Source organism: Aquarana catesbeiana, linkage group LG05 (assembly GCF_042186555.1).
Source record: "Aquarana catesbeiana isolate 2022-GZ linkage group LG05, ASM4218655v1, whole genome shotgun sequence".
NCBI classification, from domain to species: Eukaryota; Metazoa; Chordata; class Amphibia; order Anura; family Ranidae; genus Aquarana; species Aquarana catesbeiana.
The window spans coordinates 383878124-383950212 of NC_133328.1; positions in this window are offsets into that span (position 1 = coordinate 383878124).

Genomic DNA, 72089 nt, shown 5'->3' on the forward strand with positions numbered 1-72089 from the left:
CCCTGGCAAACTGACAACACTAGAAATCTCAAGAGACATTGCTGTGCTCTTGAACGACTGTGGCGTAAAACCAAATGCCTGCAAGACTTCACCCTATATAAATCTGCCCTTCTAAAATACAATTTATGCCTCCATGCTGCCAAACAAGCCTACTTTGTCTCTCTTATTAATTCCTTGTCATCCAGTCCCCATCGGCTCTTCTCAATCTTTAACTCTCTGCTTCATCCCCCACCCCCTCTACCCACAAACTCATTCACTGTCCAAGAGATTGCCAATCACTTCAAAGACAAGATCGATGCAATTCGTGAGGACATCTCCACTGTGCGTACGTCTTCCCCACCCAACATACCTTGCCTAGCAGCACATTCAACACTCTCCTCTTTTGAATTGGCTACTACTGAAGAGGTTACAGAACTTTTCTCGGATGCCCACCTAACCAATTGTCCCTTGGATCCTGTTCCCTCACAACTACTATGGTCACCCTCTTCTTCTATCCTATGCTCCCTCACCCACATCTTCAATCTCTCCCTCTCTAGTGCCATCTTCCCCTCCCCTGTAAAACATGCGCAGATTACTCCCATTCTTAAAAAGCCCTCACTGGACCCTACCAACTTGAACACCTTAAGACCCATCTCATTGCTCCCATTCACCTCTAAACTTCTAGAACGCTTAGTCTACAACCGTCTTAGCTCCTACCTCAGTGAAAATAACCTTCTTGACCCCTTAAAGTCTGGCTTTCGCTTGCAGCACTCCACGGAAACTGCCTTACTAAAACTCACTAACGATTTACTAACTGCTAAAACCAACAGCCAGTACTCCATACTCTTACTACTTGACCTCTCTGCGGCCTTTGATACTGTTGACCACCCGCTCCTTCTCAATAAACTACATTCCCTTGGCCTCCGAGATTCTGCTCTGTCCTGGTTCTCTGCCTATTTATCACAGCGCTCCTTCAGTGTCACCTACAATTCTGTCTCCTCCTCTCCATTGCCCTTTTCTGTGGGGGTCCCCCAAGGCTCGGTTCTTGGACCCCTTCTCTTCTCTATCTACACCTCCTCCATTGGTCACTTAATAACCGCCCACGGCTTCCAATACCACTTATACGCTGATGACACCCAAATCTATCTGTCTACTCCTCACCTCACTCCTTCAGTCTCCTCTTGCATTACTAACTTACTAACTGAAATATCAGCATGGATGTCGCACCACTTCCTTAAACTAAATCTCTCTAAAACTGAGCTATTAATATTCCCCCCCGCCCGTGCCCCCCTCCATGACTTTACCATCAAAATCAATAATGCAACCATCAGTCCCTCCCCTCACGCCAGGGTACTAGGTGTAATCCTAAACTCTGACTTGTCATTTCAGCCTCAAATCCAATCGTTGTCAAAAGTTTGTAGAATTCACCTCTGTAACATCTCTAAAATTCGCCCCTTTTTAACAAATGAAACCACCAAGCTCCTCATTCACTCCCTTGTTATCTCTCGCCTTGACTATTGCAACTCCCTTCTCATTGGCCTACCTCTCCATAGGCTATCCCCTCTTCAGTCTATCGTGAATGTTGCTGCCAGACCTATCCACCTTACCAACCGCTCAGTGTCTGCCGACCCTCTACTCCAATCCCTACACTGGCTCCCAATCACCCAGCGAATTAAATTCAAAATACTAACCACAACATACAAAGCCATTCAAAGCCCCGAGCTACATCACTAATCTTGTCTCCAAATATCACCCAAATCGACCTCTACGCTCTTCTCAAGACCTCCTGCTTTGAAGCTCTTTCATCTCCTCCTCCCATGCTAGTCTCCAGGATTTCTCCAGATCCTCTCCCATCCTCTGGAACGCGCTACCTCCATCTATCCGGCTATCCCCTACTCTTGCTACCTTCAGGCGATCCCTGAAAACTTATCTCTTCAGGAAAGCCTATCACGTCTCCAACTAATCTCCTACCACTTCCACCAGCTCTTTCCCCACAGTTACAACCTTTTGTACCACCTGCCCTACCCTATTAGATTGTAAGCTCTTCTGAGCAGGGCCCTCTTAATCCTCTTGTATTTTATTGTATTATAACTGTAATGTCTCCCTTTTATATTGTAAAGTGCTGCGTAAACTGTTGGCGCTATATAAATCCTGTATAATAATAATAATAATAATAATGTTTTCAACGACACTTTCAGGCAGGCAGGCAACCTGCTCCTGCCTCTGGTGTTTCCTCCTCATCATTCTTCAAGTGCTGCAACCACGGTCCTGCGACCCGCTGCGACTTCTTGCTGCAGATCTACCAGGAACTTTACATCACCTAACGTTCCAGTACCACTGTTCCAGCGGAGTGCCTCTTTAATCCCAGCTGATCTTTGGTGCACGACTACCTATCCAGACCTGACAGTTCTCCTGCTCTTCCAAGATCGCATCCTTTGCTGCAAGTCTCCGGGTCTACATCTGCAGGCACTCGTGTTCCTCCTGGCCCTCGGTTCCTTCTGTTCCACTTCCAGCGGGACCTGGGCTGGAGATACAAGAGAGGCCGACCTCGTCATTTCAGTCTTCACCCAGTTACATGACAAGCAGGCATGGACAGGGATGTTACCTTTCTTTTATGGCGCACGGGGTAACCCTGCTGGCAGCTGGGAGGGATGCAGGACAGGGTGCAGTAATGTTGGAGCTTGTTCCGCCACCACGCCTTCAAGATGCTGGTAGTGGTGATTCTGCCACACCTCTCTCCTCCACCCCCTCCTCTTCTTCATCCTCTATGGCCTCTTCCTGTGCAGATTTGTCCTCGGAACCAGCGGTGCTCCATAGGCGTTCTAGGGGCTCAGGCAAAAAGATGTCATGCGGTGCTTGAGTTGGTCTGCTTGAGCCACACTGAGGCAGAGATTCTGGCAGCTCTGCAGGGGCAGGTTCAGAGGTGGTGGACGCCACGCCAGCTTCAGCTAGGAATGGTGGTTTGCGACAATGGCACAACCTCCTCTCCGCCCTCTGACAGGGACACTTGACCCATGTTCCCTGTTTGGCTCACGTCCTTAATTTGGTGGTGCAGCGGTTCCTGTGCAGGTACCCGGGCTTACAGGATCTCCTGAGGCAGGCCAGAAAAGTCTATGGTAATTTCCGCCGGTCATATAATGCCAGTGCTCGGCTGGCTAACCTTCAAAAGGAATGCAACCTGCCCAGGAACCGTCTCATCTGTGACATGCCCACCAGGTGGAACTCAACATTGGCAATGCTGCAGCGGGCCATCAATGAGTACCTGTGCGAGTATGGCATCATTGATGTTTCCATTTGAGGCCACGAGGATGGTGAGCAGTGACAGTGCATGCATCAGTGATACTGTCCCTCTTGTCTTCCTGTTGGAGCACACGCTGTGTGGAATAATGGACAGGGCACTTGAGGCAGAACAGAGGGAGGAAGAGGAGGACTTCCTTACCTCTCAAGGCCCCCTTTATCCAGACAGTGTTCCTGCGTGCCCGCCGATCACACAGGAAGAGGACGAGGAGGAGGAGGATTGTGTCAGCATGGAGGTGGAGCCTGGCACTCAGCATCAGCAGAAGTTTTTAGTTCCCAGAAACCCATGGACTTGTATGTGGCTGGGAAGAGGTGGCTGCGGATCATGTCGTCCTTAGTGACCCAGAGGACCCCGGACCGAATGCCTCAGCAAGCCTACGCTGCATGGCCTCCCTGGTTCTGCAAAGCCTGCGAAAAGACCCTCGGATTCGTGGTATCATGGAGAGGGATCAGTACTGGCTGGCAACCCTTCTTGATCCACATTACAAGGGTAAGGTTGCGGAACTTATCCAGCCTTCGAAGAGGGAGCAGAGGATTAAACATCTTCGGGAGGCTTTGCAGAAAGGTTTGTGAAATGCATTTCCAGAGCCTGGGAGGGTGCAATTTCCTGGACATTGTGTTGCTGAGGTTTCGGTCAGTCACAGAAGGAACGGTGGAGAAGGTGGCCATCTGACCGATTCAGACTATTTTTTAGTCCGCAGCCCCAAGGTCTGATCGGTTCAAGCAACCATCGCCAGCGTCTGATTCACATGGTACAGGAATACCTTGGGGCAAGATTAGACTTGGAGACCTTTCCAACCGAAAATCCACTGGGTTACTGGGTCTTGAGGATGGATCACTGGCCAGAGCTTGCACAGTATGCAATTGAGCTACTGGCCTGTCCTGCATCCAGCATTCTATCTGAACGCACATTCAGTGCTGCTGGAGGCTTTGTAACCGATCACAGAGTGCGCCTGTCCACAGACTCGGTTGATCGGCTCCCCTTCATAAAAATGAATCAGTCTTGGATCACCAGCTACCAAGCACCTGATGCTGATATAACCGATTAATTTTTTTATGAATGTGAGATCCTTTTAAGACTGCCTATGCTGATGCTGAGTGACTATCCTGTTATGCGGAGTGACTATCCTATTACTCCTCAATGTTCATGTTGATAGTAGGGATGAGCTTCGATTTCGAGCTGAGCCCACATTCGAACATTGCATGTTCGACCGTTCGTTGAATTGCGAACGTTATGGGCCGTTCGTGCCAAATTCCAGTGGCTACCGCAGTGCATTGCTGGCTGATGATTGGCCAAGCATGCACTATGACCCGCATGCTTGGCCAATCACAGTGCTGTCTGTACAGAGAGCCGTAATTGGCCAAAGCCAGGGTGGCTTTGGCCAATTATGGCTCAGGGGGTTTAGTACACGCCCCACACTATATAAGGCCGCCTGCACGTCTGCCCTGTGTAGTTTGTTCCGGCGTTGAGAGAGAGATAGAGAGAGAGACAGTGTCATTTGATTTAAGTTAGATAGAGTAGGCAGGCGAGTCAGTTAGCTGCACTTACAGTGTATTGTGTATATATATGCATCCTAGGTGTTGTATATATATATATATATATATATATATATATATATATATATATATATACACTGTATTCAGTTTAGCTAGATCCGTTCCTGTTATTCTCTTCCTACTGACTGGCAGGCAGGTGTTTTTACAGTATTTACAGCTATCTGAAGAAAATTGCTGGTGTTCTTCTGATCCTATTAGTACCACAGGCAGGCAGCTACAGTATTTACAGTTATTGTAGTGCGTCCTCTGCACAGTGTGCACCTAAAGCTACCTGAAGAAAATTGGTGGTGTTCTTCTGATCCTATTAGAACTGCAGGTAGCTGCAGTATTTACAGTTAGTGTAGTGCGTCCTCTGCACAGTGTGCACCTAAAGCTACCTGAAGAAAATTGGTAGTGTTCTTTTGATCCTATTAGAACTGCAGGTAGCTGCAGTATTTACAGTTAGTGTAGTGCGTCCTCTGCACAGTGTGCACCTAAAGCTACCTGAAGAAAATTGGTAGTGTTCTTTTGATCCTATTAGAACTGCAGGTAGCTGCAGTATTTACAGTTAGTGTAGTGCGTCCTCTGCACAGTGTGCACCTAAAGCTACCTGAAGAAAATTGGAAGTGTTCTTCTGATCCTATTAGTACCACAGGCAGCTGCAGTATTTACAGTTAATGTAGTGCGTCCTCTGCACAGTGTGCACCTAAAGCTACCTGAAGAAAATTGGTGGTGTTCTTCTGATCCTATTAGTACCACAGGCAGCTACAGTATTTACAGTTAGTGTAGTGCGTCCTCTGCACAGTGTTCACCTAAAGCTACCTGAAGACAATTGCTGTTGTTCTGATCCTATTAATACCACAGGCAGGCAGCTACAGTATTTACAGTTAGTGTAATGTGTCCTCTGCACAGTGTGCACCTAAAGCTACCTGAAGAAAATTGGTTGTGTTCTTTTGATCCTATTAGTACCACAGGCAGGCAGCTGCAGTATTTACAGTTAGTGTACTGCGTCCTCTGCACAGTGTGCACCTAAAGCTACCTGAAGACTGAATTGCTGCCGTTCTCATACTAATAATACTACAGGCAGGCAGTTGATTCTGCTAGCTGCAGTATCAGTATACATATACATCCCAGCTTTGTGCAGCTACATCTCACTGCAGGCCATTAGTATGTCTGGAAGGCCAACAAGGAGAGGCAGATAGTCACAAGCCAATAAAAGAGGGCAAGCAGGCTCTGTGTCTAGAGGCAACAGTGCTGGTCGTGGAGACGGTGCATCCTCATCAGCACGTGGCCGTGTGACACGCTTGTCCTTTTTTTCGGCAGCTGGCCGTGTTGAGCTGCAACATGCGGAAGACTTGGTAGAGTGGATGCCCAAGCTGTCCTCATCCTCCTCATCCTCTCTCACCCAGGCTCAGGGTACTTTGTCTGCCAAAGCAGCTGCCAACGCGGCCTCTTCCCTCTGCTCAATGGCATCAGTCACTCCTTCCCTATCCCCATCATGTCCTCCTGAGGGGTCCTCTGAACTGTTTGACCACAGTGTTGGGTACATGCTCCAGGAGGATGCCCAGCCTTTTGAAGGCTCTGATTATGGTACACAGCTAGAGGAAGGCAATAACGTGAGAGGGGGTGCCCAAGAAGGACAGCAATCTGACAGTCATGTTCCCACAGCTGCAGCATACTGCCAGCTTTGCTCCAGTGATGAGGAGGGAGGGGATGATGAGGTCACTGACTCCACATGGGTGCCTGATAGGAGAGAGGAGGAGGAGGAGGCACATCTCCAACGAGGCAGGATGCCCTCCAGGGGCCAGCTTAAGGGCAGCACACTGACTGCATCACACCACAAAGCTCCGCATGTGCAGGGCGCTGCTGTCTCTGCGCGTTATTCCAAAAGTTCTTTGGTGTGGGCCTTTTTTGAGACGAGTGCATCAGATCCCACCGCTGCTATTTGCAACACATGTCTCAAGCATATCACGCGTGGTCAAAACATCACCCGCTTGGGCATCACATGCTTGACCAGACATATGTCGACCTGCCATGCAGTTCATTGGCAAGCGTACCTAAAAGACCAACACCAAAAAACAAAGCAGACCTCTCCTTGCTCCTCATCAGCTGGGATCTCCAACACCACTATACCTTCAGTCCTCTCTGAAACCTGCACTGAGAGGAATGAAGGTGTAGAATTAGGTGTGTCACAGCCAAGTACCTGCAGGCCATCTGCTATTAGTACACCGACGTCAGATTGTACCAGGCAAATTTTCCTGCCCCAGCTGTTGCACCGCCGAAAGAAGTTCACTCCCAGCCATCCACATGCCCAGCGGTTGAATGCTAGCTTGGCTAAATTTCTAGCACTTCAACTGCTGCTTTTTCAGTTGGTTGACTCCGCCCCCTTCCGTAAGTTTGTGGAATGTGCGGTTCCTAAGTGGCAGGTTCCAAACGCCACTTTTTCTCACGGAAGGCGATTCCGGCTCTCTACCGGCATGTGGAAGGCAATGTCTTAGCCTCGCTGGACAGGGCGGTCAGTGGTAAGGTGCATATTACCGGTGACTCATGGTCCAGCAGGCATGGACAGGGATGTTAGGACAGGGTGCAGTAGTGTTGGAGGTTGTTCCATCACCACGCCTCCAAAATTCTACTAGTGGTGATTCTGCCACACCTCTCTCCTCCACCCCCTCCTCTTCTACTTCCTCCATGGCCTCTTCCTGTGATTTGTTCTCGGAACCAATGGTGCTCCGTAGGCGTTCAAGGGGCTACGCAAGCACGCAGGCAAAAAGATGCCATGTGGTGCTTGAGCTGGTATGCTTGGGGGACAGGAGCCACACTGGGGCAGAGATTCTGTCAGCTCTGCAGGGGCAGGTTCAGAGGTGGTTGACGCCACGCCAGCTTAAGCCAGGTATGGTGGTTTGCGACAGTGGCACCAACCTCCTCTCCACCCTCCGACAGGGACAACTGACCCATGTGCCCTGTTTGGTTCACGTCCTTAACTTGATGGTGCAGCAGTTCTTGGGCAGGTACCCGGGCTTACAGGATGTCCTGAGGCAGGCCAGGAAAGTCTGTGTGCATTTCCATAGGTCATATAATGCCAGTGCTCAGCTGGCTGACCCTTAAAAGGAATTTAACCTGCCCAAGAACTGCCTAATCTGTGACATGCCCACCAGGTGGAACTCAACATTGGCCATGCTGCAGCAGCTGCACATGCAGCAGAGGACCATCAATGAGTACCTATGCGACTATGGCACCAGGACAGGGTCAGGGGACCTTGTTTTTTTTCCCCACGCCAATGGGCTATGATCAGGGATGCTTGCACTGTCCTGTCACCATATGAGGAGGCCACGAGGATGGTGAGCAGTGACACAGGAAGAGGACGAGGAGGAGGAGGATTGTGTCAGCATAGAGGTGGAGCCTGGCACTCAGCATCAGCAGCAGTCTTCAAGGGATCATTTACAGTCCGAAGTCTGAAGAAACCCATGGACTTGCACGTGGCTGGGAGGAGGTGGCTGCGGATCATGTTGTCCTTAGTGACCCAGAGGACTCTGGACCGAATGCCTCAGCAAACCTACGCTGCATGGCCTCCTTGGTCCTGCAAAGCCTGCGGAAGGATCCTCGTATTCGTGGTATCAAGGGGAGGGATGATTACTGGCTGGCAACCCTCCTTGATCCATGTTACAAGGGTAAGGTTGCGGACCTTATCTTGCCATCGCAGAGGGAGCAGAGGATGAAACATCTTCGGTAGGCCTTGCAGAAAGGTTTGTGCAACGTGTTTCCAGAGCCCGGGAGGTTACAATTTCCTGGTCCTCCTGGACAAATTGTTGCTGAGGCTTCGGTCAGTCACAGAAGGAGCGGTGGAGAAGGTGGCCATCTGACAGATGCATTCAGACAATTTTTTAGTCCGCAGCCCCAAGGTCTGATCGGTTCCAGCAACCATCGCCAGCATCTGATTCACATGGTGCAGGATTACCTAGGGGCAAGATCAGATTTGGACACCTTTCCCACCGAAAATCCTCTGGGTTACTGGGTCTTGAGGATGGATCACTGGCCAGAGCTTGCACAGTATGTAATTGAGCTACTGGCCTGTCCTGCATCCAGCATTCTTTCGGAACGGACATTCAGTGCTGCTGGAAGCTTTGTAACCTATCACAGGGTGTGCCTGTCCACCGAATTGGTCGATCGGCTGACCTTTATAAAAATGAATCAGTCTTGGATCACCAGCTACTTAGCACCTGATGCTGATGTAACCGATTGATTTTTTTTTAATGTGAGATCCCTTCAAGACTGCCTATGCTGATGCTGAGTGACTATCCTGTTATGCTGAGTGACAATCCTCTTCCTCCGCAATTTTCATGCTGATAGCTTGTAAGAACATTTTTGGTTCTGGGCACCGCCACCAGTGGCCAAGGCCCAATTTTTCTGCCCCTGTTTAACAGGGGCGTGTAATTACAATTTTTGATGCAATACTTTGCAGCAGGGCTCATTCCTGCGCTCCAACTATAGTATCTGTGAGGGGTTGCAGTGTTCTGGCACCAGCACCAGTGCCCAAGGCCCAATTTTTCAGCCCCTGTTTAACAGGAGCGTATAATTACAATTTTTGATGCAATACTTTGCAGCAGGGCTCATTCCTGCTCTCCAACTATAGCAACTGTGAGGGGTTGTAGTGTTGTGGCAATTTTTCTGCCCCTGTTTAACAGGGGCGTGTAATTACAATTTTTGATGCAATACTTTGCAGCAGGGCTCATTCCTGCTCTCCAACTAAAGCATCTGTGAGGGGTTGCAGTGTTGTGGCACCCGCACCAGTGCCCAAAGCCCAAATTTTCAGCCCCTGTTTAACAGGGGCGTATAATTACAATTTTTGATGCAATATTTCACAGCAGGGCCCATTCCTGCGCCCACCAAGAGTAACTGTGAGGGCTTACAGTGTTGTGGCAACACCACCACCACCAAAGGCTGAATTTTTCTGCCCCTGTTCAACAATTAACAAATTGTAATTACAATTTTTGATATAATATTTCACAGCAGGGCCCGTTCCAGCACCCACCAAGAGTAACTGTGAGGACTTACAGTGTTGTGGCACCAGCACCACCACCACCACCAAAGGCCCAATTGTTCTGCCCCTGTTCAATAATGGCATGTAATTACAATTCTTGATCTAATACCATATTTCGCAGCAGGGCCCATTCCTGCGCCAACCAAGAGTAACTGTGAGGGCTTACAGTGTTGTGGCAACACCAAAACCTAAGGCCCCAATTTCTGTAGAGTATATAGGGCAGGCCCCTACATTCAAACATCCAACTTACAAACAACTCCTACTTGCAAACGGAAGGAGACAACAGGAAGTGAGGTGAAATCTACCCCTAGGAAGGGAAATTCTCTCCTGTAAAAGTTAATATGGGAAAAACGTGTCTCCTCTCCACTGATGCTTTATCACCAATCCTTGTTTCACTAAAAACCCCAAATTTTCAAAAAACATTTGTCATTGGGACAGAAAGTGAGGTGAAATCTTCTGAAGAGGTGCACAGACAGCAAAACAAATGTTACAGGGGTGATAACCCTTCCCTACGTTTTCCAAAAAGCTTAAAAATAGATTTTTTTGGCTGGAGCTACACTTTAAAAATATACCAGTTCAAAATTGCAAACAGATTCTACTTAACAACAAACCTACAGTCCCTGTCTTGTTTGCACTGCCTGTATACTGCTGTTCAGAGTATATAGGGCCTGGGGGCCCCACGCCTTTCCTTTTTTTAATTTGGGTGCGGGGTTCCCCTTAATATCCATACAAGACCCAAAGGGCAGTGTTAGCGGGATCAGCCCAGATACCTGCTAGCACCTGCGTTTTGCCCCTCCGCCCGGCCCAGCCCAGCCCACCCAAGTGCAGTATCGATCGATCACTGTCACTTACAAAACACTAAACGCATAACTGCAGCTTTTGCAGAGTCAGGCCTGATCCCTGCGATCGCTAACAGTTTTTTGGTAGCGTTTTGGTGAACTGGCAAGCACCAGCCCCAGGCAGCGTCAGGTTAGCGCCAGTACCGCTAACACCCACGCACGCACCGTACACCTCCCTTTGTGGTATAGTATCTGAACGGATCAATATCTGATCCGATCAGATCTATACTAGTGTCCCCAGCAGTTTAGGGTTCCCAAAAACGCAGTGTTAGCGGGATCAGCCCAGATACCTGCTAGCACCTGCGTTTTGCCCCTCCGCCCAGCCCAGCCCACCCAAGTGCAGTATCAATCGTTCACTGTCACTTACAAAACACTAAACGCATAACTGCAGCGTTCACAGAGTCAGGCCTGATCCCTGCGATCGCTAACAGTTTTTTTTTTGGTAGCGTTTTGGTGAACTGGCAAGCACCAGCGGCCTAGTACACCCCGGTCGTAGTCAAACCAGCACTGCAGTAACACTTGGTGACGTGGCGAGTCCCATAAGTGCAGTTCAAGCTGGTGAGGTGGCAAGCACAAGTAGTGTCCCGCTGCCACCAAGAAGAAGACAAACACAGGCCCGTCGTGCCCATAATGCCCTTCCTGCTGCATTCGCCAATCCTAATTGGGAACCCACCACTACTTCCCCCATTCACATCCCCAACCAAATGCAGTCGGCTGCATGAGAGGCATTTTCTTTATGTCCTCCCGAGTACCCCTACTCAACGAACCCCCCCAAAAAAGATGTCGTGTCTGTAGCAAGCACGGATATAGGAGTGACACCCGCTATTATTGTCCCTCCTGTCCTGACAATCCTGGTCTTTTCATTGTTGAATGTTTTGAACGCTACCATACACTAGTTGAGTATTAGCGTAGGGTACAGCATTGCACAGACTAGGCACACTTTCACAGGGTCTCCCAAGATGCCATTGCATTTTGAGAGACCCGAACCTGGAACCGGTTACAGTTACAAAAGTTACAATTACAAAAAAACATGTAAAAAAAAAAAAAACCCACAAAAAAATATAAAATAAAAACAAAAATAGTTGTCGTTTTATTGTTCTCTCTCTCTATTCTCTCTCTATTGTTCTGCCCTTTTTTACTGTATTCTATTCTGCAATGTTTTATTGTTTTTATATTTTATCATGTTTGCTTTTCAGGTATGCAATTTTTTATTCTTTACCGTTTACTGTGTTTTATTGTTAACCATTTTTTTGTCTTCAGGTAAGCCATTCAGCTGCAGCGCGGATTTATTTATCTTGACAGCAACAGCGTTTGCTCCCACGATATATAAAGCCGTGACTCCAGCGGAGGTGATATATGCAGAAGCATGGGGGCAGCAGGGGCGGAGGAGCGATTTGCTCCTACCTTTTGCGGGAGGATGCCCCCATGCTTCGGCACATATAAACGGTGCATGTATGCCCATCATTAGAAGTGGGTGGATGAAGGGAGGTATTCTAATGGTGGGCATACCCACCGATCAATCTCTTTTTTTCGTTCAGCCCACAGGCTGCATGAAAAAAAAAAAGAATACAATATATGCCCAACAAGGACCAGCAACATACTGGTATGTTGCTGGACTTTGAGTGGTTATAACAGAATGATGCCTGCAGGTTTAGGTATCATCTTGGTATCATTCTTTTCAGCCAGCGGTCGGCTTTTATGTAAAAGCAATCCTAGCAGCTAATTAGCCTCTAGACTGCTTTTTCAAGCAGTGGGAGGGAATGCCCCCCCACCGTCTTCCATGTTTTTCTCTGGCTCTCCTGTCCCAACAGGGAACCTGAGAATGCAGCCGGTGATTCAGCCAGCTGACCATAGAGCTGATCAGAGACTAGAGTGGCTCCAATTTCTCTATGGCCTAGGAAACCGGAAGCTACGAGTATTTCATGATTTAGATTTCGCCGGATGGAAACAGCGCCATTGGGAAATTGGGAAAGCATTTTATCACACCGATCTTGGTGTGGTCAGATGCTTTGAGGGCAGAGGAGAGATCTAGGGTCTAATAGACCCCAATTTTTTCAAAAAAGAGTACCTGTCACTACCTATTGCTATCATAGGGGATATTTACATTTCCTGAGATAACAATAAAAATGATTAAAAAAAAAATGAAAGGAACAGTTTAAAAATAAGATAAAAAAGCAAAAAAATAATAAAGAAAAAAGAAAAAAAAAAAAGCACCCCTGTCCCCCCTGCTCTCGCGCAAAGGCGAACGCAAGCGTCGGTCTGGCGTCAAATGTAAACAGCAATTGCACTATTCATGTGAGGTGCCACCAAGAAGAAGACAAACACAGGCCCGTCGTGCCCATAATGCCCTTCCTGCTGCATTCGCCAATCCTAATTGGGAACCCACCACTTCTGCAGCGCCCGTACTTCCCCCATTTACATCCCCAACCAAATGCAGTCGGCTGCATGAGAGGCATTTTCTTTATGTCCTCCCGAGTACCCCTACTCAACGAACCCCCCCAAAAAAGATGTCGTGTCTGCAGCAAGCGTGGATATAGGAGTGACACCCGCTATTATTGTCCCTCCTGTCCTGACAATCCTGGTCTTTTCATTGTTGAATGTTTTGAACGCTACCATACACTAGTTGAGTATTAGCGTAGGGTACAGCATTGCACAGACTAGGCACACTTTCACAGGGTCTCCCAAGATGCCATCGCATTTTGAGAGACCCGAACCTGGAACCGGTTACAGTTACAAAAGTTACAATTACAAAAAAAATGTAAAAAAAAAAAAAACCACAAAAAAATATAAAATAAAAACAAAAATAGTTGTCGTTTTATTGTTCTCTCTCTCTATTCTCTCTCTATTGTTCTGCCCTTTTTTACTGTATTCTATTCTGCAATGTTTTATTGTTATTATATTTTATCATGTTTGCTTTTCAGGTATGCAATTTTTTATTCTTTACCGTTTACTGTGTTTTATTGTTAACCATTTTTTTGTCTTCAGGTACGCCATTCAGCTGCAGCGCGGATTTATTTATCTTGACAGCAACAGCGTTTGCTCCCACGATATATAAAGCCGTGACTCCAGCGGAGGTGATATATGCAGAAGCATGGGGGCAGCAGGGGCGGAGGAGCGATTTGCTCCTACCTTTTGCGGGAGGATGCCCCCATGCTTCGGCACATATAAACGGTGCATGTATGCCCATCATTAGAAGTGGGTGGATGAAGGGAGGTATTCTAATGGTGGGCATACCCACCGATCAATCTCTTTTTTTCATTCAGCCCACAGGCTGCATGAAAAAAAAAAGAATACAATATATGCCCAACAAGGACCAGCAACGTACTGGTATGTTGCTGGACTTTGAGTGGTTATAACAGAATGATGCCTGCAGGTTTAGGTATCATCTTGGTATCATTCTTTTCAGCCAGCGGTCGGCTTTTATGTAAAAGCAATCCTAGCAGCTAATTAGCCTCTAGACTGCTTTTTCAAGCAGTGGGAGGGAATGCCCCCCCACCGTCTTCCATGTTTTTCTCTGGCTCTCCTGTCCCAACAGGGAACCTGAGAATGCAGCCGGTGATTCAGCCAGCTGACCATAGAGCTGATCAGAGACTAGAGTGGCTCCAATTTCTCTATGGCCTAGGAAACCGGAAGCTACGAGTATTTCATGATTTAGATTTCGCCGGATGTAAACAGCGCCATTGGGAAATTGGGAAAGCATTTTATCACACCGATCTTGGTGTGGTCAGATGCTTTGAGGGCAGAGGAGAGATCTAGGGTCTAATAGACCCCAATTTTTTCAAAAAAGAGTACCTGTCACTACCTATTGCTATCATAGGGGATATTTACATTTCCTGAGATAACAATAAAAATGATTAAAAAAAAAATGAAAGGAACAGTTTAAAAATAAGATAAAAAAGCAAAAAAATAATAAAGAAAAAAGAAAAAAAAAAAAGCACCCCTGTCCCCCCCTGCTCTCGCGCAAAGGCGAACGCAAGCGTCGGTCTGGCGTCAAATGTAAACAGCAATTGCACTATTCATGTGAGGTGCCACCAAGAAGAAGACAAACACAGGCCCGTCGTGCCCATAATGCCCTTCCTGCTGCATTCGCCAATCCTAATTGGGAACCCACCACTTCTGCAGCGCCCGTACTTCCCCCATTTACATCCCCAACCAAATGCAGTCGGCTGCATGAGAGGCATTTTCTTTATGTCCTCCCGAGTACCCCTACTCAACGAACCCCCCCAAAAAAGATGTCGTGTCTGTAGCAAGCGCGGATATAGGAGTGACACCCGCTATTATTGTCCCTCCTGTCCTGACAATCCTGGTCTTTTCATTGTTGAATGTTTTGAACGCTACCATACACTAGTTGAGTATTAGCGTAGGGTACAGCATTGCACAGACTAGGCACACTTTCACAGGGTCTCCCAAGATGCCATCGCATTTTGAGAGACCCGAACCTGGAACCGGTTACAGTTACAAAAGTTACAATTACAAAAAAACATGTAAAAAAAAAAAAAAAACCACAAAAAAATATAAAATAAAAACAAAAATAGTTGTTGTTTTATTGTTCTCTCTCTCTATTCTCTCTCTATTGTTCTGCCCTTTTTTACTGTATTCTATTCTGCAATGTTTTATTGTTATTATATTTTATCATGTTTGCTTTTCAGGTATGCAATTTTTTATTCTTTACCGTTTACTGTGTTTTATTGTTAACCATTTTTTTGTCTTCAGGTACGCCATTCAGCTGCAGCGCGGATTTATTTATCTTGACAGCAACAGCGTTTGCTCCCACGATATATAAAGCCGTGACTCCAGCGGAGGTGATATATGCAGAAGCATGGGGGCAGCAGGGGCGGAGGAGCGATTTGCTCCTACCTTTTGCGGGAGGATGCCCCCATGCTTCGGCACATATAAACGGTGCATGTATGCCCATCATTAGAAGTGGGTGGATGAAGGGAGGTATTCTAATGGTGGGCATACCCACCGATCAATCTCTTTTTTTCATGCAGCCCACAGGCTGCATGAAAAAAAAAAGAATACAATATATGCCCAACAAGGACCAGCAACGTACTGGTATGTTGCTGGACTTTGAGTGGTTATAACAGAATGATGCCTGCAGGTTTAGGTATCATCTTGGTATCATTCTTTTCAGCCAGCGGTCGGCTTTTATGTAAAAGCAATCCTAGCAGCTAATTAGCCTCTAGACTGCTTTTTCAAGCAGTGGGAGGGAATGCCCCCCCACCGTCTTCCATGTTTTTCTCTGGCTCTCCTGTCCCAACAGGGAACCTGAGAATGCAGCCGGTGATTCAGCCAGCTGACCATAGAGCTGATCAGAGACTAGAGTGGCTCCAAACATCTCTATGGCCTAAGAAACCGGAAGCTACGAGTATTTCATGACTTAGATTTCGCCGGATGTAGACAGCGCCATTTGGAAATTGGGAAAGCATTTTATCATACCGATCTTGGTGTGGTCAGATGCTTTGAGGGCAGAGGAGAGATCTAGGGTCTAATAGACCCCAATTTTTCAAAAAAGAGTACCTGTCACTACCTATTGCTATCATAGGGGATATTTACATTCCCTGAGATAACAATAAAAATGATTAAAAAAAAAAAAATGAAAGGAACAGTTTAAAAATAAGATAGAAAAGCAAAAAAATAATAAAGAAAAAAGAAAAAAAAAAAAGCACCCCTGTCCCCCCCTGCTTTTGCGCAAAGGCGAACGCAAGCGTCGGTCTGGCGTCAAATGTAAACAGCAATTGCACTATGCATGTGAGGTATCATCGCGAAGGTCAGATCGAGGGCAGTAATTTTCGCAGTAGACCTCCTCTATAAATCTAAAGTGGTAACCTGTAAAGGCTTTTAAATGCTTTTAAAAATGTATTTAGTTTGTCGCCACTGCACGTTTGTACGCAATTTTAAAGCATGTCATGTTTGGTATCCATGTACTTGGCCTAAGATCATCTTTTTTATTTCATCAAACATTTGGGCAATATAGTGTGTTTTAGTGCATTAAAATTTAAAAAAGTGTGTTTTTTCCCCAAAAAATGCGTTTGAAAAATCGCTGCGCAAATACTGTGTGAAAAAAAAAAATGAAACACTCACCATTTTATTCTGTAGGGCATTTGCTTTAAAAAAATATATAATGTTTGGGGGTTCACAGTAATTTTCTTGCAAAAAAAAATTAATTTTTTCATGTAAACAAAAAGTGTCAGAAAGGGCTTTGTCTTCAAGTGGTTAGAAGAGTGGGTGATGTGTGACATAAGCTTCTAAATGTTGTGCATAAAATGCCAGGACAGTTCCAACCCCCCCAAATGACCCCATTTTGGAAAGTAGACACCCCAAGCTATTTGCTGAGAGGCATGTCCATGGAATATTTTATATTGTGACACAAGTTGCGGGAAAGAGACAATTTTTTTTTTTTTTTTTTGCACAAAGTTGTCACTAAATGATATATTGTTCAAACATGCCATGGGAATATGTGACATTACACCCCAAAATACATTCTGTTGCTTCTCCTGAGTATGCGGATACCACACGTGTGAGAGTTTTTGGGAGCCTAGCTGCGTACTGGACCCCGAAAACCAAGCACCGCCTTCAGGCTTTCTAAGGGCGTAAATTTTTGATTTCATTCTTCACTGCCTATCACAGTTTCGGAGGCCATGGAATGCCCAGGTGGCACATACCCCCCCCCCCCCAAATGACCCTATTTTGGAAAGTAGACACCCCAAGCTATTTGCTGAGAGGTGTAGTGAGTATTTTGCAGACCTCACTTTTTTCACAAAGTTATGAAAATTAAAAAAAAAAAAATTTCTGGTCTTTCTTCATTTTCAAAAACAAATGAAAGCTGCAAAATACTCACCATGCCTCTCAGCAAATAGCTTGGGATGTCTACTTTCCAAAATGGGGTCATTTGGGGGGGGGGGTGGGTTTGTGCCATCTGGGCATTCCATGGCCTCCGAAACTGTGATAGGCAGTGAAGAATGAAATAAAAAATTTACGCCCTTAGAAATCCTGAAGGCGGTGATTGGTTTTCGGAGCTCCGTACGCGGCTAGGCTCCCAAAAAGTCCCACACATGTGGTATCCCCGTACTCAGGAGAAGCAGCTAAATGTATTTTGGGGTGCAATTCCACATATGCCCTTGGCCTGTGTGAGCAATATATCATTTAGTGACAACTTTTTGTAAATTTCTTTTTTTTTTGTCATTATTCAATCATTTGGGACAAAAAAAATAATATTCAATGGGCTCAACATGCCTCTCAGCAATTTCCTTGGGGTGTCTACTTTCCAAAATGGGGTCATTTGGGGGGGGGGTTTGTACTGCCCTGCCATTTTAGCACCTCAAGAAATGACATAAGCAGTCATAAATTAAAGGCTGTGTAAATTCCAGAAAATGTACCCTAGTTTGTAGGCGCTATAACTTTTGCGCAAACCAATAAATATACACTTATTGACATTTTTTTTACCAAAGACATGTGGCTGAATACATTTTGGCCTAAATGTATGACTAAAATTGAGTTTATTGGATTTTTTTTTATAACAAAAAAGTAGAAAATATCATTTTTTTTCAAAATTTTCGGTCTTTTTCAGTTTATAGCGCAAAAACGGCAGAGGTGATCAAATACCATCAAAAGAAAGCTCTATTTGTGGGAAGAAAAGCACGCAAATTTCGTTTGGGTACAGCATTGCATGACCGCGCAATTAGCAGTTAAAGCGACGCAGTGCCAAATTGTAAAAAGTGCTCTAGTCAGGAAGGGAGTAAATCCTTCCGGGGCTGAAGTGGTTAAGCATCATTAAAATCACTGCTCCCGAAAAAACGGCTGTTTTTAAAAATTGTTTTGCATTGATACATGTCCCCTGGGACCCAGGTCCCCAAACCCTTTTTAGGACAATACCATGCATATTATCCTTTAAAATTAGCACTTTTGATTTTGAACGTTCGAGTCCCATAGACTTTAATGGGGTTCTAAAGTTTGCGCAAACTTTTGGTCCGTTCGCAGGTTCGGCTTATCCCTAGTTGCTAGCTTCTAAGAACATTTTTGTTTCTGGGCACCACCACCAGTGCTTTAAGCCCAATTTTTTGCCCCTGTTTAACAGGGGCGTGTAATTACAATTTTTGCTGTAATATTTTGCAGCAGGGCTCATTCCTGCGCTCAACTAGAGTATCTGTGAGGGGTTGCAGTGTTGTGGCACCACCACCACCGCCTAAGGCCCAATTTTTCTACCCCTGTTTAACAGGGGCGTGTAATTACAATGTTTGCTGTAATATTTTGCAGCAGGGCACGTTCCTGCGCTCAACTAGAGTATCTGTGAGGGGTTACAGTGTTCTGGCACCAGCACCAGTGCCTAAGGTCCAATTTTTCTGCCCCTGTTTAACAGGGACATGTAATTACAATTTTTGATCTAATATTTCACAGCAGGGCTCGTTCCTGTGCTCAACAGAATCTGTGAGGGGTTACAGTGTTGTGGCACCACCACCACTGCCTAAGACCCAATTTTTCTGCCCCTGTTTAACAGGGACGTGTAATTACAATTTTTGATCTAATATTTCACAGCAGGGCCCGTTCCTGCGCCCACCAAGAGTAACTGTGGGGGCTTACAGTTTTGTGGCAACACCACCACACCACCACCAAAGGCCCAATTTTTCTGACCCTGTTCAACAGGGGCATGTAATTACAATTCTTTATATAATATTTCACAGCAGGGCCCGTTCCAGCGCCCACCAAGAGTAACTGTGAGGACTTACAGTGTTGTGGCACTAGCAACACCTAAGGCCCAAATTTCTGCAGAGTATATAGGGCAGGCCGTATAGTATATACAGGCGGTCCCCTACTTTCAAACATCCACCTTACAAACAACCCCTACTTACAAATAGAGGGAGACAACAGGAAGTGAAAGGAAATCTACCCCTAAGAAGGGAAATTCTCTCCGGTAAGAGTTAATATGGGAAAAAGGTGTCTCCGCTGATGCTTTATTATCACCAATCCTTTTTTCCCTAAAAACCCCACATTTTCAAAATTAAATTGTCATTGGGACAGAAAGTGAGGTGAAATGTTCTGAACAAGGGCACAGACAGCAAAACAAATGTTACAGGGGTGATGATAACCCTTCCCTATGTTATCCAAAAAGCTTAAAAATAGATTTTTTGCCTGGAGCTACACTTAAAAAATGTACCTGTTACAAATTACGAACAGATTCAACTGAAGAACAAACCTACAGTCCCTGTCTTGTTTGGACCGCCTGTATACTGCTGTTTAGCGTATATACGCCTTTTCTTTTTTTAATTTGGGTGCGGGGTTCCCCTTAATATCCATACAAGACCCTAAGGGCCTGGTAATGGGCTGGGGGGTTACCCATGCCTTTTTTCTGAGTAATTTTCATCCATATTGCCGGGACCCGACATTACATTAAAGCCGCAAGCAGTTTTATATGTCTTTTATTCCTTTAGAAATGCCATTTTGTGCAGGGACTTTTCTAAACACGGGAAACATGCGCCACTTTACAGGAATACTATAGACACCCCCCAGGTATGATATTTAAAGGAATATTTCACTTTTATTTTTTCACTTTAAGCATCATTAAAATCACTGCTCCCGAAAAAACGGCCATTTTTAAAACTTTCTTTTGCATTGATACATGTCCCCTGGGGCAGGACCCGGGTCCCCAAACCCTTTTTAGGACAATAACTTGCATATTAGCCTTTAAAATTCACACTTTTGTTTCTTTAAGCGACATCTTTGTGAGTATAACTTTAAAAAGATTTTTTATTCTAATAAAACATATGGTTTTACACTATGGAGTTTCTTCTTGTTCTTGAGTGCCTTACTAAAGAAAACATATGAGGAAGTGCCTAGATGAAAGTTTCAACAGGAGCACCTAGAATGTGCATTGTGGCATACCATAAGCGCTTTTTGATCTCTTTTCAGTAAAGTCCAACTTATGAGGTGAGGGTAAACCCATTTACTTATTGTGGTGGTGGTTGGTCACACATTGTAAATCATGGAGAAGTCATTAACACACATCATGGGATAAGCATATTAAGTGATATTTTGCAGACATGCATTGTATATACTGACATGCATTATACACATGCATAGGAATTTTTTCACTATTTGTTTGGCTTAGTGGTTCATTATATTTATTTCCAGATTGTTCCATATGTGGTGAACGTATTTATGTCTCTATGTATGCAAAGAACTATGGTCATGGGACTTTGTGTGAGGCCAGTCACTTAATAGAGTAATGGTACAAAATACATGAAATAGAAATTAATTTATTGTACAAACAGAATTAAAAATATTCTCCAATTACATGATGCAATTACTGAAACAAATTCCATAGAAAGCTGGCATTCATATAATTAGTAAAATGAGTTCATAGTATATAGATACATGATGGCATTTGTAAGCAGGTACATGATAAATATAAGTTGTAAAAAGTCAGACTATTATGACATAAAATAACTACGTGTTTTGAGGATCCATCCTCTAGTCAGGAGTGTAATGTCAGAGATATCTATAAATATAGGTGGCAAAATCTGGTATATTAATGGAGATTCCCTATGTAAACAGAGGGGGGAAGATGTTATTAAAACAAAGGGCCTAACACTTACGTGTCAGCTAATGAAATAAATGATGGCCCAGCTGCTAAAAGAAAGACAAGGGTGTCCAATATAATGTCAGCCCTGGGGCTGAGGCAGGAGCATGCGTCCAAGACCAAGGGGACAGCCAATAAGCAGGCTAGATTGCCGAGCTTGAATTGAGATAAAAGTGGAAAATAGGGAGCACAACTGAATCTGCACCACTCTAAAAAATATAATGATATGTGCCATATTATAAAAAATAACATGTGCAAATAATATGCATGAATGCAAAAGGAGTGTGCCATATTGTAAAGAATATACGGTATGTGTGAATGATATACATACATAAATGCAAGAAGAATGTGCAAGTATCTATAAGGTGTGTCCACCAAGGCCAGAAGAGGCCATTAAAATGTGACCGAAGTGTGGACATGAAAATGTGACAAAAGTGTGGAAAAGAAAAGAAGAAATGAATACATTGCCCACCACAGCCGTGGATATACTGGTAAAGGGAACCCGACAACAGTGAGCATCAATATAGTGATCAAACCATAAAGAGACCAATAAAAACGAAAGTGAAGAAGTGCTCAAGAAAACCAAAGTAAAATGTGAAGGAAAAAAACGATGAATGGACAGAAAAACTTACATAAGTGATGACAGTAGCTTTATGTGAACGTGTCTCTCTGGTGATCAGAACAAGAGGAGGGATGGACTGGCTGGCCTCGGCTATACATACCCAAGATGCAGAGCGTGCCCCCCCGCCAACATCATGCTAGACGCAATAAGAATTGTTTATGTCTATATTATTTATGTCTCTCTTTATTTTCTATGTTTTTCTATTTTTAGGTTGTAATTTTCTTGGGAGATAGATTACGATGTTGGTTGACGATATTGATGACTTTCCACAACTTCATGGGTTTTTGTACTCTTTGTATTCTGAAAATCTTGAATAAACATATATTTGAACTAAATATTGTCAAGCCGTGTAAAAGTAAAGCTTTTAACGCAAAGGATCTGAAATTACAGGTAAAAATAAGTGCGTGCATGTACACTGCAAATGCCTAAGTCCTAACCTGCAGCTTCCTTTCTCATTTGCTGATATCTGTATTTTCTTGCAATTACTGTATGTACAGAAATGTTTAACTTGCTTCAAATTAAAACTAAACTTCATACTTACCTTCAGACTGCATCACGTAGCCTTTTGCTCCCTAGTGTGACTGTCATTGGCTCACCCCTTTGATTTATTGGATTTATTGTACTTTCTAAAATGGGGGCTCAGCATCACATGTGGGTATATAACCTAGAGCAGTCTACATGTAAATACAGCCTGTCTTGGAATTTCCACTTCTCCAGATTGACATCCACCCATCAAGGCATTTTAATATTTGCATAATTCCTCCAAAGAACCAGCCTCCTGTTTGTATCAGGATGGAGGGATCTTGAGAGGAGTACTGAGGCAGGATGCTGTAATGATTTCAGGGACTTGCTAGCCCTTTCCACCAGCCATGGTCTGCCTGCATTGCATATAGAAGCACAGAGTCCCACTGATGACATCACTGGGTCAAAAATAGGGTATCTAAAAATTATATAGTATTATTTAAAACTTTAAATAGCATTCTGATGAGGAATGGGAAAGGGGGAGCAGGAAAGGCAAATAAAACTTCAACTTTAAAGGGGTAGTTTAACTCCATAATATATTTTTTTAATTGGCCCATTACAATATAAGCCAGTGGGAGGTTATTAAATATTGATCGTCTTCACTTATAATTAAAGTTTTTTTCATATTGCAGGTTGTCAGTAAAAAAAATTGTTCTGTCACATACATGTTATGTCAGTAAAAAAGTCATGGGGGATTGACAACCCTGGTGCCGACTATTCCTGCCTTTTCTGCTCCCCTCCTCCATTCATAGAAGATATACTATATTTTCCATGAATGTAAAGCGCTCTATTTATGAAGAATGGGCAGATAAATAAAAGGTGGGGCTCCTTCATTCATAGAGCACTTTACATTCATGGAAGCTATAGTACAGCTTATATGAATTGAAAGGGTGGCAGTAGGGGCAGGCATAGTTAGAAAAGACTGATACCAAATTCATGTAATTACACTGCTTATATTTAAAAATGAATTAAGTGATGTATTTATGAATAGAGAGCTGCATTAATCTCTGTCTTTCATATCTACTTGGAGTTCAGCTTTAAGCTATTTCAGCTTATGGTTTTATACATTAATAAAGTTGACTTTATATTTAATTGTAAGTCCTATAACACATGTATTTTTTTTGTCTGACTGTGTTACATATTTAACAACCATCTCTTATCCAAAACACAAGAAAAATATGAAATTTGGCTTATGTATACAATTAAATATTGTTTTTTAACACAACCAGTAGATGGCAGTGTAAGAGAGAGAAATGAACAGTCTGCAGCATAGTCGATTGAATTATTTGGATAACACTAATTTAAACTAGGGCTTACTTCACTTTGGTCAGTTTGCCTTTTAGTTAGCCTTGCTGGGACTCCAAAAAATATCCGACGAACCACAGGTGCTGCTCTGCAAGTGCCTTATCTAAAACATGACTGCTGCTGCTCTTAGAGCAAAGAAGTGGAACATATGTTTGTTATTCATTTATTCAAAGCTATACTTTCTGCCAATCATTCTTTAAATCACTGCATGCCGCAGGAAAGGCTCCTTGTAAGAAAACAATCGCTGGTACACAGGAGATTCTAACATGTGCTTCCTTGGTGTCATACTGACAAAGCATGAAACATTTTTGCTGGAAATCTCAGTATGTGTAAATCAATTTGCAAGCGAGCTGAGATTTTTGACTTCCTAGAGACCCCCTCGGCCAAAAGGGAAAAAGTGAAATGTGCTAAACACAACTTTGATATTTGGAGTTTATTCATGGCTTTTGCTGATACAATGCCAGATGTAAGTAGCATGGGCAAGTACGGCTCTTTCAGAGTAAAACTTTCTTTTATTGTCATGCATTTGTCAGTATTTGTATGTACATCAACTATTTAGGTATATTTATTACGCAAATAAATTATTCAAACTGTGTGTTGTGAACATATCTAATATAATAAATAGATTAGCTATGCCGTTAAAAAAATACATTATACCTATAACACTGCTATACCTATATAGACAGATAAAGGCACATCCAGTAACACATACATATACTCATCTCAAACTAAAGCCCAATTTATATTCATACTTCAGGTAACATTCGGGGATAAATTTTTAATGTTTTTTTATTAATAATGCAAAGTACATACTTAACAGTTTTGTAGCGACATGTGTCTTTGTATTATAACTAGAACAACTTTAAAAATCACTCCCTGGGCAGACATAGGGGTCACCACAGATGTTAGCTGGATTTTCCCCACAGAAGAGTTACTACAAAACTGTTAAGTATATACTATATATTACTGGTATATGAGTGTTCTTTGGAAAATATTGTGTTGACCCTAAAAAATGTATTGTATGACTTTCACAGTGACTTCATTGTTCCATCTTGATGAAGCATAGTAAATCTGTGAAACGCGTCAGCAAAGGGATATCAGCCTACAATTTGCCGTAACTATTTTATATGCAGATTGACTGTATAGTTATTATGTAGAGATGAAAAAGAGCTTATATTTAGGCAATGGCGTTAGGCTAACCGTATGCATACAAGTGTGCATAACAGATAACAATGATGTATCACCTTATGACCTTTTAATGTTTAGTGTTGATTTTATACAATAATATAATTTAAAAAAAACAAGTGATGTTACATATGTACTCATTCCTGAGTGGTACCTCTAAAGTCCAAATGTAAATTAGGGTTTACTTCTGCACTTACAGTATATTGCCAAATCTCATTCATCCCACCTGCAAAGGTGTTTTTCACTGAAATGTAAATGTCTGTTAAGAAACACTTTTAATACTAACTTGTATTGGTTGAATCAGATGGACTTGCGTCTTTTTTTAATCGGGCTAACTATGTAACTAACATAAACACAGCCGTGCCATTGTCGGTAATGTGACCCAACAGACAGAATCACTAAATCTTTGATTGAATAACTGCATTATGGCTATCTTTTAGTAATTAAAGTTTTTTTTTTTCTATAAAGTTTAATAAAGTGTTTCAAGGAATGGCAAACTGACAGGTGCAAATCTTTAAATTTACAGGATTTACAACTGATATGAGTCACAACAGGTAGTATTAAAAGCAACAAAAAATAAATAAAATTGTGAAAAGGGGGTATAAAAGGTTGAAAGAAGAATGGAGAAAATGTAAAATGGTAAGGGTGACTGGATGAAAGCCGAGGTGATAAAAGTAAAAGTCCCCTCAATAGGATCGACTTTGTGTAGCACCCTCCTAGGTAGGTGCTAGAAGAGAGTGTAGTTTTGGGTCTTTCTGCCTAACAGGAGGATCATTAGGTAAATTTACAATGCTTTCTGCCTACCAGGGAACAGGATCTATTGGTGAGGTCTGCTCATGGTGCTCAGGTGCAGCTCAGCTTGTCTGAACATTTCACACTGGTCCAAAGGGAGGCAGATTGGACAGTGGGAAGAAAGCTGACAAGTGAGGGCACAGGAATTGTTACACCCTGGTGATTGGCAGAGGAGAGTGCCTTGTTGCATGCTAGGTGACTGTATAAGTGCCAAAGGGCACATGTGCTCTGGGTCTTCAGCTGGAGTGCGGGGTTCTGGAGGGAGAGGGCGGCTGCCCCCCTTCTGTAGTTGCTATGCGGCCTTGGGTAGTCGACCTGAAGGCCTGAAAGTCAGAGAGAAACTGAACCCAGAGGTCCTGCAGAGCTGACTGGAAGGGAGACACCAGGAAGGATCTGATTCTGCCTACTGTGAGTACAGATCTGTGTCATGGGGCCTGTCCTGTGAGGGCCATCCCTTCAGCTAGAAGAGTCAGTGGATGGGTGTCAGTCAAGGGGATGCTAGAGAGTGTCCTAAATATAAGTAGTTGCATCAAGTCTGCTGCTAGAGAGAGCAAGAAAACTGAATTCTTCCATACAAGTTGCAGTATGGTAAAAGCAGCGTGTCTGCTTGCACAAGTAATCTGGTGAGGCCATGTAAGAGTTGTTCTTATCTACTGTGAATAGTTCAGTTGGAGTATCCCACTATTCCCTTCTCCCATCCAAGTTCCACAATAAATATAAAAAAAAATACCCTGGACTGTTTATTGAGCAACAAACAAACAGGAGTAAGGGGGGATATGTGAAAACCCCCCAGCAACTCTCTGCAGGTAATTAGAGGGAGACCTAAGAAGTCAACACAAAGCAAGCCCTACAGGGACAGTGCTACATATGGTCAGATTGGGGAACATTTATATGGGTGTAGACTGCTTCCAGCATGTGCTGACAGAGCTTGGCTTTGCATTAGCCTCAAAAAGCTACTGGACAAAATAGATTTTCCCAGCCAATTGCTTCTGTTTTTGCCATTGTCCAAGGGTTCCCCTTTTTCAGCATAAGTACAAATGTGAACATTTCATGGTGCTAACATACATCTTTGTAAAATAGTATTTTTGTAAGAAAGAGCTTCTTCTGCTTGATCATGCTTAAAGTCTGCTGTATTTTCCCTTTACTGCACAACGTAAGAGGCTTACTTTACTGTAGTGACCCTTAACCACTTGACCACCGGAAGGTTTTACCCACTTCATGACCAGGGCATTTTTTGCTATTCAGCACAGTGCTACTTTAACTGGCAATTGCTCGGCCATGCAACACTGTATGCAAATTACATTTTTATCATATTTTCCACACAAATAGAGATTTATTTTGGTGGTATTTAATCACTACTGGGTTTTCTAGTTTTTGATATATAAATGAAAAAAATAGTGAACATTTTGAAAATAAAACAAAACATGCAATTCTTAGATTCTGTTATAAAATTTTGCAAACAAATAATCTTTCTTCATAAATGTAGGCCAAAACATAGTCTGCTACATTTCTTTGGCATAAAAATACTGCTTTAGTGTACTACACTGTTCTGAGATCTTTCTTTAAATAGAAGCCGATTGTATGGAATTGAAGATCTTTGGTGTACTGGCGAATATCTATATTATTGTGCATGTTCCAGTATCCAGCTGACAGTCGCTACAGCACCCGGTACTTTTAGAGCTCATTTCAGGAACATGTGCGATGGGAATATGGACTGTTAGCATCCTGCAGAGACTCAGAATGTCTATGTAAACAAAGCATATCGCCGTTCTGACAGGAAGAAAGGCATGGATCCTGTGTCTCTGCAAAGCAGGGAGATAGATCCATGTCCTCCCCTAGTAAAAGCACCTCCCACACGGAAGTAAAACATAGGCTAGGCACACAGTTAACCCTTTCATCGCCCCTGATGTTAACCCCTTCCAAGCCAGTGTCATTAGTACAGTGACAGTGCATATTTGTTTAGCACTGATCGCTGTATTAGTGTCACTGGTCCCCAAAAAGTGCCAAAAGTGTCAGTGTCAGAATGTTTGCCACAATATTGCAGTCGCACTATAAGTCACTGATCACCGCCATTAAAGATACTGATCGCCATAAAAATGAATAAAAACATCCCATAGTTTGTAAACGCTCAAATTTCCTTCATTTATACCAGGCACTTACCCTAGATGAGGGTCTGGTAGAGATATTGATAGGGGATCCTGCATAAAATAAGGCATGGGGTTTCTCCTAAAAATACATACCAGACACTTATCCTTGATGAGGGTCATGTATGGATGTCAAGGGGGACTAAACATACAAAAACAGAACAAAAAAAAGTGTGCCCCCCCCACAAATTCCATTCCAGTCTCTTATCAGAGCAAGCAGGCTGGTCTGCCAGAAAAGGGAGGAAAGGCTATGCAGCCGCCTCCTGAAACATTCTAGGCCACATGCCCTCAATATAGGGAGCTACCTAGACAAGGGGGGGCCCCCCTGGCAAAGCATCTTGTCCCCATGTTGATGAGGAAAGGGACCTCTTCCACACAACCCTGGCCCAATGGTTGTAGGGGTCTGTGGACAAGGAGCTTATCAGAATCTGGAAGTCCCCTTTAAAAATAGAGGATTCCCCACATACTGGCTCCCCTATATGTGAATGAGCAAGGGGTGCGTAGTATCTCTACTTTCACAAAAAATATTAATCGTAAATAAACACACACTTTTTGACAAGTCCTTAATTAAAAAAAGAATGTTCCATAATGTAAGTCTATTGTCAATCATGGCATCCAGTGATGCAGATTCATACAATCATAATGAGCAGCGCCCACCGACTCACCCAAAAAAAAAATCCACCTGCTGCAGATCTGCTTCCATCGACCACTTACCATAAATAACAGCTCTCAGGCCCTGCTGTGCAATGTATACAAAGGGACAGGGTATCCCAGGTGACATTACTGACCAAAGAAGGACATGGCCATATTTGGTCAATCCCCATTATAAAGCTGAGGTATCTATTACAACAAATCATTAGTTCTTGTTACTCAGCTGGCAAGAGATAAAGGCTACAGTATGTACTGCATTATAGGTTGTTCCTTTTCACTGCTTTTCTGCAAAGATTTTGGCCTAAAGCTTGCGATTTGAGAACTTTGCAAGTCCTGGGGACTCACTGTTAACCCATGGCAGCTGGTACGGATGAGGTTTGATTTTGGATAAATTATGAATTTGAATCAAATCTAACCTGTTTGCAGTTTTTGGAATAGGTAGATTAAATGAACAGAATTTGCCAGTTCACCTGAAACTCTAGCTGCTCCAGCCAAAAGCCATTCATTTATTGGTAGTATTAGTACTACCACTAAATGAAGCCTTCCAGCCACCTGCTTGCTGGCTTGTTTCAAATTGTAAACAAGCTGGTGGGCATCCAGAGTGATGCCATATTTGATCAATGACATCAGCCTACTGGTTTGTTGACATTCAGCTGCCAGCTAGGCAGTTGTTGTAATTTGTAGTAAGAGTCATCCACACAGTCTGCAAGAGCTTTCTCAGCCTTTTCAGAAACTTACTTTTTCTCAGCATTTTCAGACATTTTCTCAGCATGGTTTATCCACAGTAATCACCATTTATTATTTATGTGACATTTACAATGTTATCTCCCCCCCTTCCCATGGATATGTGCCCAAGATAGATATCTGAAACTATAATTCCCATGACCCTCAGTGTTCTGCATAGAAGTTCATAGGCTTTCCTGGCTAAAGCTCTCCCCCTGCTGACTGGAGGAGATACAACACAACATCCAGTATAGCAGTATAAAGTGAAAGTAACACTGACTGTAAAGAGGACAATGTCTCCTTCTCCACTTTTCCGTAGTCCAGCTCCTGACAACAATTGTGATGCCCAAAAGGGCCCCATTCCCACATCCTTGTCCCTGTGGGTATGAGGTGAATTATCAGAATGTGGAAGCCCCTTTAAGAAAAAGGGCCCTTAGCTATCTGTTCTATAGCCCCCCTTGTTACTTATTCACAAAAAATTGACAAAGTAAATAAACACAGATACCATAGAAAAAGTTATAAAAAAAATGTCACACAACGTACTTCCAGCAGCAATCACGTCATCCAGTGATGTAGAGCCATCGTTAATCCCATTGGATGATGCCCTGATGACCCGCCAACACAAACATGATGACCTGTATGGAAGATTATTTCCCTTGCTGCAAATGACAGCTCCCTGGCCTGCAGCTGAATGTCATTAAACAGGCCATGGATACTAGCTGACATCATAGACCAAATCTGGCCATGACCATATTAGATAAATGTCATCACCGGAGATCTCTCAGCTGTTTTGTTTACAAACATAAACAAGGTGGGGATATCAATATGTGGCAATAGTTTTTCTTTTTTGAAATGTCACTTTCACTGAAGTACATCCTACTGGGGCTCAATGTGAAGGTTTAACATATCCCCCAAGCATGTTCTTTAAAGAATTAGGTGTATTTTTAATTTTGCCCTTTTTTAACCAGAAGGTTGCAAATTGGACTTGATAAAGGTCAGACAGTATATTAAGATTCAGGTTTTTTCAGTTTTTTTTTATTATTAAGCGAATATCCAACAAACGTTATTCATTACTAGTAGCTGTGATCCCAAATCTCATCTCTGTTTGAGAGGGATTGAAAATATAAGAGCATATAAGCCACTGCAAAGTTTTTACTGACAAAATCATTAAATATAAACTCCACCTGGAAAAATAAAACTTTCATAATTAAAAAAAAAAGTTTGAATGGATGAACTTAAAACATTATTTACCTTTCATGACATGTTTTGTGTTGCATTAGGTTGCTTTTTATTTTAGTTTGATTTTCCATATATACTGCCAATAAATAGAAGTACTGCTACTAAACCATCAGCGGGTGCTTAAACTAGTTCCAACACTATACGGAAGTATGTAATTACATTAAAGTTTTAAAATTGCTAATGTATAAAATGAACAGTTTCACACTATTATGCATTGTGTAAATTACTTTCAGCAGTAAAGGCCAAGCTACTGAAAATGACTGAAATAAAAAATATTATGTCAATTCATACTACAGTGTAATGTGAGAAAACGGGGCAATGTTTAAAAATGTTAAGCAATTTCCAGTGACCTTATTCTACAGACTGGTATATCTGTACACACAAACACTGCACAACATGACCACAGAATATCATTATCATCTTCACCCGCAATAAATATTACTTTATGCAAACCAAAAAAAAACACCACTAATTGATATGCTTTAGAAAAATATATAACAGGTCAAATCAGGTCTTTAACACAAATAGAATACATTGTAGGTTACCAGTATACTCCAATCAAAACTAAATTTTAAACCTAGATATATATACAGTATCGGATTCAAGCTACAGGTTTTAGTTTTTTTGCAGGAATTGCTGAGTATTCCACTCTAGCCAGTTTTGTTGGTGATTTGGTGATCCTAATATGCTTCTGCTTGTTATACTGGAATACACACTTGCTGTCTCTAACATATATAAATCTTTTTGTAAACACATATAAAGAGTAACAAGGTTCTTTCAGCCACCAATCAGGTTTAAAGCTGTCTTGGAGAATTGTTATGGATGTTGCGATAAGGGCCCTTTCACATGGGGCGGGCTCCGCCAGGAGGTCTGCTAATCTCCACCGAACAGGCGGATGGCTGCTCCATGTCTGCTTATGCAGAGCAGATACAGACACAGCTCACTCTCCTCTATGGGCAGTCAGATGTAAATGGACTGCCTGTCTGTTTACACCCAACTGCCATTTGATCTGATCCACTAGACCAGGGGTCTCAAACTCAAATTGCCTGAGGGCCACATGACAAGTTTTCATATCCCATGGGGGGCCGCATGCAAACTTTTAAAACTTCAAAAGCAATGAACTATACCAGCAATAATATACTATACTATACCCAGCACTGGTGTCAGCAAACGCATTATACCCAGTACTGGTGTCCGTAAGCGCATTATTAACCCAGCATTGGTGTCAGCAAACGCATTATTAACTACCCAGCATTACCCCTCCCACACTGCACAAATAGCCACACACTGCACAAATAGCCCCACACTCCATAAAATACCCCCCACACTCCATAAAATACCCCCCACACTCCATAAAATACCCCCCACACTCCATAAAATACCCCCACACTACACAATTACCCCCCACACTGCACAATCACCCTCCACACTGCATAAAATACCCCCCACACTGCACAAATTTCTACCCCAGTCACCCCACTAAGGACTTTGCCTCAGTGTGATGGCTCACTCACCTCTCCTGGCAGTCAGGATCATCTGCCTCCCAAATCCTCTCCTCCTGGCTTCCATACAGGCCTAGTGACAGGGGACCCAGAGAACACAATCTCCCGCCCTGAGGTGGCAGCAGGACCCTGGTTTGGAGCTCTGGTCGATCGTCAATGCCTAGGTGGGCGGATCGATGAGCGGATCCTTCCTCCGCTCCATTCTCAGCTCTGTTCTCTCTCTGGGCTGCAGCAGCGTGCAGCGGAGAGGACAGAAGAGATGGAGAGGTAAAGCCGATGGCCGATATATGATGACGATTTTTGTGGCCGATATTTTAGGCCGATTTGAAAAAAAAAAAACCTCACCCACTCCACTCCTCCCTGCTTGCTCCTGTCACTCTACCAAACACTTGATGTCCTCAGTACAGATGGCACTGGTTGGCTTAGGCAGGTGGCACTGGCAGGTGGCACTGTCTGTCACTGGCAGGTGGCACTGGCAGGTGGCACGTTGCACTGTTTGGAGGGTGCACTGATTGGCACTGACAGATGGCACTGGCAGGTGGCACTGATTGGCAATGGCACTGGCAGGTGGCACTTATTGGCAGTGGCACTGGTTGGCACTGGAAGGTGGCACTGGCAGGCATTGGCAAGTGGCACTGGTTTGAAACTGGCAGGTGGCACTGGTTTGGAACTGGCAGGTGGCACTATTGGCACTGACAGGTGGCACTGATTGGTGTGGCACTGGCAGGTGGCACTGATTGGCGTGGCACTGGCAGGTGGCACTGATTGGCGTGGCACTGGCAGGTGGTGGCAGGTGGCACTGGCAAGCACTGGTTGGCACTGGCAGGTGGCACTGATTGGCGTGGCACTTGCAGGTGGCGGAAGGTGGCACTGGCAGGTGGCTTTGATTGGCAGGGGCACTGGTTGGCGGTGGCACTGGCAGGCACTGGTTGGTGGTGGCACTGATTGGCGGTGGCAGGTGGCACTGGCAGGTGGTACTGGTTGGAGGTGGCAATGGCAGACTGGTTGGCACTGGCAGGTGGCACTGATTGGCAGTGGCACTGGCAGCTGGCACTGACAGATGGCACTGACAGATGGCACTGATTGGCACAGGCAGGTGCCACTGGCAGGTTTCACACTGAGCGGAGTGTAACAGTGTGTGAAACTGACAAGGAGCTGTCCACACTCAGCGCTTGATGCTTGTGTGAAGCTGACACGTAGCACAGAGGAGAGAGACAGAGGGATCTGTCAGAATTGAGGTTGATGTCGGGGTGGGCGGGACCCGGCCGAGGTGGGCGGGGCCAGCAGCTGTCAAACTCCAGCCAATGATTGGGCTGCTTAAGAAAAGGGGCGGGCCACATACACGTAGCTGCCCGCCCAGATCCCATTGGCTGGTGTTTGATATTGGCCGGGTCCCGCCCACCCCGGCCGGGTCCCGCCCACCCCCGACATCAACCTCAAATCTGACAGATCCCTCTGTCTCTCTCCTCCTGTTACGTGTCAGTTTCACACAAGCATCAAGCGCTGAGTGTGGAGAAGGAAGGAAGAGCAGCGGCCAGTGCTATATATCGACCTAATGGCCAAATATCGGTCGACCTCTAGTCCTTTATCAGCCCTGCCTGCGGGCCATTTTTAACCGGTCCGCGGGCCGGTACTTTGAGACCCCTGCACTAGACAGAAGGGGAACAGATCCCAATCTGTCTGTTTTTAGCAGGTCAGATTAGATGTTCCCTTCTAGATTGTAAGCTCTAACAAGCAAGGCCCTCTGATCCCTCCTGTATTGATTTGTATTGTAAGTGTACAGTCTTCAAACAGGAAAAATTACTGCGCTATCTCAAAATCCAATCTGAGAAAATATGTGATATGTATTGTGAAAAAAAGTTGGTTTGTGCTGCTGCAACCATAAATGTGAGACACATCCACTTACTAAACACTGTATACAAAAAAAGGCTGCGCTGCCACTTAAAAGTGAATACAAAATTATTTTTGTATTCACTTTTAAGTGGCAGCGTAGCCTTTTTTTGTATAAAGTGTACTGTCTGCCCTCATGTTGTAAACTGCTGCGCAAACTGCTGGCGCTATATAAATCCTGTATAATAATAATAATAATAATGTAGGCAGGTGTAAACTGCCTCCATAGAGGTAAATGGATTGTACGATAAGGTCCACTTGAAAAACTGACAGGTGGACTCCACCGGACTGCTAGTGTGAAAGGGGCCTGAGGCTACATTTTTGGATACTGGTCTCTACTGGGTAGAAAATAAATGGATTAAAGGTGAATATTTTAGCAAAAGATGTTTTTTTTTTCTTCTAATGGGCTATGTATTTTTAATTTTGTTATTTCTGTTAGGGCCCTTTCACACTGGGGCAGTTTGCAGGCGCTATTGCGCTAATAATAGTGCCTGCAAACCGACCCGAAAGTGCCGCTGCTTTGTCTCCAGTGTGAAAGCCCCGAGGACTGGAGCGGTGCGCTAGCAGGATGGTAAAAAAAGCCCTGCTAGCAGCATCTTCGGAGCGGTGAAGGAGCCGAGTGTATACCGCTCCTTCACCGCTCCTGCCCATTGAAATCAATAGGACAGCGCGGCTATACCGCCGGCAAAGCGCCTCTGCAGAGGCGCTTTGCAGTGGTTTTTAACCCTTTCTCGGCCGCTAGCGGGGGTAAAACCGCCCCGCTAGCAGCCGAATACCGACGGTAAAGCGCCGCTTACAATACCGCCGCCCCCGCCCCAGTGTGAAAGGGCCCTAAGTATATCATTCTGTTATCTCTTAGTTATACTTTAAATAGTAATCTGACATCCTGTTTATTTCAATCACAGTGACAACGACATTCCAGTTAATATAACTGGTGTTGCAGGTAGCAAAGATAAAGCTACACAGCACAAGATTCGCGGAAGACACATTTGCTGTCTTTTTACTGATTCTGTGAGCAGGATGCAGGTAATTACAAAGAGCTCAGATTAAAGTGCATTCCAACCCAAAGTGGGGGGTAAATACCCTGTCTGTTTTTGATTGAGGTTTTGTGTCTCCACTACGGAACTTCACCCTCTCTTTTTGTTGTGGTGACCAAGATCCTTGTCAGTTTTGGGATGTTACCAGAACAGGAATCGAGGGGAAAAGTTAAAATTGAGACATTGTTCAGTGACAAGGCCTCTTTTACACCTACATCAGTTTCTACCACCCTCTGAAAAATGATCCACGATGGATTGATTTTTGAAGGGTGGCAGAGCAGCAGCTTCTAAGTTCTCAGTAAGCGATCCAGCCACCTCCTGAATGTATGTTTGCCTTTGGTTCCATCTGAACTAGGATTTTTTATAGAAACATTGCGTTGCAACTGCAAGCCTTTAAGCATTTGGTTCATCATTGTGGGGCACTCCTGTTAACTTCAAGGGGTGAGTTTGACAAAAAATTTTATATTAAGATTTTATTGGCAGCAGCATGCTTATGGTCCCCTTCAGCTACATGTTATGTTTTAGGTGGGTGGCCGTGGTGGTAAAACTGCAGCTCAACTGCCTGCTTGTACTGTCCCTTGGCTGTCTATGTGAAAGAGTCTAAAAGGGGACTCACTTTGGATAGAGTTCTCATATCCCATTGTGTTTTTAGACCAGTAAGTAAAGATAAATCTTCCCATTTGGACACAGATGGAAAAACGAAAACCTGACAAGGGGTTACCCTTCTCGACCAAAATTAAAAAAGGGGGCTTTGAAAGCAGTTTACACTAAATGAGTGACTTTTCTAACATTAGTATAATTACAGAGTTTAAGTTCTTAACTTTGAAGTTCACTGAATGATTTCATCAATTTCCTGAAATTGCTCTTTAAAGCTTTAGAAAGCCTGCCTAGCTTGATGCCATTCACAGCTCAGGAGCATACCATGAGATATATTTAAATCAAAAGTTTAGAAAAAATCATTCCGTGAACTACCAAAGAAACAGTACTATATCTACAGTATGTAGGAACCTTTATAAGGGAACTGAACTCTGGAAGAGCTTTTTTTTTCTTTATTTTTTACACCAGAGCCTCCGTCAAGAAAAACAGTGGGCAGCACAGTGCTAGTTAGGAGCGCAATACCTTCGACCTAACACTTCAGATCAGTGATGAGCAAACCTTCCTGGCTTTAGTTGGCTGAACACTTTCTGAAGGCAGGCTAAAATCTGTGAACCATGAACATAATACCTCACACCTTGAACATAATTCCTGAACCCCACTGAAGTCTAAGAAAGCTAATTATTTTTCTTCTGCCATTTTTTCAATGCCAATTTGCAAGCTTATTTTAAAAAGGGGCATAGGTAGATTGGCACTGCCATAGAGGGCATGCATCAATGCAAAACATACTTTCTAAAAGTACCAAAAAAAGAGGGTCTTTTAAAATGGTTGGGCATTAAAAAGAGCATTAAAATATAAAAGATTAAAATGGGCATTAAAATATACACTTCTTTTAAATAACATGTTTGAGAGGTACCTTAAACCTTTAAATGCCATTTCCTTGCCAGCTTGGTTTTGTTACTAAACAAAGTGGCCAGGGATTCCTTCGGATAAGGGTCTGATGTGGATTTGATGGGAACCCCATGCCATTTTCTTGTTATGTATGGGGTCACCCTCAAAAGTCCATGTCGGACTTGAAGTTGTCAGGCAAAGAGGGGAAGCAATATGTTTAGTTTGCCCATTAGGCCAACCTCAAACAGCTAGAGTTCAAGTCAAGTCTAAAGCTCATCCATGCTGCAGATATACAGCTATGAGGATACAGAACAGGAGTGCCTAGGCAGTTTCATGTACCAGAAAGTACACTGCTATTTTTCAGGAGGTATTGCAGCCAAAAGGTACATTTTCTCTGAGTACAGCTTAGACGCAGTTAACATTTCTATATATTCAGTTCCTTAGAAAAGTGAACCATTGCTGACATTGTTCATTTGTAAGGTCTGAAACCTTTAAATGCTTATTACAGGTCTGTAACTCACTAGGTAGTGAAGCAAGATAATGGTGACAACCTCAGAATATATTGCTTTTTTTATCAGCAATGCCAACTCCCATATTTCTATCACATTATTTTTAAAATGCACTATTCGTACTTTAAATAGTTTGCTTTGATTCCATACATCCAGTTTAAGCAAGACTTCTAAGCTGGACTACATTTTTTAGCCATTTCATTCTGTATGCTCTGAAGACCCACAGATCCCTTTGGTATACAGTATCTCTAGTCTTGAGTGCATCTAGGATGTGACTAACTCATTCCTGAATACAAATGCCTTGAGCATGTATAATTACTGTGTTTTCAAAGAGAGTCAGAACTGGTAATTTCTTAGGGCTAAGGATAAGGTATTTCCTGAACACCGGGTTATTAGCAAACAGCTTAGTTTACAGTGGGCAGCTTAATATACAAAGACACATGGGTCAAACACAAGGCCCATGGACCGAATCAATGCCATTTCATGTGGCCCTCACACCTTTTCTGCAGCTGCGGCGCCCCCCTCATCTCCACCCCCACCTTGTCTCAGCATTTAGCATCAGAGGGGAGGACAGAACTCCTCTGCCAGATTCTGCTCCTCTCTGTACAGATGCAGCACCCCCTGTTCTCAGCATTCAGGCAGCTAACTTCAGCTGTCATTTGCTCCTCCTCCAGACCCTGCACTTTCTTTTTTTTCTTTTTTCCAACTCCTCCCCCCAGCAGCACAAGGTTAAAGGGAGGGGGCGCTGTGATGTAAGGGAGGGTGGACGACTCTTGACTTCTGATGGTGGGGGACCACCTGCTATCTGATGTAAGGAAGTAGACATCTGCTTATAAATAATACGAGAATAATTTAATTCTATGCCAGTTGAAAAGGATGGTCACACACTGCTGGTATCATCCACAAGAAATTTTATTGGAGACTGCTCAGACAGAACACCATGACAGAACCATGTTCTATCTGAGCAGTTTCCAGTAAGGTTCTTGTGGATGATACCAGTGGTATGTGACTCTCCTTTTCAGACTTGCATCATTGCTACAGGAATGTGAGTGGGCTTTGTGCTGGTCTGCATCTGGCCTTCACAAGTCTTACGTTGTTACTAAAACCAGTAATAATCAAAAACAGAGGTAATTATTTAGTATGATATAGAATAAATAAATATAAACTGTCTAGCAGATATAACCAGCACTTTGAGGGCAACCATAATGCTGATGTGACCTGTATTTGGCCCCATCCATCTTCCCATCAACTCTGACCAGCTTACCTGTCCCTGCTGAAGAAAAGCATGCCCACAGCATGATGCCTGCTGCCACCATGTTTCACGGTGTGGATGGTGTGTTCAGGGTGCGGTGTAGTGTTAATTTTCAGCCACACTTACCGTTTTGCTTTTAGGTCAAAAAGTTTAATTTTGGTCTCATCTGACCAGAGAACCTTCTTCCACATGTTTTCTGTGTCCTCCACATGTCTTCTCGCAAACCACAAATAGGACTTCTTTTGGCTTTCTTTCAACAATGGCTTTCTTATTGCCACTCTTCCGTAAAGGCCAGATTTGTGGAGTGCACAACTAATAGTTGTCCTGTGGACAGATTCTTCCACCTGAGCTTTGGATCTCTGCAGCTCCTCCAGAGTTACCATGGGCCTCTTGGCTGCTTCTCTGATTAATGCTCTCCTTGCCCGGGCTGTCAGTTTAGGTGGATGGCCATGTCTTGGCAGGTTTGCAGTTGTGGCATACTCTTTCCATTTTCGAATAATGGATTGAACAGTGCTCCATGAGATGTTCAAAGCTTGAGATATTTTTTTTATAAATTAATCCTGCTTTAATCTTCTCCACAACTTTATCCCTGACCTGTCTGGTGTGTTCCTTGGCCTTCATGATGCTGTTTGTTCACTAAGGTTCTCTAACAAATCTCCGAGGGCTTCACAGAACAGCTGTATTTATACTGAAATTAAATTACACACAGGTGCACTCTATTTACTAATTAGGTGACTTCTGAAGGTAATTGGTTCCAGTAGATTTTAGTTTTAGGTATCAGAGTAAAGGGGGCTGAATACAAATGCACGCCACACTTTTCACATATTTATTTGTAAAAAATGTATCATTCCACTTCACAATTATGTGCCACTTTGTGTTGGTCTCTCACATAAAATCTCAATAAAATACATTTATGTTTTTGGTTGTAACATGGCAAAATGTGGAAAATTTCAAAGGGTATGAATACTTTTTCAAGCTCAGTGAGGAGAATGCTCAGCCCTGATTGAAGGGAAGAGAGACACCCCCCCTTCTCACAGTACATAGGGAACATGCACATCTGTGGCTATCAATCATAGGCGGTGTACTGGAGCTCTCTTTCCCTATCACAAATGAATTATTGGAGTTGGGAAAAGCTTCCAGAAGTGACTTATGCAAATAACAGAGGAAGCAAGCAGCAGAGAGAAATCACACTCAGTGCGTTGAATAGAGACAAGTACACAGTTTAGAAGGATGTGCTTTGTTCATATTTTATGTTTGAGGTTTACAACCACTTTAAAATTAATGATAATAGTGTACTCCTTGCATGCACAATTACATTTTGCATCTTAAAACACTAATTTATTATTATTATTATTATTATTATTATAATACAGGATTTATATAGCGCCAACAGTTTGCGCAGTGCTTTACAACATGAGGGCAGACAGTACACTTACAATACAAATCAATACAGGAGGGATCAGAGAGCCCTGCTCCTTAGAGCTTACAATCTAGAAGGGAGGGTCAAGTGGAAATAATAGGTAATAAAACTCTTCCCTACTGCTTGTCAGGGTGGCATTCCCGTGTTGAAACCTGGACATGTTAAAGCCATGTAGTCTCCCCCTTAGATTGTAAACTCCACAAGCAGGACCTTCCTAATCCTTCTGTATTGAACAGTATTGCAATTGTACTGTCTTCCTTTACATTGTAAAGCACTGTGCAAACTGTTGGTGCTATATTAAATAGTACAAAATAATATAGTCAGAATAACAGCTGATATTGCTCAATGCGGAGTATTCCGACAGTTTTGCAAATTTGACACTGCCATACACTGGAACACAACATGCAATATAAATGCAGACTGATATCGGTTTTAACCCTTCACACACAATATTTAACTTAAAGAAACATTTTTAGGGTGTTCCACTTCATTAAACTAATTAAAGTTAATCTATGCAAATATAATAGTTCTCCTGGGAGCACCATTGAGTGAGGATGGGCTACAGTACCAGTTTCCAGTTTTCCAGTTATGTGACTACTGACGTTTTTAGTTTTTGTTATCAGTAGGGTGAAGAGTAAAGAATGAGACCCCTTTAATATATATGTAGGGAAATTTGAAGATAAAATATATGTACGCAGTTCATGTAATGATTTGCATTCAATCTTGCATAACATTCCTTACCCAACTCGGTATATAGTCTAATAAAAACTAAGTTTAATAAACCAAGGAATTTTCGAATATTAACGTCCACCTTCAAATTACTGTAATTTTATTCATGTATTCCAAACCACAACTCTTGTAATAATTAAACTTTTAGTGAATAATTATTGAAGGAATTTGTGTGTTCAAAATATGATAGCCATTTTCTCACGGTGTTCCACTTCACATTAATTACTAACACTGGAATTCTTTCAAAAAGAAGGCCTTAACATGTTGAAAAACCCTGGGGCTCTGTAAGGGTACAGAACAAGGTAAATACATTTCCCAGAAAATACATTTAAAATACAAGCTTGTATAACACAATCAAAATAAATATGCCATTTGCAACAAAATCAGTATTTAATAATATTTAATAATTAGTTAACAAAGAAATCTAGAAAACACAACGAATTAAAAAATAACTATGATATAAGAATATGTATCTTGTTTTGCTTTTAATTTTTGCATAGATTTGTAAAAGAATTGCTGTGTTCAACATTAGTGCTCAGCTTGTAACAACCTTCAAAGCCTGTCTGTGATTTCCAAAATTTGATGGGTTTCTTTTTTAAACTCTATGCATGCCCCAAAATTGTAAATGTATGTGATGCCTATTGTGGTATCTAGAGAAGTGCCATGACACGGCATGGCCTTTATGCAATTTTAACCTTTTACTAGTATTACATACTGTACAGTATATATTCCATCATCTAATTTTCTTGTCATTCTACTTATATATTACAAGCCATAAGGGCATTGCAAAACATACGTTACATGAGTAGTATGATCTCACATACCTCCCCTGGAGGCGTATTAGTGAAACTTTACCTCCTTTTAACATAGTTTTTTGCTACTGCATAACAGTTCCCACATGCATAAAAACCTTTACCTGCAGAATGTTGTTTCCTGATATGTTGGTGGATCTATCCACTTCAATGTAAACTAGTGGGTGTTCAATATTTTTTGTAGTCATTTATATTGTGAAGTTAATTCAGTAACAACTTTAAACTTCCTAAACTGTCATGATACTGATGTAATTCTAAAAAAAACTCCCTCTTCATATTAGCTATAGTACCTTTTACTTTTCAACAATCAGAATTTTGTTTAGTTAGCCCTTATCTTGAAATCTTTAATTAATTAGTTCTGCTTCTAAAATAAATGCATGGAGCTTCACAATTTCTCTTGATTTTAGTTAAATGGCTACTGGAGTTGTTTCTTATCCAGAGAGGGTAATAGCAGATGCAGGTAGGGATAAATGCATTCCGATTTTTCTCTTTACGATATTGGTACATGTACCAATATAATTATTCATTTTTTTAAACTTCTTTTTATTGTTTTCAAGAAAAAGGTAAGAGTACAAAACAGAGCCTCTAGGCATACCCCGGCTCAAGGTAGTACAATAGCACACATAAAACAAAGAAAAAGTGAACAGGTAAAACTAAAATTAAAGCAAAAAAGAAAAATCCACCCTTGCTACTCATAGAACACAAAGAATGCCACCTAGACTGCTAGAGCAATTAAAATGAAAGAGTAATGTATCCTGAGGATCGTGTCCCCTCTCCCCCACCTTAGAGCTAAGTCAGTGAAGATCAATGAGCCAAGGGACCATACAGTGTACAACTGACAGGGCCATACATAGGCAGTTCTTTAGGGGAGACTGGCAGTAGCCTCAGAGTTGTGTTGATCTAGAGTAGTGGCATCTGATTCCAACCAGATGTCCCACACTTTGTGGAATTTTTTTGGGCAGCCTCAGGACATATAGCAGAATTCACTAACACTCTCCAAAACCCAAAGGTGGGAGCAGATCTTGACTTCCATTGACTAACAATAGCTTTTCTAGCATAAAACAATAATATCTCCAACAATGTATGAACAGCTCTGGTGAGGGCCAGAGCCTCCACCAGCCCAAGGAAGCAGACATCCACCTGTTGTGGGATAGGGATAGTAGTTAACTGTCTAATAAATTAAAGAAAATATATTGTGTGTGGGGGAGGAGTGTTTAAGACAATCTTAACCCTTTGGATGTATCATCCTTTATATAATATAAACAAAAAATACAAGGAAAGCGGAACGCCCCATAATGCACTGCGAGATCGCAGTGCATTGCTGTATGATGTTTGGCCAAAGCATGCACCTGACCTGCACGCTTTGGCCAATCACAGCACGCCCTGCTTAGAGAGCCATAATTGGCCAAAGGCAGGGTGCCTTTATATATACACTTATATATAAAGTCACCCTGCCTTTATATATAAGTGTATATATATGTATATATATATATATATATATATATATATATATATATATATATATATATACACTTTGTATTTAGCATAGACTTTATATTCAGTGTCTATTCAGTCAGTGCGGGCAGTGTATTAGTATATACTGTATATATACAGTCTAGTGTGCATATATATATATATATATATATATATCTACTCTGCATTCAGTGTAGCCTATATCTACATTTGGTGCTGTATAGTTTCTAATACACTTCAGGCGGTGTACACAGTATATAATACAGTGTAGTGTGGTGTTGCAAAACAAAAAATACATCATGTCCGGAAGGCCACCAAGGAGAGGTAGATGTTCACAGGCCACTAAAAGAGGGCAAACAGCCTCTGTGTCTACAGTCAACAGTGGTGGTCATGGACAAGGTACATTCTCTGCAGGTGGCCGTGGGGCACGCTTGTATTTTTATTCTGCTGTTGGCCGTGTTATTGAGCCACAACATGCAGAAGAGTTGGTTGAGTAGATAACAAAGCCATCCTCATCCTCCTCATCCTCTGTCACCCAGGCTCAGAGTAGTTTACCTTCCAACGCCGCTGACAAAGCAGCCTATCCCACCGGCTCCTTGTCCACAGTCACTCCTTCTTCCATAGCCCCACCATCATGCATGGAGGAGTTCCCAGAATTATTCGACCACAGTGTCGGTTATATGGTGCTGGAGGATGCACAGAGATTTGAAGGCTCCGATTTTGGTTCCCAGGTTGAGGAAGGGAGTAACGTGAGCCTAGAGAAAGGGGGTGCCACAGAAGGACAAGAAACTGGCAGTCTCGTTCCCCCAGCTGCAGCATACTGCCAAGTTTGCTCCAGTGACGAGGAGGAAGGGGATGATGAGGTCACTGACTGTACTTGGGTGCCTGAGAGAAGGAGGAGGAGGCACAACTCCAATGAGGCAGGATGTCCTCTAGGGGGCAGCTTAAGGGAAGCCACCCTATTGCATCACACCGCAGAACTCCGTAGGTGCACTCCCCGCTGACGTAAAAGTTCCTCGGTGTGGGCCTTTTTCGACACGTGTGCAGCAGATTGTACCATTGCTGTTTGCAACCTATGTCTGAAGTGGATCAAGCATGGCCAGAACAGCAGCCGATTGGGCGCCACATGCTTTATCAGACATATGATGATCTGCCATGCTGTCCATTGGCAACAGCACTTGAAAGACCCACATCATAGAAAAAGGCAGACTTTTCCTTGCTCCTCATCTTGGATCTCCAACCCTACTATACCCCCAGTCCTCTCAAAAACCTGCACTGAGAGGAATGTAGGTATAGCAATAGGTGTCCCAAGTACTTGCAGCCAATCTGTAAGCAGTACAGCAGGCAAATTTCCGTACCCCAGTTGCTGAACCCTAAAAAGAAATTCGGTCCCAGCCATCCACATGCTTAGCGTCTAAATGCTAGCTTGGCCAAATTGCTAGCACTGCAACTGCTGCCTTTTCAGCTGGTAGACTCTGCCCCCTTTCATGGATTTGTGGAATGTGCTGTACCTCAGTGGCAGGTTCTAAAACACCATTTCTTTTCACGGAAGGCCATTCCAGCTCTCTATCGGCATGTGGAAGGCAATGTGGAAGACAATGTTTTGGCCTTGTTGGACAGGGTCAGCAGTAAGGTTCATATTACCAGCAGGCATGGGCAGGGACGTTACCTTTCCTTCACGGCGCACTGGGTAACTCTGCTGGCAGCTGGGAAGGATGCAGGACAGGGTTCAGTGTTGTTGGAGCTTGTTCCGCCACCATGCCTCCAAACTCCTAGTGGTGATTCTGCCACAGCTCTCTCCTCCACCCCCTCCTCTTCTTCTTCCTCTATGGCCTCTTTTGCAGATTTGTCCTCTGAACCAGCAGTTCTCTGTAAGTGCTCAAGGGGCTGCGCAAGCAGTCAGGCTAAAAGATGCCATGCGGTGCTTGAGTTGGTCTGCCTTGAGTCTCTGTCACACTGGGGCAGAGACTCAGAGGTGGTTGATGCCATGCCAGCTTCAGCCAGGAATGGTTGTATGTGACAATGGCACCAACCTTCTCTCCACCCTCCGACAGGGACACTTGTTGACTCATGTTCCATGTTTGGCACACGTCCTGAATTTGGTGGTGCAGCAGTTCTTGACCAAGTACCCAGGCTTACAAGATCTCCTGAGGCAGGCCAGGAGATCTCCTGAGGCAGGCCAGAAAAGTCTGTGGTCATTTCCGCCGGTCATACAATACCAGTGCTCGGCTGTCTGACATTCAAAGGGAATGCAACCTGCCCACCATCTGCCTCATTTGTGACATGCCCACCAGGTGGAACTCAACGTTGGCAATGCTGCAGCGGCTGCACACACAGCAGAGGGCCATAAATGAGTACCTGTGCGAGTATGGCACTAGGACAGGGTCAGGGGAGCTTGGCTTCTTTTCACCATACCAGTGGCTACTGATCAAGGATGCATGCACTGTCCTATCACCATTTGAGGAGGCCACAAGGATGGTGAGCAGCGACAATGCATGCATCAGTGACACTGTCCCTCTAGTCTTCCTGCTGGAGCACATGCTTTGTGGAATCATGGACAGGGCACTTGAGGCAGAACAGCGGGAGGAAGAGGAGGACTTCCTTTCCTCTCAAGGCCCCCTTTATTCAGATAGCATTCCTGCAGGCCCGCCAAACACACAGGAAGAAGAGGGGGAGGAGGAGGAGGATTGTGTCAGCATGGATGTAGAGGATAACACTCAGCAGCAGTCTTCAAGGGATGGTTTTCAGTCCCCAGAAACCAGAGGAGTTGTATGTGGCTGGGAGGAGATAGTTACTGCTAATGTGATCCTTAGTGACCCAGAGGACTCAGAATCGAATGCCTTTGCAAACTTACACTGCATGGCCTCTCTGCTTCTGCAAAGCCTGCAAAAGGACCCTAGGATTTCTGATATCAAGGAGAGGGATTATTTCTGGCTGGCAACCCATCTTGATCCACATTACAAGGATAAAGTTGCAGAACTCATCCTGCCTTCTCAGAGGGAGCAGAGGATGAAACATCTTCAGGAGGCCTTGAAGAAAGGTTTGTGTAACGCATTTCCAGACCCTGGGAGGTTACCATTTCCTGGTGCTAGACAATGCGTTGCTGAGGTTTCGTTCATTCAGAGGAAGAGCGGTGGAGAAGGTGGCCGGCTGACCGATGCCTTTAAACAATTTTTCAGTCCTCAGCACCAAGTTCTGATCGGTTCAAGCAACCATCGCCAGCATCTGCATTATATGGTGCAGGAATATCTGATGCTGATGTAACCGATTGAATTTTCTATGAATCTGCGATCCCTTGAAGACTGCCTATGCTGACTATCCTATTCCTCCTCAATCTTGATGATGCTAGCTTCCAACAATATTTTTGGTTTAGGGCACCACCACCACCCAAGGCCCAATTTTTCTGCCCCTGTTTAGCAGGGGCATGTAATTACAATTTTTGATCTATTATTTCACAGCAGGGCACGTTCCTGCGCCCATCAAGAGTAGCTGTGAGGGGTTACAGTGTTGTGGCACCACCACCTAAGGTCCAATTTTTCTGCCCCTGTTCAACAGGGGCATGCAATTACAATTTTTGATATAATATTTAACAGTAGGGCCCGTTCTTGCACCCAACAAGAGTAACTGTGAGGGGTTATAGTGTTCTGACACCACCAAAACCAAGGGCCCAATTTTCCTGCCCCTGTTTAACAGGGCTATGTAATTACAATTTTTAAACAATATTTAACAGCAGGGCCTGTTCCTGCGCCCAACAAGAGTAACTGTAAGGGGTTACAGTGTTTAACAGGGGCATGTAATTACAATTTTTGATATAATATTTCAACGCAGGGCCTGTTCCTGCACCCAACAAGAGTAACTGTGTGGGCTTACAGTGTTCTGGCACCACCAAAATTAAGGCCCAATTTTTCTAACCCTATTTAACAGGGTCATGTAATTAAAATTTTCGATATGATATATTTCACAGCAGGGCCCGTTCCTACGCCCAACAAGAGTAACTGTGAGGGGTTACAGTGTTGTGGTCCCACCAACCAAGGCACAATTTTTCTGCCCCTGTTCAACAGGGGCATGTAATTACAATTTTTGATATAATATTTAACAGTAGGGCCTGTTCTTGCGCCCAACAAGAGTAACTGTGAGGGGTTATAGTGTTCTGGCACCACCAAAACCAAGGGCCCAATTTTTCTGCCCCTGTTTAAAAGGGCCATGTAATTCCAATTTTTTAAACAATATTTAACAGTAGGGCCTGTTCCTGCACCCAACAAGAGTAAATGTGAGGGGTTACAGTGTTCTGACGCCACCAAAACCAAAGGCCCAATTTTTCTGCCCCTGTTTAACAGGCCCATGTAATTACAATTTTTGATATAATATTTAACAGCAGGGCCATTCCTGCGCCCAACAAGAGTAACTTGTGAGGGGTTACAGTGCTCTGGCACCACCAACACCTAAGGCTCAACATCCAGGGACATCCACGCCATTTTTTTTGTATTTTTGGCGCTTTTTTTCAATGATTTTTATCTATATTACCGGGATCCGACAATACATTACAGCCCCGAGCAGTTTTAAATGGAATTTTTTCCTTTAGAAATGTCATTTTGCTGTGGTACTGTTATAAACATGGGAAAGATGGCCTACTTAGGTAGACCAAGGAGACCCCCCAAGCACGATATTTAAAGGCATATTTCATTTTTATTGTTTCACTTTAAGCACTATTAAAATTGCTGCACCTGAAAAAACTGCAGTTTTTAAAACTTTTTTTTGCATTGATACATGTGGGGCAGGACCTGGGTCCCCAAACACTTTTTATGGCAATAAATTGCATATAAGCCTTTAAAATTAGCACATTTGGTTTTTCACATTCGTGTCCCATAGACTTTAATGGTGTTCGCATAAATTTTTTGCCTGTTCGCATGTTCTGTTGCAAACCCAACCGGGGGGTGTTTGGCTCATCCCTATTTGGGAAGATCCTGTGGGGTCTGTTGGATGTCATATAGAACCTGTATAAAATTTTAAACTGGATCAACCGATCCCTAGAAGACACTAGTTAAGAAAAGCGGTACGCCCACATGTCCTTCCAATCCTCGCCGTCCTGCTCTGGCAGCTTCGTCAGCCAGGAGGTCCTCAATTTATCTAAACCTTGATGTATGGCCAGCTGTAAGGCTTTATAAATAGTTGAGAGAGGTTTGTCGAGAGAATCATCCTGAATTAGTGATTCCATGTTGGATTGTCTTAAATTCAAAGTAGAACTGCCAAATTGAGAGGAGAAGGCATGGCATAGCTGTAGGAAATGGAAGAAATAGGAATTGGGCAGCTTATAGTGTTATTTTAGGGTATCAAAAATCTTTAAAGTGCCATTCTCGCAGATATGGACCAAATAGCTTACGCCACCAGCAACCCAGAGGGAGGGATCTGGGATGGAGAAGAATTCAGAGAGAGTTGGGTTCATCCATAGGGGAGTATTAGGGTAATTGTTATTAGAGGAGTTCCCAACAGGAAGGGTCACATGAGGGGGAAGGGGGCTTTAATTGCCCCCTGAGCAGAGCATGCCATAGTGTTTCAAAGGAGCCCATGTAGGCTGCTTCAATGATTACCGCAGAATTTGTATAGTCTGATATTAACCAATTAGGGGCATGAGAAAGCGTTGCAGCTAAGAAGTATACGTAGAAATCCAGGCAGGCCAGTCCTCCCTAAGTCCAGGGTCTTTGAAGTAGAGATAGTAAAAATCTAGGTGAACGGGATCCCCAAAGGAAACTGGTGTCGTGTGAGTTGAAACTTTTAAAAACAGATTTTGGTATACAAACTGGAGAATGGCATAAAACATACATTAGAGAGGGTAGTAGTTTAATTTTTAGCAGATTTATCCTACCAATCAGAGATAAAGGCAAATTACTCCAGGACTTCAATTTAGTTTTGAAAACATGTAGGGCAGGGTACAGATTAGGTTTGCAGAAGTTCTGAATCCTGGGGGGAAATATGCAATCCCAGATATTTGATGATGTCTATAGACCACAATTTTCAACTCTGAGAGGCTAATAAAATGGGAGAGGAGCACCAACATTACCCAGAGTGAAGGGCCCAGGTCCCAGAGAAAAAGACGATGATATCATTGGTGTATAAGGCCAATTTCTCCTCAATGGACCCACCCCGAATACCCCAAAATGCACTGGAGTGCAGAGTGCAGTATAGCCATGGCAATGGGTTTAACCATAAGGGGGCAACCCAGTCTGGTCCCCCGTTCAATAGCGAAGGAAAAGACAGGTTCCCACCAAGTTTGATTTGAGCTATTGGTCTTTGTTATAAAATACTGATCCCAGTGCCGGCCCAAGACTGCCTGGGACCAAGAATGAAATGCTGCCCCCCCCAAAAAAAAATTAAAAATCACGCCCACCAAAAGCCCCCCCACATTCATTATTTTATATCTTGATAACTAAAATTAAATTAAATCTTTAAGGCGCTGTAGGAGCGGTGAATACACCGCTCCTACGACGCCCCTGCCCATTGAAATCAATGGGCAGCACCTCCGAACCACCGGCAAAGCACCGCTGCAGGGTTTTAACCCTTTTTCGGCCACTAGTGGGGGTTAAAAGCTCCTCACTAGTGCCCAAAAAAAACAAAAGCGGCGGTAAAGTGCCCCAACGCCTCAGTGTGAAAGTAGCCTTACTGACAATCTGTCCTTTCTTGCACAGAGAGGGAGTTGAAGCACAGCAGTAATTAACCTCTTTTTTGCCTGTTCCCAATAAAATTCACCACTATTGTACCACAATTGCATCTTGATTAGAAGCCATCAAAATCATACAAATAATTTTATAGTTTGTATGTAAAAAGCATATTTCTTTTGTAAATCTGCATGATCATTTACAAACAGTACAGAAGAAAAGGCCTCATCAAAGTGTTTCCAGGGAAAACATGGGTACAATAGAAATATCAGCCACATTCAATCCAGCTTGAGTCCCTTATAAAAAAAAATCTTAGAGAGAAATCACTTGCAGTTGTACTACCAAACATCCTAACTCTCCTTGTTTTTCAGATAGGCAGAGAGGCTGCCCAGGCTCAGCTCATACTCTGTCACGGGCACAGCCGGACAGGCAGCTCTCCTCAGACCCTTCCTTCCCTCACGCTGAAGATGGAAGACGGAAGAGGTGGGTGGAGCATTTGATTGGTGTGGCAGCTGCTGCCTCTGAGGTCACTGGTTGCTAGGCGCCGGGCGGCAGGCGATTCTAACAACCAGTGCAGGAGACAGCGCACAGTGAGCAGCCGACCAGCATCCACTCCGCTCTGCTCTTGAGATTCTTGCTGACTGATCTGGGATTCCTGGTGGTAACTTTTTGCCGGCCTGGCTGCCGCCCCCTGTTAAATGCCGCCTGGAGCCATGGTCCCATTGGGTCCCATGGTAGGGCCGGCCCTGACTGATCCATTAGCAAAAAAATGGACCAAATCCAAATTTCTCAAGGACCACTGATATATAGGGCAGGCCACAGAATTGAAGGCCTTTTCAAGGTCGAATGCCACAAACACCCCAGTACCTTGATCATCAGGGGGAAATTGCAAATGAGTATAGACCCTGTGGAGATCCCAGCTGGCAGGTATGATGCCGAGGAGATAACGGATAGAGTAGAAATGGTGAAAATAGCGAGGTCTATCCTGGAGCCAGAGCGATGGGCAGCAGAGTGGTGCGAGAAACATTTTTCCTGGGGAATATTCTCACTGCCAGATCTCTGTGAGATTGAGAGCCACAGCTCAATGGGACAGGTCTGGATCAGGGAGTCGGGTGAGATTAGTGGTGTCCAGCACCCTGTCTAGTATGTTATTGAAATCCTGGTTATAACTACCTTATATTGCGAACCAACTTCCAGAAGCAGCACAATATATTGACCCTTGGGGTCAGTAATAACATGTTCCATCTTACATACAGTATCTCACAAAAGTGAGTACACCCATAATTTTTGTAAATATTTTATTATTATACCTTTTCATGTGACAATACTGAAGAAATGACAATTTACTACAATGTAAAGTAGTGAGTGTACAGCTTGTATAACAGTGTAAATTTGCTGTCCCCTTTAAAATAATTCAGCACACAGCCATTAATGTCTAAACCGCTGGCAACAAAAGTGAGTACACCCCTAAGTGAAAATGTCCAAATTGGGCCCAATTAGCCATTTTCCCTCCCCAGTGTCATGTGACTTGTTAGCGTTACAAGGTCTCAGGTGTGAATGGGGAGCAGGTGTGTTAAGTTTGGTATTATCGCTCTCACTCTCTCATACTGGTCACTGGAAGTTTAACATTCACCTCATGGCAAAGAACTCTCTGAGTATCTGAAAAAAAGAATTGTTGCTCTACATAAACAGGACAGGTTCCACTCAGAACAGGCCTCGCCATGGTTGACCAAAGAAATTGAGTGCACGTGCTCAGAGGTTGTCTTTGGGAAATAGATGTATGAGTGCTGCCAGCATTGCTGCAGAGGTTGAAAGGGTGAGGGGGTCAGCCTGTCAGTGCTCATACCATATGCCGCACACTGCATCAATTTGGTGCATGGTTGTCGTCCCAGAAGGAAGCCTCTTTGAAATATGATGCACAAGAAAGTCCGCAAACAGTTTGCTAAAGACAAGCAGACTAAGGACATGGATTTCTGGAACCATGTCCTGTGGTCTGAGGAGACCAAGAAAAACTTATTTGGTTCAGATGGTATCAAGCGTGTGTGGCAGCAACCAGGTGAGGAGTACAAAGACAAGTGTGTCTTGCCTATGGTCAAGGATGGTGGTGGGAGTGTCATGGTCTGGGGCTGCATGAGTGCTGTCAGCACTGGGGAGCTACAGTTCATTGAGGGAAACATGAATGCCAACATGTACTGTGACATTCTGAAGCAGAGCATGATCCACTCCCTTCATAGACCGTAGGGCAGTATTCCAACATGATAACGACCCCAAACACACCTTCAAGACGATCATTGCCTGCTAAAGAAGCTGAGGGTAAAGGTGATGGACTGGCCAAGCATGGTTTCAGACCTAAACCCTATTGAGCATCTGTAGGGCATTCTCAAACGGAAGGTGGAGGAGAGCAAGGTCTCTAACATCAACCAGCCCTGTGATGTCGTCATGGATGAGTGGGAGAGGACTCCATTGGCAACCTGTGCAGCTCTGGTGAACTCCATGCCCAAGAAGGTTAAGGCAGTGCTGGGAAAATAATGGTGGCAACACAAAATATTGACACTTTGGGCACAATTTGGACATTTTCATTTAGGGGTGTACTCACTTTTGTTGCCAGCGGTTTAGACATTAATGGCTGTGTGTTGAGTTAATTTGAGGGGACAGCAAATTTACACTGTTATACAAGCTGTACACTCACTACTTTACATTGTAGCAAGTTGTCACATGAAAAGATATAATAAAATATTTACAAAAATGTGAGGTGTGTACTCACTTTTGTGAGATACTGTAGCAAGGACTTATTTAATAGAATAGAGACCCCCCTAGCGTGGTTAGAATATATGGGGTGAAAGGACTGTCTCACCCAGAGCCAGTATTTTACTGCCAGTCAAGTGGGTTACCTGGAGAAACAGGACTTTTGGTTTGTGAGACTGAAGGAGTTTGAACATTCGGGACCTTTTAAAATGGTTGTTTAGGCCCCAGGAAATGGTTGTTTAGACATTTCAGGAAAGCAGATTAAGCTCCATGCTGTAGTAGGGAGTTTGGGAAAAATAAAAGAAACGTCAAAAATTAAGCAGTAGAAAGAGGACCGACCATGCCAAAAACATCAAAAAAGTAAGGGCATGGGAGGGCCCTTAAACCATTGCTGAAAGTATTACAAGAGGCTCACTTGGTCTACCGCTGGGGATTCCCCTTCAGCCTTTCCGTTAACAAAAGAGGTCAGCAGGTTACTTTAAGGAACAAGTCGGATCTGCCCCATTTTCTTGCCCGCCTGGGCCTCCCCAAGATGGACATCCTGGAGTGGCGTTCTTCCCTAGAGACCCCAGCTTTGAATCGCCCTGAACCCTGGCAACAAGCACGTCGCAGATGCTGTAACAAGCCACGAAGAGACCCCAATGCATCTGCCAACAGGGATCCTCCCTCTTCCTCTGCTGTAGGCTGAATGACTGTTCCAGCGCCTGAAGTCTCTTTCCCACCCTTTACCCCATTTTTCCTAACTCTCAGGTTTGTTTTCAGGATTGCTATTGCAGCTGCAAATCATCCAAATGCACATCCATACAATGGAAGTGCTCATTGACTGGAGCGGGATCCCCCCTGATGGCTTTCCTGATGCCGCTCCATCTACCCCCCATATGTGGACTCTTGGAAGTTATCCTCCTTGGACGAGGACATCCACGGTGCGTGGACCACATGCAGCTTATTGGGCTGGCTGGCTGTGAGGTGCACTGTCGATTTTAAGAATATTCGCTCGCCTGATGGGCACCTTGTTCAATACTTGTTCTGTGTTATACATGTGTTTTGTTTTTTTTTGGGATGCACTTATATGTTTTTTTCTCTTTTCAGCACTTCAGTGGGTCAATATGCTGCAGGTCTCTCCCCATCCTCCGCTTGTACGCGGGGCTGCGCTACTTGTAAACATCTATGGCTGCTATGAAGATCATATCGTATAACGTCCGTGGCCTAAGCTCCCCATCTAAACTCAGTAAGTTGTGGCTTGAGACAAAGAGACTTGGTGCATACATTTTACTCTTGCAGGAAACTCATTTCAGGACTGACTCGGTTCCCCGCCTTCCAACACACCTATACAACCAATGGTATCTCAGCAATTCACCCCGATCTAAATCGGGTGGAGTGGTGGTTGCGATACATAAACAGTGTCCATTCCTTCTCCTGGATCACTATGCGGATCCTAACGGCAGATTTGTCTTTCTGAAAGGCACCCTATTCGGTAGCAGATTGACCCTCGTGCCGCTGTATGCACCAAATACCAGACAACTGGCGTTCCTAGATAAGCTATTAGATTCCCTGGCCGCGTTCCGTGAGGGGCAGCTGGTGATCGGTGGAGACTTTAATGTCTGCCCCGACCCACAGATGGATACCTCCTCCGGTTGCTCCACACACTCATTTGCATTTGTTAAACATTTCCATAAATCATTGCACACCTGTCATCTGGTTGACTCTTGGAGAGTGCTCCACCTTCAGCTACTACTCTGCAACTCATGATGTGTACACACTCATAGATCTTCTATTGGTCGATCTGGGTTTTTTGGAGTCACTCTCTGGTGCGTCGATTGGATCGATTACGATCTCCGACCAAGCACCCATCTCCGTCTCCCTAGCCCCTCCATCATCCGACACCTGTCAGTGGATGTGGCGCTTAAATGAGAACCTGCTAGATGATGCAGTTGCTCAGAAGCAGGTCTCAGACACTATTTCACTTTAAGGAAAACATGACGGGAGAGACGGGGATGGCATCTGTGTGGGAGGGCCATAAAGCGGTGGTCCAGGGTGAGTTTATCGCCCAGGGATCCAGATTGAAAAAGGCACGCACTGGGAAACTTTAATCCCTTTTGGTCCAACTAAGAGCCGCGGAACTGAAACATAAACGTCAAATGACGCCACCCCTATACGCAGAGCTAGTGTCTCTCAGAGAGAGGCTTTCTCTTCTGCTGGAAACACACGCACGGGATAGATTGATATTCGTTTCACATAGATTTTACGAGTTTAGAAACAAATGTGGGAGACTCTTGGCTAGAGCCCTTAAACGTCAACGCGCATCCGGCCACGTTCACAAGCTACAAACCACTGCGGGACCCCAAACGGTATTGTCCTCCAAAATAGCTGACTCCTTTAAGGAATATTATGCCCAACTTTACCAACTTCCCCCTACGCTCGCAGGTCACTCTCTCTTACAGAAATCAGAATGCATTTCAAAATACCTAGAGGAAGCACTGGCCCCCCAACTATCGACGCGACTTAGTGAGCAGCTGGACCAGCCTATTGCTGTAACCGAGATTGAGTCGGTAATCAAAGACCTTCCACATGGGAAGAGTCCTGGCCCTGATGGGTTCACCAATGCGTATTACCGCAAATTTTTCTCACTTTTGTCCGACTGCAAGTGCACTTATTTTAATGCACTTGCCTCTGGCACTTCCCTCCCGAAGGAGGCACTATTGGCGCACATTACGGTCCTCCTGAAGGAGGGTGAAGACCCCTCCATCCCCAGCAGCTATAGACCGATTTCGTTATTAAACACTGACATTAAAATTTTAGCAAAAATTTTGTCGAATCGCCTAAAACCCGTCCTACCAACGATAATGCATACAGACCAAACAGGTTTCATAACAGGGAGGGAGGCCAGGGACAACTCCAACCAAGCGATACAACTAATTCATTGGGCGAACTTGCAGCGGTCCAGTCCTCCCTGTCTTCTGCTAAACACGGATGCCGAAAAGGCATTCGACCGGGTGGACTGGACCTACCTGCAGGCAGTAAGGTCTAGATTGGGCTTGGGACACAACATGCTGAAGTGGATAGGCTCTCTATACAGCTCCCCAGAGGCACGGGTTAAGGTTAATGGGATGCTCTCTGACTCCTTTTCCATACGGAATAGGACAATGCAGGGGTGCCCCCTGTCCCCACTAATATTTGCTCTCACCCTAGAACTGCTGCTCAACATGATGCGGCTAAATCCTAACATTTCGGGGTTCACGGTGGGGACGACGGAACATAAATTATCGGCTTATGCCGATGACGTATTGTTTTATGTCAGAGACCCATTGATCTCCCTCCCCAACATCATGGGGGAGTTGGCGGAGATTCCATTCTCTTTCTAACCTTAAAATCAACTATAGTAAGTCGGCGATCCTCCCCCTTCTATTCCCCCTGCGATGCGAACCCAACTGCAAGCCTCATTCTCCTTCACATGGTGTATTTCCTCCTTAAAATACCTGGACATCTACCTGCCTGCTACATTCACACAATTATATACATGTAACTATGCCCCTTTACTTAACACGATCAAAGCTGATCTTTTGCACTGGGATCGCGACACCTTTTCATGGATGGGCCGGGTCAGTATCCTGAAAATGAATGTACTGCCAAGAATTCTTTTCTATCTGCAGATGGTGCTTATATCCCTTCCCATGTCTTTTTTCTCAGCCTTCAACAGTCTGTTCTTGAAATTTATTTGACAGGGACGCACACCCCACTTAGCCCTCCGCACACTGCAGTGCCCTAAGAGTCTGGGGGGGCTGGGGGTCCCCTCCGTAAGAAGTTATTACGAGGTGATTGTCCTGTAAAAGATTTTAGACTGGCACCATCACATAGCCACCAAATCCTGGGTTCCCCTTGAGAACTTTTTGGCAGGCCGTAATTTGTCTCATGCTCCATGGCTCCCCTGGGAATGCCTCACGGACTCTGTGTCGCCGGTCTCTGTCCACGTGCTGAGGTTATGGGCTACACTTAATGCACAGGGTCTGCTATCACAGCCTGTATCTCCTCTTGCACCCATAGGGGGTTTCCCTTGGTTTGGATCGGGGGAACACTTGTCCTACTTCTGCGCATGGGCAGGGGATGGAGAGATGAGGTGTGGAAGGTTTGTGCATGAGAGGGGCCTGGTCTCCTTAGACTGGCTCCGCACTCAGTTTGGTTGCTTCCCGATGGACGAGTGGAGCTACAGACAATTACATCACTTTATCTGAGGTCTACCGCACCCCATACGACCTCCATCCTCACTAACCCCGTTCGAGAAGCTATTTAAGTCCGTGGACCCCGTTCCTCACTCTATTTCGGTGCTCTATGGGCTGTTACAGTCTGTGGAGCCCCAGAATAGGCCGATTTACATACAAGAGTGGGAAAGAGACCTGCAGCATACATTCACAGAAACTCAATTGAGTCATCTGTATAATCTTACCCACAAGAATTCAGTAGATACTAAGATGCAGGAAAATAGCTTTAAATTGATGACTCGCTGGTGCAGGGTGCCAGCCACATTGGGCAAAATGCATCCAATGGCTTCTGCCGCCTGCTGGAGGGCATGTGGGCTTCAGGGCACCTTCCTACATGTTTGGTGGGAGTGCCCGAAGCTCCGGCCCTTCTGGCGTAATGTCAGGGCTCAGATAAAAGTTATTTTAGATATTGACATGCGGGATTCCCCTATGTAGTTCTTGCTTCATGTGCCATCCACTCCTCTTAGCCGCTATCGTAAATCGATTTTACCACACCTTCTAAACTCCGCTTGGCGCTTGATCCCCATTCATTGGAAGTCGAGCCACGTTCTGGGGTGACCCGATTGGGTGCGACTGGTCAATACTATTATGGAGGTGGAGAAGTGGATGGCAAAATACAGAGACAAATATGATAAATTTTACAATATATGGGCCACTTGGATAAATTACACCTCTACCACGGTACAGACGCAGAGTACTGCCCCCCTGGGCTTGCAGATTAATACACTGTCTTTGAAGATGAGACCGACATGTCGAGACCTTTAAATCCCCATAGCAAACACAAATTTTTATATACAGTTGTGCTGATTGTTCGCCAGTTAAACCCTCCCAATTGTGTTTTTCCTTTCTTTCTCTCTTCTCCGTATCCTTTCCCCTCCCCATTTCATTCAGGGTTGTGAAGGGCATGACGCTCATTGAGCCATCGCTGTTATGTGGAAACACGATCCGGATTTGATACCATGGTTTAAATACGTACATGGCCCCCCTTGTTGTTGGGCATAAGTTGATGATGTCATAATATGCTGGCTAATGAAGGTATTCTAGGCCCCCTTCGCACTAGCGTCCAGGTGCCCGGACCTAACCCTTTGTGTACCCTCCCTTGTACTTGTATGTACTGGCCTTATTTTTTTTTTATGTTCCTCTCTCTATTGTATGTTATATTGAAAAATAAATAAAGATTATATAAAAAAGAAAAACAAACAACAGGATTCCAGACCACCACTGTGGCAACCAGAAGGGTTCTGGGGGACTCAATGGGTGCACTCAACCACATATGTCAGGGAAACTGATGTCAGACCCAAAAGATCTTTAAAAAAACAACTTAGCAAAGTCAGCAGGATTTTCCCCTTCGGAGCCCTCTGGCAGACCCAGCACTCTAACATTGTTTAGCCAGAGGCAATTTTCAGCATCATCTGATTTGGCAAGGAGTATCTGGACAGTGTGCTCCAGGCTTTCTATTTGCTGAGTATGGTGGCTAGTGACATCCTCAGCAGAGTAGGCGGGAGACTCTGTAAGGCGGAATCTAATCTTGTCTAAGTCCGTTCCTATTAAATTACATTTTTCTGCAAGCCAGTTGATGCAGGTGAGCAGCAAGGACTTGCTGTACTTGATGGCTGACAGGATGAGAGCAGTGTCCCCTGTGGTAGTGTACTCCAAAGCAGGAGCAGGGCACCCAGAGCTCCCCTCCATGTCTAGCTCCCCAGCAGTGCGGCCAGTCTTCTGCCTAAGATGGCGTAGGAACATGCGGCCATAATTTGGGAGTCTTTTTCCCAGGGCGTAGGGACTTGCCTTTAGATAGCATGGAAGAATGCACAGCAGATTCAGCAGCAGGGTCCAGTACTCAGGAGGAATTTGGCCTGTGGAAAGGTACAGGATGATCATTTTGAATAGGATGTCTAGAGGTCTTTTTTGGAGCGTCTTCCCCACTCTACATCCGGTCACGCCCCCCAATATCATTATTCTTAACATAAATTACAAGATGTAGGAAAATGTATCTGAACCTTTTTTTTCTCTATCTGAATTTCATGTCATAGTGTTATTATTAAAACCATCTAGAAATTTCTCAAGGCTTTCTATTTACCTGTTCCAAATGATAAACTCATCATCTACATAGTGCTTGTATAACATTAGTTCAGTCATTCCCTTACAAATGCATACATTTCTACCTGCCTATCCATGTATAGATTGGTGAGACTAGGAGCAAATTTAGTTCCCATAGCCCCCATTTTTCCTGTAGAAAATTCATTATCATATCATTATCATACAAAAACAGTTATGGGCCAGGTAAAATTTTAGACATCCTTTGATATATTTCTTTTGGCTAGGAGGGACCTCGCTCAATGTTTGAAGTACTACTTCTGATGCTTGTAATCCATCTCTATGTTTAATAATAGAATACAATAAAGCAACATCAGCAGTAGCATATATATAATTAGATGATTAGTTAAAGCGTTTCTTCACTCTGAAAAAAACAAATACTGTAGCTGCCTGCCGACTTTAAAAAAAGACACTTACCTTTCCAAGGATCCAGCGCCATGCTCACCTGGGCCGGTTCCTCATCGGTCTTTGGGTCTCCAGCGCTGGCATGCTTAGTGTGGGAAGCCAGAGGCGATTCCTTGTGGCTTCGCTGCACTGTGTGAATGGCCTTCAGCCTGCTGGGACCTGTGACATGTCCCAGAAGGCTGCGGAAGGGTGGAAAATGCCAAACTTTCGGTGGAATCATCTAGGCAATCCGACCAGAAGTGGGAGCAGGTACCTACCAAAAAAGTACTCCCCCCCCCCAAAAAAAAAGGAGAGGAGAGGAGAACATAAAGTGGAACTTCCCCTTTAGGGTGAAGTTTTGATTTAATCTCTTGCATTTTCTATAATAAGTGCTTTGTATCCCTAAAGTAAATCCATTTCTCCTGTACCAACATCTGAAGAAATCAACAAACATATTCTACTAGTCTTGCTAATAATGAATCTACTTTACTCACTATAGGTCTTCCGGACAGGTGGGTATAATTTTTATGAGATTTTGCCAAATTATAAATTATAGGTATTTTGGGGGCAGATTAAAAGCGGTTGTATACCCCGCTTTGAGATTTTTACCTACAGGTAAGCCTATAATAAGGCTTACCTGTAGGTAAAATTAATATCTCTTAAACCTGTATGGTTTAGAAGATATTCACCTTGCATGCAGCCGCTGACGTCAGAGGCATATCCATTCTGAAGGTCCGGCGGATGCTGCCAGAAAATCAGAGCTCCTTGCCGGAATGCGCGGGAGTGACGTCACCGTGGCTCCGACCACTCACAGCGCCTCAACCGGGAGCCCAGAAGAAACGCAGAGGGAACATGTCAGCTCCCTCAGCAGGGACCAGGAAGTGGTACGGGTGCTTCGTTCTAAGGTAAGTATTTCATAATGAGCTAGTATGCGGTGCATGCTAGCTCATTATGCCTTTGCCTTACAGGGTTTTTTTTTTTGGTCGGGCATACAACCGCTTTGAACTTGGTTAAAAGCATCAACAGGCTAGGTACTGCTGTGCAATCTCTTTCACCATGAATGGACAGAATTGCATTTCCTCAGCACAGAGAAAAGATTCCTCATCATTGTGGACAGGAATGGCTGCAGAGGTTGCCCAGAGTGTGTGCTAGTGCTACAAGAGAGTTCCTCTTTTAAAAATGCAGGATGAGAACTTAATCAGTGTGTAACTTATCCATTTGGGGATTTAATGTAAGGACAAGGTAAATCATTTATTGGTGGAAGGGATTCCACAGCATTATCTTGCCTAGTTACACAGCTGTGATGCTTTTAGTCAATTTGCCATTAATGAGGCACTGCTGGATATCTCTGTTAGATACCCTATTACTGTCATACAAGCTAACAGATATTTACAAACGGTTAGACACCAAGCACCCTACCAATGTGTTTTCGGGTTGGAAAACCAGAATTCATCTATGCAAACATGGTTTTTACACATATATATTAAGGAGGATTCATTAAAGGAGTTGAGAATATTCTCACAATAAATTGAGTGAACATTCACATCAGTTACCCTATCATGCGAAAAGAAAATTTCTGTTTACTTATTTCATTTGCACATAATTGGGTGTTCAACGTTAACAGGAGTTTGCTTATTATTTGATTGGGCAACTGAAGTAAATATGCACAAAATGTATCTAAAATTGCTTTTATAGACATTTTTGGACTGATTTTTTAAAGGTTAACCTCTTTTTGCTCATGAAAGTTAGCAGTATGCACTGTTCCCTGCTGGTAAAACCATGCTCATGCATTTGTGGGAGTGAGTGTGCCTGTGGACATTTTTAGAGGACAAATGATGTTCACGTCATAGGTACCAATTAATAGATAGCATCAGCTTAGCTTAAAGACAACATGCTGTAAAAGATTGCACACCTTCTATTTTAATGCACATAGAACATATTTAGCTAGTTTAAACGGATAGTTTAAGTGGGCTTTATAGTCTTGTAAATTAAGTCCGTTCCTGTGTGAAAGAAGCCTAATACTCTCAAGACCTACAGGCCAAACCTGAACCTCTATTAAAACACACAAAACTGTCTCTTGTACAGTTTCTTGTAGCTGTGCTGTACCCCTTTTTTGCTGGTTTCCCTCAAAGCCCAGTTGAAAACAATCCCTGGAATGCATAAAGTCTTGCACAGACAGATTTTGTGAAAGTGTCTCTCGTGATGTCTAAAAGTGGTGCAGAATGCAGAACTTGACTTTGGCTCATGCTGCATCACTTTTAGAAGGCACGTGAGACACATTCACAAAATCTGTCTGCGCCAGTTTTTCTCTTTATACGCTAAAAGTGAGTAGGTGTTAATTAGCTCCACTTTTGTACGATATCAACTTTTGGTATGTTATTTTGAATTTGGTGCATTCATTGTACCACAGTGTAGAAGCGGTGCATCTTAGAATTACCTGAATTTGGTACACGAGTCACTGTCAGAAGCTAAAGTGTCACAAATGCTTCATGAATTTGGTGCAATACATTAACAAGAGGGATTAATGCCAGAGAAGTGGCGCAGTGGCTTTATTGAATCCCCCCCCCCCAATGTGTTTTAACACATATTTTGTCTGCACTGGAAAATGCTGCAAAAAGCATTGAGATGCATATGGTATTAATAAACACTTAAATTAAATAATTTAATTATTAAATCGTACATTTATTCTCACTTCCAAGACTCCCTGATTAAAAGTTTCCCACCCACCCCCATCCCAGAAGCATAACATACCAGAATAGGATGACATTCTGCTTCTATGAGGTTTTTAGTCTGTGACTAAAATCTCCTGGTTGCACCTGTGCAGTGGATCCTCAAAGAATTCAATAATGACCCACTGCATAGGTGCAGGCAGTGCTTCAGCAAAAAGATATTGGTCATGGGCTGCAAACATTACAGAGGACTCTGGTTTGGGATACTTTTGATCAAGGGGATTAAGTAGGCAGGATAAATGTACTTTGTATGAAAAAACTGTTATTCTTTATAAATGTTATCAATTTACACCACAGCATCACACAATTAACATGTTCTGATGACGCAAACAACAGAATGCCTTGGACGTCATTTTTGGAATGTCTCGGAAAGTCATGGCCACAATCTCACTAAAATACTGTGAAACGTGCCTTTCATGCAAGACTTTGCAAAAAATATAAATGACTGGAAACTGTTTTATATACAGGATTGAGCTAAGATACTTTCTAAATGTTACATGCTTCAAAAGAAAATTTGGTTGTGGTAATTTTAATAAAGGAGCTTCTATTAGTTACTAAATTTAACATTTTGCATACTGTTTCATTAATGAATTACATTTTTTAAACCAAAATGTATGTGTTGTTTATTAAAAAGCCAGTTTTTTTTTTTCATTATTTTGACAAAGATGAAGATAATGCCACCTTCTATAAGCCATTAATGTGGAAGTTCCTAAGGGTTTGTAATCCTTTTATCATTTGTATAGGAAAGTTCACTTTTTTAAACAGTCATATTTGCTAAACAGACCCTTAAGGTCTGTAAAGCAAATATACAATTTATGTCAATACTGGTGTCTCACTGTAACAAATATAGCAGCATTTATAAACTTTGTCCATGTTTGAGTTTGTAAAACACACATTTATTTGCCCAAAATGTAAATCAATTAAGGCTTCATTTACTTTATAGTTCAATAGTATGAAATTATTCCATTAATTAAACTCAATGTATATTTTGTTTGAAAGGCTTGAGAACCAGTGCCAGATGAACAATACAATGGTACATTATGCTTATCCCCGAAGAGACAGAAACTTATCTCTATGTGACATTCAAGGTAAGGCAAGATGCCCAGAATTTAGACCAATAATGAACTCTATTTATGTACGGAGTGCAATAGAAAAAAATGTTTCAACATGTTTCAAGTGAAAAAAAGCTTTTATATTGTTTTTAATATGGCTTACTCTCTTGTTGGCTCTGCTCCAAAGTTACCATAATGATCTGAATAACACAATCATCCTGGTTATATATTTTTGGCAGTAGATTAGCAGTGGTATTGCCATGCAAGCTGCATGGAGTTTGTATGTTCTTCCTGTGTTTGACAGGTTTCCTCCAAGTAACATGGTTCCCTTCCATACTCCAAAGTCATGCTAGTAGTTTAAAGTGGTTTTAAACCCACTTTTTGGACTTTTACCTATAGGTAAGCCTAGAATAAGGCTTTTCCTGCCGTTTCTTCCCTAGCCTATGCTGTAAGTCGCGGCTCCAGTGCGCATGCGCGGGAGTGACGTCATGCGGCTCCGGCGAATCACAGAGACGGAGTCTGCGGCCCGGAAGGAAGAGGGCCAGAAGATGGACGCTGCCCACACAGGGGACATCGCTGGATTCTTTTACAGGTGAGTGGCACATAATGGGCTAGTATGCAATGCAGGCTGCAGCAGCGAGAAAAAGAGGAAGTAAAACCCATCAGGGTTTACTTCCTCTTTAATTGTCTCTTGTCCAAATTGGCCCTAGTATGTGTGTACCCCACTTTTAAGTACACAATGGGGTTTATTTACTAAAGCTGGAAAGTGCAAAATCAGGCTCACTTCTGCATAGAAACCAATGAGCTTCCAGGTTTTATTACCAAAGCTTAATTGAACAAGCCAAGGTTAGAAGATCATTGTTTTCTATGCATGTGTGAGCCTGATTTTGCACTTCCCAGCTTTAGTAAATAAACCCCAGTACTTAAAAGTGGGGTATGCCTGTAATCGTCCTTGCACGTGTTATCATTTTCTGTATGCCTGTCCCAAGCCCGAACAGTTGGAAAGGGTTGAGGATACTTCATCAAAGGATCCCCTTTGATGAAGTCAGAACAGACTAAACTTGTAGGGTGCCTGGCACTGGGAGTGAAAAGGAACTGTGTCCTGTCATTTTTGCTGTTTTTGTGAACTGGGAAGGATTGGAGTGGCTGGCGGATGGCGGCTGGTGGCTGGTGGCTTCTCTGTATATCTTTGCCAACACGTCTATATGATTGATTTTAAGCTCTTACTTAAACAGCTTTTGTGAGTACCTTGATTACTTGTGTCTAATAAATTTGGATGTTTAAGATACTACACTATGGAAGCCAGTTTTTTATATGTTGGTTATGAAATCTAATCTCTGAATGGCGAGAGGACAGCACTGGAGTGAAGCCTTAAAGTGGACTGCACCTGTTTGGAAAATCTTTGGAATTGATACAAGCTGTGTTTGCTTAATCTTGTAGTAAGAGAGGCACACACTTCCATCATATGCGTTTTCCTGTATTAGTGGGGGTGGTCACTTTGGATCAAATATTTTTCTACAGTTGGAAGAATAATATTGGTGATGGGGACTTTTTAGTCATTACAACGATGAGAGTTCACTGCTCTAAGATAACTACCCCTCCTGGTATCAGCTGTCTCCACAACAGACTGGGTGCCGGCTCTGTTTGCAACAGAAACATGGAAACAAAAAATGCTGGGTAGCCACTCTCCAAATGTTCACCTTTTATTGTGTAAAAACAGAATCCAAAAACATCCATGGGTAGGTAAAGACCAGCACGCACAGCTAACACATTTCACACCAGTTATGGTACTTACTCATAGCCCAGTAATTTAGTCATTACAGTGTTAGATTGTTTTATTTGAACTTATTTCATGTGAAATACATTTTGATTAAAAATACTTTCATCTATTGTTTGGAGGACTTTGATTACAATATTTATTGAATGATTTATTTGCATGGGTTTTCACAAATGATAATTAATACTATTAAATCAGCTCTGTAATTGTTTTGTTATTTTGGGGTTTTTTTATGTGAGCTATATGTTTTCAATCTGACAGCTACAGTGGGCGGGGCTGAGAATCCCCTGCTGACGTCAGTCGGGAGGAGGGGAGGAGAAGGCAGCGGGGAGAGAAGGAGGGGCCAGAGATTTTGTAGATTGCTGCTCAATGATTGCGGTGATCTTACCCGGAAGTGGGAGCGGGTACCTGGTTTTGACAGGTATCCACTCCTCCTTCCACCCTGAAAGGTGCCAAATGTGGCAGTGGAGGGGGGAGGAAGCAAACAAGTGGAGATTCCCCTTTTGTGTGGAGCTCCTCTTTTACCTTATAGTAGGAAATCTTACTAAAGTTGGACAGCACGTTATGGGCATTGGCCAGGGAGGAGGATGGATCAGTTAAAAAGAGGATGACATCATCCACGAAAAGACTGATAGTTTGGGATCTATCCTAGAATGAGAAGCCATGTATGTTAGGATGTGATCTGATTTTCACTGCCAGAGGTTCCATAAGAAGGTTGAATTTCGAGGGGGACAATGGGAATCCCTGTTTCACCCTATTAGCTATGGGAAATGACCTAGAAAGGATATTTAATGAGTACACTTGTTCGCAGGGGGATGAATATAAAGCTAGGATAGCAGATAAAATAGGACCAGAGAAACCCCATTTTTTAAGTGTCTGAGTCATGTAGCCTCACTAGACTCTATCAAATGCCTTCCCTGCATCCAAAGAAAGGAGCAGAGAAGGCATTCGGTGAAGCTTAGCATAATAAATGATGTTTATAACCCTCCGCGTGGTATCTGATACCTGTCTAACCAAGGTGAATCCAGTCTGGTCAGGGTTGATCAAGGTGGATAGGTTGCAGAAATTTTGATGTTGGTGTTAAGTAATGAGAGGTAAGTTCCTTCCAAGGTTTCAGGATATTAACAATGTATGCCTGGAGCATCTCAGGTGGGAACGAGGCAGAGGAGACTGCAGCTGAGTAAACAGATGTAAGATTTGGGCCCAAATTATGTTAGAACAATTTATAATAGTCATTTGTTAAACCATCAGGCCCAGACGATTTGCCATTTGGAAGAGATTTGATGATTTCAGTGAGCTCAGACACTGATATTGTTGTTTTTAACGAGGCCAACTGAGAGGGGGACAGAGAAGGGAGCTTAAGGTTTGCCAGAAAGCTCTTTATAGAGGTATCTGTAGGTTGTACTGTCATAGGGTCTTCGCTGAGATTGTATAGGGATTGATAATAGTCAGCAAAGGAATTAGCTATGTCCCTAGGGTTCATAATTTTACTCTTATACACAGTGTGAATTAGATGGGTAATTTTGGTTTAAGACTTACACTTTTTAAGTCTTTGAGCAAAAAGAGTGCCGGCTCTATTGCCCGAGGAGTAGTGTGCCAGCATCAGATGAGTTAGATGTTTGTTAAATTGGTCTATAAGGAGAAGTCTTATTTCGAACAATAATTTAGATAGTTTATGCATCAACACAGTGTCCAGTCTCAGTTTGTTATGGGATTCCAGTTGTTTGATTTCAATCAATAGTTGATCAAGTTTCTGTGTCCTCTGCCTTCTGTAATCACGTTATTTGCATGTTTACACCTCCAGACATCATACAAGTCATTAGCATGTAGCAGTGGCTGCAAAGAAGGTGGAGGAAGCTTAGCCTTGGAGGTGGAGTCCAGAGGGTAATCAACAATAAGATTATAATCTCCACACAGGATCAAGTCCCCTTTTCAAAGAGGATCTTGCGGAAAGTTCTTCGTAGAAAACAAATTTGGTGGCTATTAGGTGTTTACAGTTTGGCCAGCATATACAGTTTGTTATTTAGTTTGCAAATTTAGATTAGATATCTACCTTTCTGATCTGTATACAGTTTATGAAGATTAAAAGCGATGGAGTTTTTGATGGATATGAGAACTCCTTTTTGTTTCAAAGACTACAAAAATATGTGGGATACGTTTATGATAGAGGACAGGAGTGTTGGAAGCTTGAGAGTGTGTTTCTTGAATGGACAAGATGTCACTTTTAAGTTTGAGAGTTTCTTTCCATAGTGATGATATTTTTGCTTGGTGATTTAATCCATAAACATTGAAAAACACAATATTAAGTACCATCATGAGTGACCAGGGAGAAGATCAAACAGTACCTTAACATTCTCACGCCAGGCCTACAGAAATGAAGGTTTGGTTGATGTTTTTTAATGGGGGAGTAGACAGCCTATTAAGCGGTCGGGTAACGAACTTTCCTTAAAGCAAAGATGATTCTTGGAAGAAGAATCAGACCTTGAGCGGCAAAAGAAAGAGTGAAAACCAAGGAAAAAATAATAAGTAAACAAAACGTAGTAAAAATGTAAAAAAGGGAGATTCCAATAGGAATCTTATAGCAGTGTTACTGCACATTACAGTGGGAGGGAAATTTGTGTGCTGTAAATGCCAAAGTGCCACGGGAAGCATGTTGATCTAGAAGGAACCGGGAGTAGAGGTGGTCATGCATTTTGCTTTTTGTTACGGCGTTTGTGAAACACCACCTGCCAGTCATCTTGTGTCCAACTTAGGCGAGGAAGACTGACGTGAAGATCCTTGTGGAGCAACTTCAACCCTTCATCAAGTGAGGTGATCAATGAAGAAGTTCCATCTCATGTGATGGTTAGTTTGTTCAGATACCCCCAAGGATATATTGTGTTGTGATTACACAAGGCCTTTGTTATAGGTAGTAGAGGCTTGCGTTTTTGTATGGTATATTGGGAAAGATCCATAAAGATTTGAAAGGCTGCATATTTAGCCAGACGCTGTGGGTGTTTTGCAAAATGCCAGCATGAACTGATCTTTGATCTGGTAAAATGGACTTGCATCAATACATCTCTGGGAATGTTATCAGCTAAAAAGGCCAACTTAGGTAGGCGGTGGATTGTATCTATCATCAGCTTAGGATCAGGAGTAGATCATAGAAAAGGGTTCATAAGCTCACAGGCATATTGATGTAGATGAGCCATGTATTTTCACGTTATTTCTACGTGATTTATCCTCTAAGTCCACTATCTTGGCTTTAAGCCAGGCCACTTCATCAGACTGGTCAATGTGAGCATCTTCAAGTGAGTTAAAAGATGAAGCAAATACCCCCATTTTCTTATCCACATGATCAACTCTTCTCCCAAGCTCCCCCCTTTCAACTTTAAAATGCTGGATGCAGGACATCATATCAGAGTAAAGGGAGACCAGCATGTCCTTCATGGTTGTGTCCAGGATGGGCTGGTTGGTAGTAGGGAAAGAGCTAATAGAATCTACTAGCTCCCTCGTGTTATCTAGTGTGACATGTCCCTTGCTCACCTCTGGAGCAGACAAGTCGGAATCCAGCCACAGTTTGGACTTTGCAGGGCTGCGAGACAATGGCATGGAGGTGCTGGGTGAGCTCCGCTGGGATCTGGCTTGTGAGTTGGGGTTTGTGAAGCAGGGAGAGAGCCATTGGGCATCTTGGGCATGCTCCTACTACTCTGGTGGGAAGAAGTGGGAAAGTTTTTTGGGACGAGGTGCCTCTTTGCATTTGTCGGCCATAGCTAGAGTGCAGGCAAACCTTCAGAGGGATGTCGGTGGTGTCTATGAGGCTCGGGCTCACCTCTATGTTTGTGGATTCCCAGTGCTGGAGCAGAGCTTATCTCTCAGGCGGCCATTCAGCAGCATGAAAGCCATGCCCCCTTACTCCTCTGTCTTGATTCCAATCACCTCTTCCTAAGCTATCCTGCAGTGTAATGGAACAAAGTCACAGTTTTTTCTGTGAACCAAGCTAATTTTCTGCCCTAGGGACCAGGTGTTTTTCCCTGCTTGTTATCTTCATGAGCACTAGTCTCCTCACCTCCCCCATGAGTTCTCCTGCCCCGGGCCTATGAGGTAGGACTGCTGTAAGTGTCACCTCCACCAATAGGAGGTGTCCGCATAATGCAGACAGTGATGTGAATACCCGAAAAAGGACCCTAGTAAGTAAACAGATAAAAGGGAAAGATTGTCACATGACCATGGCTTCAGGTAACTAAAATGGGCATTTCGATTTTATTTACTATTTTAGCTTTTTTATATTATTGTGTTTTTTTTTTTTTAATACCAGCAGTTCATTTGAGGGGGTAGCAGGGGAGTTGCTAATATCCTGGAGTTGGGCGTTACACAATAAACTCAGAACACCCTGGCAAATTGTATTCTAACAACCTGACACGGATTGAAAACAATATTGATATAAGGAATTTTAAGAGTAGAATTGTCATTTGTCTCTTCTACAATTAAAGTAAAGTAGCTGTTACTGACTTTGCCATTAACATGACTTTTTTTTAATAATATTAGCAAGTGCTAAACTTGCATGGTAATATGTTAACATTGAGACTATAACCAATCTGTACATCAACATTCTGCGTTACAGTATATCTAGACCAGCATAAGCTTGATTTCTTTAGTTTTAACCACTTCACTGATTGATTGTCTTATAAAATATTGAACTGAAATATTAGACACCATCTGTCACATAGATGTATGAAGCAAGTCTTCCAATAGAAGTTTGTTGTCCATGATTCAGTGGGTTTTTGATCATGGGCTAAAATGATTGCTTCATTATTTAGAGAAATAAGTGAACCTTAACCCGTTACATTTCTATTGATATATTGTACTCAACTGACATGTCATGAATTATAGATCAATATCAGATTAATGTGTGATTTTAACAAGGAAGTTGAGCACTTCGAATTTTACACAAAAAAAAAGGTCAAGATAAATTTACTCATATTAGCAAATGAATCTTGTAGAAATAAATCTATAATTGTATGTGTAGGAGGAATGAAAGAGATATACTGTATGTAGAATTGAATAAAAATGGTTTATTAAAGACAGCTATTCATTTATGGGGACTTGATTTCTTCACCTTCAGTTAACCTATTATAATACCAACAACCTCAAAATGCAGCATTCTACAGTATATGGCATGGTCAGCAACTAAAATGTGCAAAAACATAATTTCTAATCAATAATAAGTAAACTAAAGACAGAAAAAAAGTTTCTGCTGTAACATTCTAGTATATGATGTATTAGATAATTAGCAATTGTTTAAAACATAAAGTGGTTGTAAACCCCATTCAGGAAATCTGACCTGGGCACATATATCTGTAGTGTTTATTTATCTCTCTCCAAAGCTCTAAGTGCTGTGTCTTTCTGCTGCTCCATTCTTCTGTTATCAGCAAGTTCTCCAACACACGAGATAACAGCAGCTGGAAATTTGTGGAGGGGAGGGAACTTAGACATAGATAAGCAGAGAACTTGTCTAGTCACAGTACAGCTTTGTGAGTTTCTTCATTCCTCTGCCTATGTGGAGGGGGGGTTGTGTGCCTTTCCTCCAATCAGCTCTCACACAGTGTATGCCCAGACCCCACACCCACTGCTGAACGAGGAATAAAATATTTGTAACACAATGTGCACTTTACAAAGAGTGTAGAAAGGGAAAGACTGCAGATATACAGTGGGAACGGAAAGTATTCAGACCCCCTTAAATTTTTCACTCTATGTTATATTGCAGCCATTTGCTAAAATCATTTAAGTTTATTTTTTTTCTCATTAATGTACACACAGCACCCCATATTGACAGAAAAACACAGAATTGTTGACATTTTCGCAGATTTATTAAAAAAGAAAAACTGAAATATCACATGGTACTAAGTATTCAGACCTTTTGCTGTGACACTCATATATTTAATTCAGGTGCTGTCCATTTCTTCTGATCATCCTTGAGATGGTTCTACACCTTCATTTGAGTCCAGCTGTGTTTGATGATACTGATTGGACTTGATTAGGAAAGCCACACACCTGTCTATATAAGACCTTACAGCTAACAGTGCATGTCAGAGCAAATGAGAATCATGAGGTCAAAGGAACTGCCTGAAGAGCTCAGAGACAGAATTGTGGCAAGGAACAGATCTGGCCAAGGTTACAAAAAATTTTCTGCTGCACTTTAGGTTCCTAAGAGCACAGTGGCCTCCATAATCCTTAAATGGAAGACGTTTGGGATGACCAGAACCCTTCCTAGAGCTGGCCGTCCGGCCAAACTGAGCTATCGGGGGAGAAGAGCCTTGGTGAGAGAGGTAAAGAAGAACCCAAAGATCACTGTGGCTGAGCTCCAGAGATGCAGTTGGGAGATGGGAGAAAGTTGTAGAAGGTCAACCATCACTGCAGCCCTGCACCAGTCAGGGCTTTAAGGCAGAGTGGCCCGACAGAAGCCTCTCCTCAGTGCAAGACACATGAAAGCCTGCATGGAGTTTGCTAAAAAACACCTGAAGGACTCCACGATTGTGAGAAATAAGATCCTCTAGTCTGATGAGACCAAGATAGAACTTTTTGGCCTTAATTCTAAGCGGTATGTGTGAAGAAAACCAGGCACTGCTTATCACCTGTCCAATACAGTCCCAACAGTGAAGCATGGTGGTGGCAGCATCATGCTGTGGGGGTGTTTTTCAGTTGCAGGGACATGACCAGTGTATTCCAGATGTACCCACCTACTTCCTCTTACCGCTATACCATTTTACTCTGACCCCTTTTACCTCTTATCTTAATTAACGAGACCACACCAACTTACTGGAGTATAAACTGGCCACAACAGCCTTTTTATTAAACAAAATGAATAAATAACTCCAATAACCTTAAGTATAAAAATACCATATAACTTCAGTGCAAACGACATATTATTAACCGCAATCTGTTGGTCAATGGCAGAGCTACCCCCTTTTACCACATATCAAAACAATACACTGCGGGAACCATTTCCAACTTGATAGGCCTCCAGCTGTGCCGCTCGGAGACAACCCCTTGCCCGCAGTGTAAACATACCGGTATTCCATTTCGGGAATACACCGGAGGGGCCATACTATCGATGACCCCCCACCCCTTTTTACCACATTTGTTTACTGCTACCGCCACCGACCAACAGAAAAAACACAGCCACAGCCCGAAAGGATGAAACCTTATCCTTAAGGGCCCCTCCACACCCTCAATGCCCTTTGGATTCCATCCTGCAGCCCCATGGTCCACAGATCTGTCCCCACATCCATGAGGTGAACCCCATCCCTGCGTAAATAAAGGCCAACATTAATCTCCAGTTCTCTATGCCTTATCACCATACCCCCTTGTTGCACCAAAAACCTCCCCACTACCTTGTTAACGCGTATACGTGCTTTGTTAAGCCGTGCAACAGATCTTGCCATCCGCCAGGTGGTTCGTGCCACCATGTCAGACCATAACAGTAGGGTATTGGGAAAAACCGTGCGGATATATAACAAATCCGACTTAACATCTGCCATTAATGCTCTGACCGTCCGTACCCCTAAATCATTTCCTCCTGCGTGAATGACCAACACATCTGGTGGTCTGTCTAACCTCGCATAACGTTCCACTTCTGGAACGACTCTACCCCACATCATACCCGGTCTCCCCAGCCACCTAATATATGCCTCTCTCCTTGATATTCCCAGCTGCCGCCCATCGGGTCTCGCATCACCTCTCCGGGCCCCCCAACACACGTAAGAGTGCCCAAGAATCCAGACGAGGCGTGGAGCACCTCCCTCTGAAATGAAAAGATCACAAACCAAGGCAACGTCATTTATAATAAACTTAACAAAA